Consider the following 67,286-nt stretch of genomic DNA (forward strand, 5'->3'; position numbering starts at 1 on the left):
GGCAAAACCTTCCCCTGTGGAGCCAGAGGATGAGCCAGGGAGGAGCAAGCCTCAGCATTTAAGATGGAGGCATCTTGGACCAGCCTTGGCTTGTGGAGGGAGGTTTGCACGGCAGAGGCTGCAGGAAGCTGCTCAGAGCAGGGCTGGGGGAGGATCAGAGCTGCAAAGCTTCTGTGTGGAGCAAAAATGTCTTACTGGGGCTTGGAAGAGGAGTTTGGATGCTGCTGGGAGGGTCATGCCCTCGCTTTCTTGTGGCTTGTGTGTGGGGTACCTCCCAAGGGACCCCCAGGACCAGGGTCATCCCTCTGCCACAGCAGCAGAGGGAAGCAGGTAGGGGCCTGGCACCAGTTCTCTCATGATTTGGTCTCAAAGCCCTCCAGGGCTCCTTCCCCTCGCTGCCTGGCTTTGCAGGGTACAGAGGGACGACAGGAGGGATGCTTCTTCCTTCCCTTGCTGGGTGACCTTGGATCTGTCCCTTCCCATCCCTGCTTCAGTCTCCCCATCAGCACTGAAGAGCCTGGCCCTGGGTGCAAGGTTTCCCTGGCTCTGTGTGTGTCAGGGAAGATGGGGAGCTGCAAGCTGAGGTCCAGATCTCCCAACTTGAATCTGAGAGTGCTGTGTGACCTTGGAGTGGGCAGGATCTCCCTGTGCCTGGCGAGCTGAGTGCTTTGCCAGGAGCTGTGGGGGATTTGCCTGGAAGCTGAGTGCAGCAGGGTCACAGCTGCAGGAGGAGAGGTGATGGGGCAGTGAGTCTCCATGGACAAGATGTTACTTTTGAATGAATCCAGTCTCAGCCTATGTTTTTTCCTGCCTCAGTTTCCCCTTTATGGACCCAAACAGTGAGGAGTTTGGACACAGGAGAAGAGGCAACTCTCCTCGTGCCTGTCCTTTAGAGCCAGAGCATGTTTGCTGCTGGAAGCTGCTCTCCTTGGAGGCTGCTGTAAATCCTGTCCCCTCCCTGCCTGCCTCTGCTCTCCCAGGCCTAGCTGAACACTTTGCTGACATATTTCCAGCCTCCTTTATTGATCCCAAGAAAGTAAGGGTGGGCCAAGGCAGGACACAGGGCTGGAGCCTCTGTCCTCTGCTGAACTGCTGGTGCTGCTGCTGCAGGGTTGGATGAGGGGATGCCATGTCCTCAGCTCCCAGAGACTTTCACTCCCCCCAAAGAGAAGCATTTCCCCAGTGGGTGTTTCTGTCTCCAGCTGGGATTGATGGGAACCTCCAGGCAGGGATTAAACCCCCTGGGTGCACCAAAGCAGGAGCTTCTCTACCTGTACCCCTTCCCTGGGTGAGGTGAATCCAGTGTGTGCCACAGCAAACCATTGCCAGGAGCCTTTGACCCTCTGCAGAGGTGGCTCCTGGGCTGTCAGTGCAAAGGGATATGGTGGTTGAGGCCACTCCTGTGTCACCTGGGCCTGGATGAGGGATTGTCACTGGGTGTAAGCAGGAGCCCTGGGCTCAGGGGCTCGTCAGCCAGTGAGGCTGATGCAGGAGCAGGGCTCGGGATGGTGGTTGCTTTGCACAAGGGCTGAGGTCCTGAGAGGGGTAAGTCATGAAGGCATCCACTGGGCACCATGAGAGTGGGAATCCCACCTAAAGAGAAGCTGGGGACACTGAGTGGTGGGAGATGCAGGAGGTGAGTTATCCCCAGAGGCCACCCAGTGATGCTTTCCCCAGTATCTCCCCTCATCACATCCTGTGGGCTGTTGTTGGCTGCTCTCAGATGATCTCTAGAGACACCAACCCCAGCACAAACTGGTCCTTTCCCCTGGTCCTGCTGTGGGAAAGGCTGTGGCCCCTCTCCAGGTACCAGTGTGGGTGGCATCAGCACTGGTTTTACCTGGACAAGGGAGGTGGTGTAAAGGCACCTGTGCTCTGGCAGTGCAAGGGAGGTTATTGCAAGCTGTGGGCTCTGAGACCCCAATCTGCCTTCTAAAGAGAAAGAACAAAATGCACATTTAAGAAAATTAAGGTCATGAGGGTTAAGTAAACAAGCTGCATCTCCATCTGTCAGTCACAGAGGTTGTCTGTGTCTCTGCAGCCCAGGAAGCTCCTGCTTGGCAGCTGCTCTGCCTCCTCTTTCTCACTTGCTGCTTATCATTTTTGGCAGAGGAATTTCTTGAATAAATTCCCTTTTCAATCAAAGGAAGGAGTTAGAAAATACCTTTCCCAGCTGGATTTGGACTGTGCTTTCCAGTTTGAGGGGTGTAAACCTTGGGGCTGGTGCAAAAGGCTGGGGCAATGAATAGGAAGAGCCTTGTTGACCTCGCTGGTCCCTGGATTCGGTCCCTGTGCTGTGTGGGTCAGTGGTTCTGTGCTGCTTCTGGCTGAGCTCATCTCTCAGCTCTGGCAGGGATGTGGACAGCAAACATTGGGTATGATTAGGGCACTGATGTCAGGATCAGTCCTCTCTCCTTCAGGCCTGGCAGGAGAACCATCACCAGGCTGGGGCAGAGCCATGGGACAGACAGCAGGAGCTCCTGAAGCAAGCCATGGGCACACAGTGACAAAGCCATGCCAGGGTCAACATATGGACCTCTACCATGGTTCTCTCTTGCTCTAGTTCAATTTGGATGTATCTGTTATGAGGAGGGAGACTTGTACCTCTGCTCCTTCCCCTCATCCCAATGCCCAGAGAGCCCTTGCCCCAGGAGAGCAGCTGAGCACCCCGTTTGAGCCCCACATCCCTTGGGCATGTTGCTGTCCTGAGTGTCCTCAGAGGTGCTGAGAGGTCCTTGAAGAACTTGTGCCCCCAGGACTGCTGTGCCCTGCACACCTCCTAAGGAAAGTACTGGGGGGACCTAAACTGAGAGGTAGAGATCCAGAGAGAGATGCTGTGGGGTCTCTCCTGACCTTACCATGGTTCAACACCACCTGCCCTGGAGCTGGACACCTCCCAGGCTTTGCTCCAAGGGCTTGAGCTGTCCCAGGAGAACAGTTTGGGTGCTCTGGCTCTGAGGCACTGAGCTCTGGAGGCTCAGCCAGCAGATCCCAGGTCTTCTAGGCCCTGTCCTTAATATAAAGAGAGTCTTTAACCCCTGAGGCTGAGTCCTCCTGAAGGTCTGAGTCACCCTTGCTCAGAAGGAGCCGAAGTGGCTGCTGAGCAGACAGGGAGCAGCAAACAACTTGTGAGTGTTGATTCAACCAGATCTGCACTAATCCTGATCCAGAATGGATGGAGATCCCAGTGATTTGCTGGCCAAGGCCCTTCCCTCCCCTCTGTGCCTGTCTCCATCCTGGCTGAGGATGCCCCAGCCCCGGGCAGCCATGTGCTGGTGGTTGCCAGGATGGAGCCATGAGCTGTGAGTGCTTGATGTGAATGAGCCCTCGTTAGGAAATGAAACATTGCTGGGCCTGGCTTGAGGAGAACTCAAACAGCTTCTGGGAAGGAGCAGGATCCAGGGGAGATGTCGAGCCACACGGTTGCCTGGCAACGGATGCAGCCAGCAGCCCAAAATAGCTCCTGTGATAGGAACACAGGGCCTGGCAAAGGAGAACTTCCTTCAGGGCTGAAAAAGCACCAAGGTGAGGGTGAGGTTTCCTGCTGCTGGTGCTTTGCTTCCCTCCAGTGCCAGGTCAGGACCTTGGTGCACTGGTTGGGGATGGGATGGGCTTTGCTGCCAGTGCTCAGCTGCTGCTGGAGGAAAGTTGTGCTTCTTAACACCCCCCCAGCCCAGAGGGGTGTCCCCGTGGCACGAGGTGATGGAGCAGCTCATTCCCTGCTGCTGCTGCTCCCACCAGCATCAGAACACGCTGCAGGGGAAGGCAAAACCAACTGATGCTTTGTCAACCCTTTTCCCCTTGCCCAGGTCCTGCTGATGAGGAGAAAGTGAAGCCCAAGCCGTAGCTCCTCCGGTGTCACTCCCTGAGGGACTCTGACCCGCGCAGCCACGATGCCCAAGAACAGCAAAGTGACGCAGCGGGAGCACAGCACCGAGCACGTCACCGAGTCGGTGGCCGACCTGCTGGCCCACGAGGAGCCCGTGGACTACAAGCGCAGCGTGCTCAACGTGACAGGGGGGGACAGCTGGGACAAGCAGAAGGATGGAGACGAGGAGCTGGATGCAGAGAACAGGCCGGCGTGGAACAGCAAGCTGCAGTACATCCTGGCACAGATCGGCTACTCCGTGGGCTTGGGCAACGTCTGGCGCTTCCCCTACCTCTGCCAGAAGAATGGAGGAGGTGGGAGATGGGGCAGGGTGTGCTCAGCCCTTGGGGACAGGGGGGATGGTCCGGTCCTGCTTCACTGTGTGGATCCTGGGGGGGTGTTTGGGCTCTGCAGGAGGCAAAGGGCAGCCAGGAGCTGCTCGTCGCTGCATGTGGTCAGAGGTGCAGGAAAGCCTCTTCCCAAAGGGTGTCTGTCCACCCAGCCACTCCAAAGTCGAGGTGAATCCCAGGCTGGGAGCCAGGATTTCTTGCTGTGCCCTCTGAAGAGAGAATCCCCCCGTTTCCCTGTGTCCTGGAGCTGGGTTGTGGAGGTCCCAGCCCCTTCTGGAATGCTCCTTCCAGCCAGTCTGTCCTCCCATCCCATCCCACCCCATCCCATCCCACCCCATCCCACCCCACCCCATCCCACCCCATCCCATCCCATCCCATGCCTTGGGCTCCCAGGCAGCCCAGCTCTGTCCCAGCTGTGCTGAGACCTGACTCCCTTCATGACATGACTGAGGGGGCTGTTTGCTCACCATTAAGCACTGACTTTGCAGTGATGGGAGGCAGCACTGAACGAAGGCAGGATCAGCCCAGCTTTCCCCTCTCCTCCTTGCACTCGCTTTCTTCCCAGCACTGCACCATTCCCCATGCCCCCAGCCCCCAGCTGCCAAGCCTGCAGCCCTCTCAATAATTAAAACATCTCTGGTGTCAGCTTCACCATGAGTCATTCTGCCAAAGACCTGTGCAGTCAGCACTTCCCACCCCAGGGCTGCTCCCACCTCCCTTCCCCTTCCCAGTGGGGCTGGAGCTGGCTTCGATTGCTCCTGCATCCAGCACCTCCTGCACCCAGCTCCTGCTGCCCTGCTTGGGCTCCAGGCCTGATTCAGTGCAGCAGAAGCTTTGCAGGGTGGGTTGGTCTCTTCTGCCCAGGAAAGAGTGACAGGACAAGAGGAAACAGCCTGAGGTTGCCCCAGGGGAGGTTGAGGCTGGAGCTGAGGCAGAACTGTTTCCCTGAGAGGGGTGTCAGCCCCTGTGCCAGGCTGCCCAGGGAGCTGGGGGAGTGCCCAGCCCTGCAGGGATCCCAAAGCTGTGGAGCTGAGGTGCTGAGGCTGTGGGTCGGTGCTGGGCTGGGCAGGGTGAGGGCAGGGCTGGGACTGCAGCAGCTCCAAGGGCTTTTCCACCCCAAATGATTCCATGATTCTGTGTGGTCCTGGGTGGTGCTGAGCACCTGCAGGTCCCCATCACCCCTGCACATGCTGATGCATGTTGTATGTGTGGCCCGAAGGAGGCTGGAAGCAGGATGAGGTCGTGTTCCCAGGCTGGGACTCATCCTGCTGTATTCCCTGGCAGCTCCAGGGCTGAATTTGCTGACTGTATGTGGGGAGCACTAAGCAAGTGGGTTTAGATATGAGGGATGTGATGTGGGAATGGGGAACTAGACCTGCAACAGCCCCAAGACCTGCTGCAGCAGAGGGGGCTGGTGTGCTGGGTTTGAACCCAGGACGTGGGCACTGAGCTGGGCAGGGATCGGGACAGGCAGCTGGTTTTAGGAGCAACTTGTTTGGTGACATCTTCCTGGAGCAGGTCTAAAAGAAAGGCTTTCCAAGCTGCCTCAACCATTGCCTCTGTTTTACAGGCAGGGAAAATGAGGCACAGAGCTGGGAAGTGTCTTGAGCAGCAGATTGACTGAGCTTTCCTACACTTTTGGCCAAGTGGCCACCTCTGTCCCATGGGGCAGACACTCCATCTTCTGTCTTTTCTTGCCACCATGCTTAAACCTCTATCCCACACTGACAGGGGATGTTGCACCCTTTCCTTCCACACACATCTGCTCCTGTCCACTGCTGCCCAAGCACCAACCTGCATTCCCAGATCCACTGCAAATGAAGCGATGGCTCAGGCAGAGCCTGTCCCAGCCCTGCCCTGCCTGTCCCTCCCTGCTCCTCCATCCGTGGCTGCAGGAGAGCAGGCAGAGATGCAGCCACAACGAGCTTTCTCTCCCCTGCCAGGTGCCTACCTGGTCCCATACCTGGTGCTGCTCATCCTCATCGGGCTGCCCCTGTTCTTCCTGGAGCTGGCGGTGGGGCAGCGCATCCGCAGGGGCAGCATCGGCGTCTGGAATTACATCTGTCCTCGCCTGGGGGGCATTGGCTATGCCAGCTGCCTGGTGAGTGCACCCATGGGTGCCTTTGGGCTCCCTCCTCAGGGGCTCTGGCACGGCTTTGAAGCTGGGGATGCTGTGGAAGCAAACCTTGAGCGGCCCTGTGTGGAGGTTTGAGAGCTCAAAGGGATTTTTCCAGCTCCACTCGTGGGTCTGTGCCTGGTTTGGGAATGGGTCCATCCCCTGATGCCAGCAGCCTGGGTTCCCCCAGCCCTGTCCAGTGGGAGATGTGTTGGGGACAGTGCCATTGCCCTGGGGTTTAATGCTGTGTCCTTCTCCCTGTCCCTCCTAGGTGTGTTTCTTCGTTGGTCTCTATTACAATGTCATCATTGGCTGGAGCATCTTTTACTTCTTCAAGTCCTTCCAGTACCCTCTGCCCTGGAGCGAGTGTCCCATCGTGAAAAACGGCTCAGTGGCTGGTAAGGGGTGGCCACAGGCACGGGGGAGGCTCAGCCAGGAAGGAGCAGTGCACAGGGAAGGGGGGATACGTGACACTGGGCACCTCCAGCTGCCGTGAGCTGGGGACACTGGAGGTCGAGGTGTCTCCTCAGGCTCTGGGACCTCTCTGCTCCAGTTGCCTTGATCATATGGAGATGTTTCCCTCAGGTTGGATGAGTCTTCCCCACGCTCTCCCCTTGGGGTCTGTCCCCACTGGTGGGATTTGATGCCAGTTTGGGGAGCCAGAGCCTGGGTCTCCAGGCTGCCTCAGTGCTCAGGGTCAGGATCTGAGCCAGGAGCATGGAGGGAGGCAGTGAGAGCCAGGCGAGGCTCAGCTGGCTGCTCCATCCCTTGGGACACTCTGGGAGTGATGGGCTTGGCAGTGGGAGCTTAGTCATTGGGCTGGATTATCTTCAAAGTCTTTTCCAACCAAACTGATTCTGTTTCCACCTGACTGAGGCTTTATGTCCTGCCTCTTCCTTTTCCAGCTCGAATTCAGCTCCATTAATTCCTCTCCCTCAGCTTCCAGGGCTCTTCTCTGGCCAGGCCTTTGATATTAATTGATGTTCATCACCTAAGAGACGGTGGGTGACTCCCCCCAGCCCCCTCATGCTCTCCTGCCTCTGCTTGGTTGCAGTTGTGGAGACTGAATGTGAGAGGAGCTCAGCCACCACCTACTTCTGGTACCGGGAGACCTTGGACATCTCCAGCTCCATCTCGGAGAGTGGGGGGCTCAACTGGAAGATGACTGTCTGTCTGCTGGTGGCCTGGAGCCTTGTTGGCTTGGCCATGATCAAAGGCATCCAGTCCTCAGGGAAGGTGGGTATTGGTGGTCACCTCAGCCTGGCTGGGGTCTGTCTTTGAGGCAGAAACCCTGTGCTGCCCTGGTCTCGAGTGACTGGAGGCTGCTGTGTCACGACCTTGCAGAGACAGCCTTGACATTGCAAGCAAGGCTGCTTCAGCAGAGGGGCCAGATGCAGCAGGGTATGGTCTCCTGGGACACCTGAACATCCCTGACTCCAGATGTGCTCTGCAAAGCATCTGGTGCATTAGCAGGTAGCTGAGGGTGAGGGTCCTGTCCCGTGGCCCTGAGAGCAGGGGGCTGGGAGTGAGCTGCAGCAGCAGCAGGATCACAGCAGCAGGTGTCCTGTGCCCAGGATAAAGTCCCATCTACATCCCTCTTGCCCTAGGTGATGTACTTCAGCTCTCTCTTCCCCTACGTGGTGCTGGTTTGCTTCTTGGTGCGGGGGCTTCTGCTGCGTGGGGCAGTGGATGGGATCATGCACATGTTCACACCCAAGGTAAGAGTCCCTGAGCCCTGCAGGCTCTGAGCACGTTCTCCTGGCTCCTCACACCCTATTTCCATTATGCTTCCCACCTCAAAAAAACCAAGAACACCAACCCCAAAGCTACCCTGGAAGATCCTGGTTAGATCATCAGGATGTGCCAGCAGCACCTTAAGCACAGGATAGGGCCAGGACAGCCAAGGGCCTCACAAACTCACCACCCTGGAGCTGCCTGGAGCCTCAGCATCACTCCTGTCACCCCACCATGCCAGGCTGGGGGAGTGGGAGTGCCTGAAACAATCCATGTAAAGACTCCATGGCAGCAAAACCTCTGCTGGTGGTATGCATGCATTAATTAACTAGCCAATTAATTAACTAAGCAGAGATGTAGATGAATCAGCTCAGCTAGCAAGGCTGTTAGAAGATATTAATTATGATCTCTTGATGAATGATGCTCAGAAGCCTCCAGTCTGCAGCTCTGGCTCACAGGAGAGGCAGGATGTGGCTGGGGGGATGAGAGGCTGAACCCCACAGTCAAGAGGTTTGATTTCAAGTGCTCCAGGTGCTCTGGAGGCAGGAGATGGCTGGGGGAGGATGGAGACTCATGGGTGGGGGGACAGGGTAGCTGGGAAGCTGCAGGACACTGGGAAGCTGTGGGGCTTTACACTGGGACACCTGCCTGGTCTCTGCTGGGAGAGACTCCACATGCCCCCTGGGCAGCCTGTGCCAGGGCTCCCTCTCCTGAGCAACCATTAAGTCTCCAAACCCCCCCTGGACACGTTCCTGTGCCCCCTGATCCAGGGGAACTTGCTTTAGCAGGGGCTGCAGCAGCTCTGCAGGGCCCTTCCAGCACCCACCACCCTGGGATCTGTGTGTGCTGGGCAATGCAAGACCTGATCACTGTAGATCAAAGCACACCCTTGGCTGCTCCCAAACCAGCCCAGGCTGTAGGCACAGCAGCCTTTTGATTCAGCTCTGGCTCCACTGGGATGAGTTGTGAGGCCACCACACCACCTAACTCCTCCTTCCATCTTCCTTCCCAGCTGGACAAGATGCTGGACCCTCAGGTGTGGCGGGAGGCAGCTACACAGGTTTTCTTTGCCTTGGGGCTGGGCTTTGGGGGAGTCATTGCCTTCTCCAGCTACAACAAGCAGGACAACAACTGCCACTTCGATGCCACCCTCGTCTCCTTCATCAACTTCTTCACGTCTGTGCTGGCCACCCTGGTTGTGTTTGCTGTGCTGGGCTTCAAGGCCAACATCATGAATGAGAAATGTGTGGTGGAGTAAGATTTGCTCTGTTTTTAACTGTGTTTGAGGTGGGCATGGGTTGGCTGCTGCTGGTTCTGGTGGGTCTGGAGGCAGCAGAGTTAAGTGCTCTGGAGCTGGGTGATGCTGTGTTTTGTTGGACCCAAATTGCTGATGGTGAAGACCTGAATCTCCAGAGATGCCCCATTGTAGCTGAGGTAGTTGGATTTCCAACTCCCCCAGCCCCAAGATGGGCTCTTAGTCTGCAAATTGAAGGTGGATCCAACATGTCACATCACTTGCCCCCAGTTTCCACTCATGGTGGGATCCACTTGTCTGGAAGGGCAAGGGACCTGCTGTGGCCCAGAAGCAGCTGGAGGAAGGGGAATCTGTGCACCTAATGTTGTCTTTAGTGAGCTGCCAGATCTGTGGTGAGGGCATGGTCAGGGCCCATCCTCCACCCTGGGAGGAAGGGGATGTGTCTGGTGACCAGGTCCTGCTCTGTCTTAGGAATGCTGAGAAGATCTTGGGCTACTTGAACACCAACGTGCTGAGCCACGACCTCATCCCACCCCACGTGAACTTCTCCCACCTCACTGCCAAAGACTACAATGAGATGTACAGGGTGATCATGACAGTCAAAGAAGGGCACTTCAAAGAACTGGGCTTGGATGCCTGCCTGTTGGAGGATGAGCTCAACAAGGTACCTGGTGCCACTCCTAGTAGGACCAGGAGGTCACCTACCCCCTGCCTCTCCCTGGAGTTGCTTTGCTTATGTTGCTCCTGTCACATGGATCTGGAAAAAAAACCCCTGTTTTTAGAGACACTCCAGGGATGGGAGTTCCCTGTCCCTGTGGTTCTCCCCAGCACAGAGTGCTCCTGCTTGGGATGGGGGAAAGATCTGCCCATAGCAGAGTCATCAGCACTTCCTAGCTGGGCTCCCAGACTGGGCTCAGCGAGACAGACCTGAGTCACACAGGGTCTTTCAGGCTGTGTCCCTCACATGCTTCTTCTCATCTTTCTGTCCTCTCTTCCCCGTGAACAGTCTGTGCAAGGAACTGGCCTGGCCTTCATCGCCTTCACAGAAGCCATGACCCACTTCCCAGCTTCCCCGTTCTGGTCCGTCATGTTCTTCCTGATGCTGATAAACCTGGGGCTGGGCAGCATGATCGGGACCATGTCAGGCATCACCACCCCCATCATCGACACCTTCAAGGTGCGGAAGGAGGTGTTCACAGGTGAGCTCTTTGTCCTGCACCCTGCTGGGAAGGGGCTGGAGGGTCGGCATGGCCCCAGGGACGCTCTGCAGGACGTGGTGGCTGGGTGCTGCTGGTGCTCAGGAGCTGAAGGGGGTGGTTGGCCTTGGGTGGGTGTTCTGCTGACCACGTGCCCCTTTGCTCCCTGCAGTTGGGTGCTGCATCTTCGCTTTCCTGGTGGGACTGATCTTCGTGCAGCGCTCTGGGAATTACTTTGTCACCATGTTTGATGATTACTCAGCCACGCTGCCTCTCACCGTCGTGGTCATCCTGGAGAACATCGCTGTGGCCTGGATTTATGGCACCAAGAAGTGAGGCAAAAAGCAAAACCCTCCTTCCAGCTCTTGCCCATGTGACTTTTCCCTCAGGAGCCCAGCTCTGAGGGAGCCTATGCCCCAGGGGCAGCTGCCTGACAGAGGCAGGATCTCAGTTCAAATTGATCCTCTGCTCTGCCCCAGGTGTAACTCAGTGCCAGGAGCAGGTCCCTCTAGTGGGTATCTAGTGTTGGTTGGGGTGCTCTGTGGCTTGTGGTTACCCTTTACTCTGAGGTTTCCAGGTCCTTCTGGAAGAGGATCTTGTTCCTTAGTGCCTGTTCTTGTTCATGAGTTTGCCCAGAGCAAAGGAGGCTCTGGCTAAGGCTCAAATGAAAGTTCCCAACCAGTGCCATGAGCTTGAGGGACACCAAGGAGCTTGTCTGGATTAGTTGGGCTCTTCCTCAGGCTCTGCCCTGAGTGTAATTCACAAGGGCTTCTAGGGGGGAGTCGCTCAGCTGGAGTTGGAGAATGACATGGCTCTGTCTCTTCTTCTTGGCAGGTTCATGCAGGAGCTGACAGAAATGTTGGGTTTCCGGCCCTATCAGTTCTACTACTACACCTGGAAGTACGTCTCTCCCATCTGCATGGCTGTGCTCATGACCGCCAGCATCATCCAGCTGGGCGTCAGCCCCCCAGGCTACAGTGCATGGATCAGAGAGGAGGTGAGCACATGTCCCTTCCCCACTGCCATCTCCCTCCCGGGCCCAGGCTGGCCAGGGGGAGGCTGAGAGCTGCAGACCACCCTGTGCTTCACAGCCCTGCTTTGTCCTCCTCCCCTCTCCCGCTGCGAGACGCTCTCGCCTCTGGCTTTGCATTCAGGTTTGTCCACGCTGCCCAGAACTCTCCACCCAGCTCTGAGCATGGGCTGAGGTTGGAGCTCGGATCCTGGTTTGCTCCCACACCTGTGTGCAGGACCTTGCAGGGTTTGAACCCCCTTTCTGAGAGCTTCCCCAGCACGAAGCCTGGCAGGAGGCAGCGGGGAGCTGCTGAGGTGCTCGCGCTCAGGAGATGCTGCCCTTGGTGTGCATCCCTTCGCTGCAGCTGACACTGACACTTGTCTCTTCCAGGCTGCAGAAAAGTTCCTCTTCTACCCAACCTGGGCCATGGCTATCCTCATCTCTCTGATCATCCTGGCATCCCTCCCCCTGCCTCTGGTCTTCATCCTCCGGCAGTTCCACCTCGTGTCAGACGGCTCCAACGCGCTGTCCGTCACCTACAAGAAGGGCCGGATGATGAAGGACATCTCCAACTTGGAAGACAACGACGAGACCCGCTTCATCCTGAGCAAAGTGCCCAGCGAGACCCCTTCCCCCATGCCCACACACCGCTCCTACCTGGGGCCCGGCAGCAGCTCCCCCCTGGAGATGAGCAACGCGCCCAACGGACGCTACGGCAGCGGGTACCTACTGGCCAGCACCCCCGAGTCTGAACTGTGATGGTTGCCCGCTGCCCACCCCCACTGGGAGAGCAGGGCACTGGGGAGTGGCTCCTGGATGTCCAGGCAACGGGAAAATTCATTCATAAGGAAGGTGAAGAAGAAACCCCTCTTAAAAACCGTAACCCAAAGCAGCCGTTTGTGACCCGGGAGGACGGGACTGCGGGAGGGGCAGGACTCCTCTGACACCCCTGGGCTGACAGGCAGCACCCCCAGGCTCAGCCCTGGGGCAGGGAGGAGGAACAAGAGACACTGCTGGACTCTGAAGCGAGGAGTCTCTCTTTTCTAAGCAGCTGATGGTTGGAAAAAGGACCTGGTGTGGGTGGGAAGTCAGCCACGCTCCCCCGGCACCCAGCACCCGGCCCTCCCTGGCTGCTGTCCTTCACCTGGGAGGAGTCATGGCCTTATCCAACGAGCACAATCCACCACAGATGTTCATAGCACAAGAAGGGTGCTGCTGCTGTCACCATCGTTGTTGTTGTTGTAGCTCCTGTAGGTTTTTATAGCTGTGGACACACCCAAAAGAGCCCCAAAGCGGTGACCAGGGTGGGCAGGGAGCAGCGTGGGGCTGCCTGAGGTGCTGCAACGGGTGTGAGGCTGCAGATGGCAGACCCTTGGCATGTTTTGTTACCCACCAGCATGGGGACAGCAGCTGTGGGTTGTTCTGAGGCACAGAGCTGTCCCATCCATGGGGTGACGTGGTCAGTGTGCTCCCTGGGTGGCAGAAGCCCTCTGAGCTGAGGGTGGTCTGGGTGTGTGAGCATGTGTGGGGTCTGGTGAGGGTTACCATGGTGGGGATGGTGTGAGTGCTCTCTTGGAAGTACTGCTGGTGTGTGGGATGTTCTGCTGAAGCAAAATCCCTGGCATGGTGATGGTCTCCTCTTGCCACTCTCTTCAGCTGTCCCAGAGGGACAAGCAGAGAAGCTGTGGGACATCCAGTCCTACCACAGTCCTGGTTTAGCTCTCAGGAAACCACCCCCTGACTTACCTCCCTTGCACCCACCAGCTGAGGGGAGCTGGGCAGTGATTATCTCTGGATGTGTGTCCTCATTTCTCATGGCTTCGAGCCAGGGGGGCTGCAGTGCCTCCTGTTCCTCACCACCCTTGGGACCAGGGTCACCAGCTCCTGGGGACAGTGGGTGGCTACTGAGCAGCAGTTATTGGGCATCAGTGCCAGGTCCCAGTGTCCCCACCAGCTCTTGATCCAGGCTGGTGAGCCCTTGTTAGACCCCAGGGGCCTCTATAGTGCCCATCTACCTTTTCTGGGGACCAGACTGATGTGGCTTTGTGTTGTTTCTGCCCAGGCTGCCTGGGCAAGGTTGGGATCTCCCAGCTCCAAGGCTCTCCCATGGGGACTGAAGGTCATTTCCCTGGATCCTCTGTGTAGCCAAGCATTCCTCTCAAGTGTACCAGTATTACATGGCATCTTCCTCCCTTCCCCATGGGGACAGGGGAGCAGCTGCCTGTGCTGGCACACTCAGCACGTTGCTATGGCCTCCAAAGCTGAGGGAGCTCCTCATTCTTGGTTCTGCTGGGCTGGCATCATGCATGATGGTATTTCAAGCCAATCTGAAGGCCAAGTTTGTGGCCTCTTGCCCATGAGCCCTTCTCTCCTCTGCTTTCCTCTCAATGGGTGTTCTTTCAGCTGGGAGGTGAAGGCAGAAGGTACTTGATCCATTCATCCCATCCTCGACTTCTCGTGGCATCTCTGGGGCCAGGAGACCCCCACCAAGGATGTTTCTCCTGTGGGTTCTGATCCTTTATCCACAGTCCTTCTCCTGGACAATTAGCTCAGGCTCTTCCTTGATCATTTTTCCAAGGGGAAAATGGAGGCATGGTCAGACCTGAAGCAGCTCAATCTCTGCTGGCTGTGAGAAGCACCAGCCTGTGTGGTCAGGATCAGCATCAGCCTTGTGTGGTCTCTCCTCCAGCAGTTCCCCCTTCACCATCCCCTCTGCTGCCTTTCTCCTTCCCTTCCCCATGTAGAGGGACATAGAAATACTCCCACACACATCATCTCTGACTGGGAGAAGCACAAACCCCGTGGCATTTCCCCATCATTAGGCAAGATGACCCCCATCTCTTATTTCTCCCTCTGTCCCCAGTTTCCTCCACCTGACCAGCAAAACAGAGGATGAGCCAAATTGTTGCCCACCACCACCTTTCCCCCTGAGCCCAGGGGCTGAGTTCCCACCGTAGCTCCCATGGAGTTCAGGGAGCAGAAGAGCTGAGCCCCAGCTGCTGCCATGGCCTGATGCTCCTCCAGCCCTGGGGGGAAGGATCCAGCCCTCTTGTCTCTCCCATCACCATTCCCAAACCAGCCAGGGAGGCCTTCACTTTCCTCCCCTCTTCTTGCAGTGTCACCAAGAGGTAAAGTCAAGAAGAAGGTAACAAAGAAAAGCTCTATTATATATATATAAATATCTATACAGAGAGGGAAGGACCAGTAACCCCAGAGTCTCTGTCTCTATTGTATATTTATTCTGTAAATGCCACTGTAAATGCTGTTAAATGACAAATTGTATTCCAAAGTGGCCCCTGACCTATTTCCATCCCCCAGTGCTGTACAGATCAATTCTCATTGGATACCAGGACACATCTGTACCTTTTGATTTCTCTTGTGTGGCTGGTGCCTGTCTCCCCTCCCTCCTCCTCCTCCTCCTCCTCATCCTCCCCATCCCCAGGGGCTCCAGCATCCCCATCCCCAGGAGCTCCAGCATCCCCATCCCCAGGGGCTCCAGCATCCCCATCCCCAGGAGCTCCAGCATCCCCATCCCCAGGGGCTGCAGCTGCCCTGGGGGAAGCAGCAGAGAGGAGGAGGAGGAGGAGGGGATGCCACTTTTCTTTTTCTCTGTGGAAATAGTGTGTTTCTTGGTGGCATTTTGCTCGGTGTTAGGCACAGGCTGTAGGGGGAGTGTGTGTGTGTGTGTGTGTGTGCTGTAAGTGCTCTGTGTTGTCACCCTGTGAGCGTGTGTTTGTCTGTAGGTGCTGTGTGTGGGGGTGTGTGTGTGTGTTGGGGGGGGGGGGTTGTGTTTAGGGTTCACTTCTCACTCTACCTGGGCACTTTTGGGGCCTGTGGTGGGGGTTTCTTCTGCTCTCCCCCCACACACCTCCTGGGGGTCCCGGGCTGTGCATCGGGACGGGCTCCAGTGGCTTTTAGCCCTCAAAATCCCTCCTCCCCTCCCTTTTTTCTCCCCAGACACACAGGGAACAGCTGCTACTTGTGAGCACAGGCACTTTTCAGTTTTCCTCTGGTTGGTGGTGGAAGGAGGAGGGAACTGCTGCCAATATTCCTGTCCCCCCAACATCAGCTCCTTGCTCAGCTCCCAGCCCAGATCCAGCAGCTCAGGGCAGGATCATGTCCCTGCCTGGGGGACAAGGAGGTGCTGGGTAGACCAGAAGAGGTCAAAATCCTGTCCCCTCTCTTGGGGACAGAGCTGGGGGGCTGTAAGTGGGTCTGGAGAGGGGATGGCTGGTGCTGAGGACAGAGAGGAGTTCTGCAGAAGGCTGGTGCAGTCCCCAGGGGGCTGGAGCTGGGATGCTCAGTAGGTGAGCACTGTGGGCAAGGGCTGGATCTGCCCTTCACCCTGGAGCAGAGCAGGTGGCTGGAACTGGCAGCACTCTGCTGATTTGCACCATGTCCCTCAGCCCCTTCCCCTCAATCCTTCCACTGCCTTCCTCCCATCCCCCAGCCTGGGTCTCAGTGGGAACAGAGCTGGGTGGCCTTGGTGGCCCCAAGGAGCACAGCAGAGCCCAGGCAGAGCCATGGCAGCACACAGCACGTGGCTGTTTCCCTTGTGGGCAGCACAAGGCTGAAAACCCCCCTCCTGTACAGGTAAAAGCACAGATCTCATAGTAACTCGTCCCATGTACCCTCGTAGCCGTGTGTTTGCCACGTGTGCCGTGACACTGGACTCCTGGGCAGTCGAGAGAAACCCTGTAAGAGCTGTAACAGAGTCCAATTAAAGTCTCTTCTTACCAAAGCTCTCCTCACCAAGTCTCTTCTCTGCCTCTGTTTGCTTTCCTGGGGTCTCTCTGAGGGTGCTGAGAGCTGAAGCGATGGGCACTGGGCCTGTGGGTACCTCTGGGCATCGCTGTCTCGATCCTGCCCTCTCCTATCACATCACAGCCATCGTCCTTCTGTCCCCCCTGCTCCTCTCATTCCCTCCCTCCAGCCACATCAGCCCCTACAAGGGACTTGCTCTGCCCACAGGTGCCTCAGGAGTGTCATGGATGTGATCTTCCATCTTGGACCAGTTCAACCAGTACCCACTGGCTTTATGGGGCATGTGGACTGGTAAGACATAGTTTTTGCTCCTCTGCATAATGCCCTGGGGGTACTTGGAGCCTGGAAACACCCCCTGGAGCAGGACCAGGGGATTGGAATGTCTTTCCTATGAGGAAAGGCTGCAGGACCTGGGGCTGTTCAGCCTGGAGAAGGCTGAGGGGGAACCTCATCAGCACTGATCAGCACCTAAAGGTGGGTGTCAGGAGCACTGGAATGGGCTGCCCAGGGAGCTGAGGCAGTGCCCAGCCCTGGAGGGATCCCAAAGCCGTGGGGCTGAGGTGCTGAGGGCTGTGGGTCAGTGCTGGGCTGGGCAGGGTGAGGGCAGGGCTGGGGCTGCAGCAGCTTCAGGGGCTTTTCCAGCCACAATGATTCTGATAGGAGATGCTGGTGAAGGATGAGAGCAAATCATTCCAACAGGGGCTGGAGGCAGGAGGTGGTCCATGGGTCATCTTTGCCCAGAGATTGTCCAGGAAACTTCCCCCAGGAGCAATGACCAGGACAATGGGACACATGGAGCAGCTTTGACCCCAGCCCTGGTCTGTGGGAGCAGGGACAGAGATGCTCTCAGTTCCTCTTCCTCCTCAGTGAGGTGGCACAGAGAGGGATGCAGGATTACAGGCACAGCACCCATCCAGCCTAGCTCAGGGTGATGCCCAGGGCTCTGTGGTACCCCCATGGGATGCTCCCTGCTGTGCTGAGCTGGAAACAAGCAAGAAAAAGTGATTCTGGCCCTTGTGGGGCTGGAAAACAGAGGCAGAGAAATGAGTCCAAAGGTACAGTTTAAGCCAAATACATGCTTTGAAGAAAAATATGAAGGAGTTTGAGTGGCAGTGAGGCAGGGAGCCTCCAGAGCCTGGGGAGAGGCCAAGGCTGATGCTGTCAGATCAGGGGGAGCTTTTGGGTATCTCAGCTCAAACCATCTCTGGGGCAGGGCATGGACACACAATGGGATGGGCACACGGTGGAGCTGCTGACAGCAACAGCTTGCTGTGGTTCCCCAGGCACCTGGGAAAGAAAGTCAGAGACAGTTCTCATGACTCTGGAAGATGGGGAAACTGAGGCACGGCATCAGCTCACAGAACCACAGCATGGTGGGGGCTGGAAGGGCCCTGCAGAGCTGCTGCAGACCCAGCCCCTGCTCCAGCAGGTTCCCCTGGCTCAGGGGCACAGGAACGTGTCCAGTTGGGGTTGGAAACCTCCTGAGCAGGAGCCTCCACACCCTCCCTGGGCAGCCTGGGCCAGGGAGGCAGATGATCCCCACCATCCTCCCCTCTCCAGCACAGCCTCCTCCCGCTCCCAAATTGCTTTTATGGAGCAAAATTGCATCAGCGATGCTGTGGCTGGAGCCAGATTCGCTGCTGGACCCAGACAGCTTCTGTCTCCTGGGGTTTTGTTTCTCCTTGCCTTGGCTCCAGCCCGTGCAGGACCCACAAGATGGCACTGTGTGACAGCAGCAGGGTGACAGCAGCACTGTGTGACAGCAGCAGTGACAGCAGCAGGGTGACAGCAGCACTGTGTGACAGCAGCAGTGACAGCAGCAGTGACAGCAGCACAGGCTCTTGGCCACCCCGGGGGAAATTCGGGGTGCAGGCTCTGCTCACAGGCTGGGGGATGAGCCACAACCTGCAGAGGGACAGGGCTGCAACCTCGGTCCATGCAGCCTGTGAGGCTCAATGTCTGTGCTCAGGGGCTGATGAGCAACGTGAGATGAGGAAATTCAGCTGGCAGAGGGGAACTTTGGCCTCGGTGTTGCAGCAGCTGCTTCGAGAAGACCCATCTCCAAGAGAGTGTCCTGAAAGGTCACTCGGGGCTCGTGGCATCAGCACCCTGAGGTGCCAACAGCCACAGACTGGAGAGGGACCTGTCCCACTAAAAAGCATGAAGGGGAGAGGGCAGAGACCTTGTTTGAGACTGAGGTCAGTGTATCTCTATTAAGAGAATCATGGGCTGGAAGGACCTGGAGAGGTGAGTTTGTCCCTCGCCACCCAAAAGCAAGATCATCTGTCTCTCCCTCAAGTGAGCTGCAGTCCACCTGCCTCCTCCCTCCCTCCCTCCATGTGATCCCTGCATGTCCCCAGCCAGCCCTCCAAGCATCCTGTGGCCCCTTGTGCAGGTCCCAGCGTGCCAACCCAGGGCTGTGTCCCATGTGCCAGGTCACAGGCAGGGGCTCAAGTCACTGTGCTGGGTCAGGGGGAGAGACCCAGAGACTCTCCAACGCCTCCTTGGGATCCACCCAAGGGCTGTGGCTTCTCCAGGTTGGAGCTGATCTTCCTTGAGATCTTCCTGGTGCTGCTCTTTGTTCCATCCTTCTCCTGGGTGTTATCTGAGATGCCTTCAGCCTTGCAGGAGGTCCCTGCAGAGGTGACTCCCTCTTGCTCCCAGAGGAGTCAGGCTCTTGCTGTTTTCTCTCTCTCTCTCTTCTGTTTTTTTCATGGACATTAACAATCTGAAGGCATATTTAGAGAGCAGACAGCTTTGGGCGGGTGTTGCTGGCTAAAAGATCTCTTCCTTCCCCAGATACAACCCATTTGTCTGCCTGGCCACCTCCTCCCAGCCCAGCAACGGCCGCGCTCGGGTGCACCGAGACCTCCTGGGATGAAAGTCTCTGGAACAAACGGCAGCAGCAGGTCACAGTGTGGCTCCCTCCTGGGCCACCTCGTGCTGCTGAGGGTGAGGAGCAGAGCTGCCCTGTCTGCCTGGTGATGCAAGGCTCCATCTCTCCTGCCTGGTGATGCAAGGCTCCATCTCTCCTGGCTGGTGATGCAAGGCTCCATCTCTCCTGCCTGGTGATGCAAGGCTCCATCTCCTCTCCTGGCTGGTGATGCAAGGCTCCATCTCTCCAGCACTCTCTTCCCTCGGGCTCCACGCTCTGGAGCTGGTGCAGCCCCAGGGGGTTTGGGTGTGGAGCTCAGCCACAGCCTGCACCCGTTCAGGATCCGGCCCTGGAAGCTGTGCAGTTGCAGTGACAGTTGGAGGAGGGCTTGCTCTGGGGTAAGATTCTAAGCGTGGCTCTCATGCCTCGTGGCTTTTTTGGGTGGCCCCAGCCACCCCCAGCACCCACCCAAGGGGATGTCAGCGAGGGGATAAACCTGGGCAGGGGGTAAGGAGGGGAGCTGGGGTCCTGGGAGGAGGAGATGCTGTGCAGAGCCCAGGAAGGTGCAGAGAGGGATGCTGGAGTGGGGCAGCATCCCTCGCTCCCTGTCCTCTCACCCTGCACCAAGGGCCACCTTGTCCAAGTGCTGACCCCCTGGCTCAGCCCCCTCCAATAACAGGCCTGTGCTGGACTGGGATCCCATCTATCACCCCAAAGCACCCACCTGCATCTCCCCCAGCCCCAGCTGTGCCAGCACAGGAGCAAACACCTCAGGTGCTCACCCTGTCCCCTGGGCCACTGCAGCTCTTCACCTCCTCCACCAGGCTGAGCATCACCAGCACCAGAGGGGTAAGAGCCCCCCGAAGAGGGGGTTTAGGGGAGAGGGCCCCTGGGACTGGGATAGTTGGGACCCTCACTCCCACCTTTGGTGGCCATGGCTCTGGGAAAGGGACATCTTTCCCTCAGGAGCTGAAACAGGACTCAGAGATGCCGTGGGAGGGTGGTGGGAGGGAAGGAGGGTCAGGTCTGTCTGCAGCCACGCAGCTCGCCACCGCTCCCGGCCCCGTGCTTGGGGTCGGTCCGTCCTGACCTCTCGGTGAGCGAGGGATTGCGAGCCAGGGAGGGATGGGATCTGCTCGAGCCTCTGCCAAGAGCTGGCTCCAGATCCGCAGGCAGCTCTGGGCTGCGTTTCCCCTCCGGCGCGACGCGGAGCCGGGGTGTCCGGGGTTCACTCCTCGCTGACACCGACCCCCCCTCAGCCCCCCGAGAGCCTCAGCTGCCCCGCGGGGAGGTGAGTCGGTGCCGGGGGGGGCTGGGATGGGGCGATGGGAGGATGAATGGAGGGATGGGAGGATGGAGGGGAGGGATGCGGGGATGGAGGAGCGTGGTTGGGAGGGAAGGCAGCGGCGGGGGGCTGCGGGGTTGGGCGCGGGTGGGGGGTGGTTGTGAGGGGAGGGGGGGTCCCTGGGCCCTCGGCGGGGCGGCGCCGGCTCCCGTAACCCCGCCGCTGCTTCCCAGCCCTATAAAAGCCCCGGGCGGCGGCGGCTCCTTCCCCGCCGAGCCCCGGAGCAGCTCTCGCCGGCTCCCCGGAGCTGGGAGGCAACAGCCGGGGGCGCAACAGGATCCCCCTCCCCCGGCCCGGCCACGCGGGATCGGGTCCCCCTGGCACCGCAGCCCCCCCGGGGAGGGCAGGGCCCGGCTGGGGGGGGGGATCGGGAGCGGAGGGGGTCATCCAGTCCCCCCCCTTCGCCCAGCCCGGCCCGGGGGGAGCGCGGAGCCGGCGGAGCGGGAGGGGCGGGCGGCGGGTCCCCCCCCGCGCCGGGCGCTGCAGGTACCGGGGAGGGAGGGGAGGACGGAACACGCGCAGCCCGGCGGGGCTCAGGGCTCGTCCCCCGCCTCGCCCGCCCGCCCCGGCCTTAGCGGCAGCATCCTCATCCCTCTCCTCCTCCTCATCCCCAGCCGAGCCCGCATCCCCGGAGCCGGGGCCACCGGACCCTCTCCCGTGTCCGCCCCGCTCCCCCAGCGCTGCCCGCGGCCCCATCCCGCCCGCACTTGTTGCTGCCCGGCGGAGCGGGGCCGGCTCCCGCTTTTAGGGCGGTTTTATTTAGAGGGGTGGTTTTGGAGGGGGTGGAGGTTGCAGCCTTCCCCTGGCGTCCCCGGCAGCCGGCGGTGTCCGGCTCGGCTCCAGCCTGCTCCCCCCGAGGCCAGAGCCAAGCCTGAGCACCCCCCGTCCTTTTCCCCTCCCCAGTCCCGTCCGTGTGCCCCGCTGCCGTCTCCGCCGCCCCGCAGCTCCTCGCCGGGAGGAAGGCTGCGCCTCTCGTGCATCCCCCAGCCACCGAAATCTATGATCAGCTCCGTGTGTGTCTCCTCCTACCGCGGACGCAAGTCTGGGAACAAACCACCCTCTAAAACATGCCTGAAGGAAGAGATGGGCAAAGGGGAAGAGTCGGACAAGATCACCATCAACGTCGGCGGCACCCGACACGAGACCTACAAGAGCACGCTGCGGACTCTGCCGGGCACCCGCCTGGCCTGGCTGGCCGACCCCGACGCGCAGAGCAACTTCGACTTCGACGGCAAAAGCAACGAGTTCTTCTTCGACCGTCACCCCGGCATCTTCTCCTACGTGCTCAACTATTACCGCACCGGGAAGCTGCACTGCCCCGCCGACATCTGCGGGCCCCTGTTCGAGGAGGAGCTCACCTACTGGGGCATCGACGAGACGGACGTGGAGCCCTGCTGCTGGATGACCTACCGGCAGCACCGCGACGCCGAGGAAGCCCTGGATATCTTTGAGAGCCCCGAGCCCGGCGGAGGGGCCGGCGGAGAGGAGCTGGAAGAGGAAGGGGGCAGGGAGATGGCCCTTCAGCGCCTGGGCGTGGATGAGCGGCCGCCGGGGGCTGCGGGGGCTGCCGGAGCGGGCGGCTGCTGTCGGAACTGGCAGCCCAGGATGTGGGCGCTCTTTGAGGATCCCTACTCGTCCAAGGCAGCGAGGGTAAGCTCCTGAGACGGGCCGGGGGGAGCTGGGATGGGGCCGTGCTGGGGTTGGGTCTTGGCCTCCCCGTCCCTGGGGGTGAGGTGGACTCCCGTGGGCGCTCTCGTAGCCGTCCTCCTCCTACCGTGGGGCACAGTGGCCGTCTCCCGTCCTATTCCCATGGGACAGTGTCTGCTGTCTCCTCTCCCAACGCATCACATCGAGGAGAGCTGGGCTGAAACTGGGGACAAGCCCATTCCCTGCCCCCTTTGCACCCACGAGCGCTACCTGGACACCTCCTGGGCACAAGGAGACGTGAGGTGTTGTCAGGGAGAGTCCTTGGCGGGGCTGAGCCCTGGCAGAGTTTCGGGGTGCTCTGGGACAGGGGTGTTTCAGGGATGCTTGGCTTCCTCCCACTGGCTTGTGAGACCAACCTCACGTTGAATGGCCCAGGGGTGCAGTGGGGAGCCCCAGGTCAGGTCCTGAAGCACATGGGAATCCTCATGGTTGTCCTCAAGGAGCTTGTTGCTTCCTCTCCAACAGCAGCAGCAGCCCCAAAGGACACCCCGTGTCTCTGCAGCAGCCCCCCACTCTGCTCCCCTGTGCCCCGTGGTACCCTCAGCCCCAGCCTCCCGCCCCCAGCCGCTGCCCACACGCAGCAGACGGTGCCCAGCAGCACGTGCCAGCGCAGCTCTCAGCTGCAGTAAACACCCCCCTCCCCCCCCCAGGCCCCTGCAGCCACACATGTCCCTGGGGACCTGCTACACCACGTACACACAGACACACACACGAGTCCCTCTGTGCACAAACATCCCCGTTCCACGACCCTCCATGGCCACACAGACAATCCCTGCCCACAGCCACCAACGTGCCCAGGATGTGTTCCCCACAGCCAGGTGGATCCTTGGGCTCTCAGTCCAGCTCAGACACTATTCCATGCATGTACCTCCTCTCTCAGCTACTCTTAGATCATCCCCAAAGCTCTGCCCACTGACCCCCAGACACCATCCCATCCCATCCCATCCCATCCCATCCCATCCCATCCCATCCCATCCCTGTGTGTGTGTGTGTGTGTGTGTGTGTCCTCCTCATCACACCCAGCCCATAGGTCTGCCACACACTAACAGGCAATTTGGGCTCTAAATGAATTCTGGATGCATTTGGAGGTGTAAAGAAACCCCATCAAGGGTAAGAAACACTGCAGGCACTTCACACCCACCAGCAGAGCCAGGGGCAGGGGGCTCACTTTGGCAAGGAGCTGTTTTTGCAGTCAACATAAGAGCAACACACACACACACACACACATGCAAAGGCTTGTTTGGGCTGCAAGAGCTCCTCTTCTTTTGACAGGGTGCCTGATCCTTTGCCCATCTCTCTCAGATGCTCTGAGTGGTGCAGAGCTCCAAATAAGAAAAGCAAAACAGAACAAAAAACCCCAAACACAATAATTCAGGGGGAAGAATCATCTTCCAGAGCTTTCTCCATCACTTAAAGCCTGGCTTAAACTTCACACCTAACTTTGGGAGGGCTGATGCTCTTTGCTGGACCCACTGGGGTTTGGCCTTTAGGACACTTTTCACAACTGTTTCCCTGAGAGGGGTGTCAGCCCCTGTGCCAGGCTGCCCCAGCCCTGGAGCTATTGCAGACACACACAGGTTAATCTCACAGGCACAGAATTAGTTCAGTTGGAAAAGCCCTTGAAGCTCATCAAGTCCCAGCCCTGCCCTCACCCTGCCCAGCCCAGCACTGACCCACAGCCCTCAGCACCTCACCCCACGGCTTTGGGGTCCCTGCAGGGCTGGGCACTCCCCCAGCTCCCTGGGCAGCCTGGCACAGGGGCTCACACCCCTCTCAGGGAAGAAGTTCTTCCTAAAAGAGATGCTGAGGGCCATGGGTTAGTGATGGGCTTGGCAGTGTGAGGGGAGGGGTTGGACTCGAGGATCTTAAAGGGCTTTTCCAACTGCAGTGGTCCTGTGACACCTCTGAAGGATGCTCTGGGCAGGCTCAGGGCTGCCAGCGAGGTACCACTGGTGTCCAGGGCCAGGTTTTCCTCCAGAGTGACTCAGGCTGTCTCTGCTGCTGATTCACTCCAGCCCAGGAGCTGGGCTGTCTCCTGGAGCAGGCTGGCAGCACGGCTGCCTGCTCAACGCTGCTGCCAGCGGGGTGCACAGCAAAAGGCCGCATCCTGCTCAGTGCAGGCGGGGTGGGTCGGCAGCAAAGGGTGCTGTAGCGGGATCTGCTCTCAGGAAGCCAAACCTGCTGTGCTTTTGTGCTGGAGGAAGGTAGAAGAAGAGCTTTAAGCTTAAAGGCTTTTTCCTTTTTTGGGGAAGGGGCTCTTGGAAACAGCTGCTGTGGGTGCTGGACTCATCCTGAGCTCCCCCTTGGCAGGGAGGAGGCCTGGGCAGGGTTGATGTGGAGACAACAAAGTGTTTGACACAGCCTGTGATTTCCACCACGTGCTGCTGGCCCTTCCTCGCTCCACCTGAGGCAAAGAGGCAGCATGCTGCAGGGAGGAGGTGGCATGGAGGGGACAAAGGTCTCACAGGACAGGCAGAGGGGAGAAATGTTGTCATCTGGGTGTCATCAGGTCCAGGCATGAGCAGGGTGCTGAGCTCTGCCTGCTCCTCTCATCCCCATTCTACCCTCTCAATCCTGGGACCGTTTGTTGGGTGCATCATCTGCTGCTGACCCTCATGGAGCAGAAAGGGGGCAAAAGGACATCTCTGGTCCATTCAGAGCCAAACCTCACAACTGTGAATGCTGCAGACACCCCATCTGGGGAGGGCTGGGATGGATGGGAGAGAAAGTTCTTTGACTTAGTCCTCTCAAAGTTCCCAGAGGAGGTTTACTCCAAACCCAGGCTGTTGCAGATCTCCCTCCATCCCCATCACTGTCATCTCTGGCACATCTCCAGCCCCAGCTGGAGCTCAGCACACCTTCCCCTGTACCTGCCTTGGCACTGGGATGGATGGCTGAGGTTTGCTGTCAACTCATGGCACAGGAGCAGGGAACCTTCTGTGTTCTCCGTCCTTGCTCCTGGGGAGGTGGGTGACAGCAGCATCACTCCTGGGCTGCTTTGAGCCCGTTGCACTTGTTTTTATCCAGTGAGGACCTCTGCCATCCCTGCTGTTACTGTTTACTAGCAAGGATTAGAAGAGATGTGCCAAAGGCAGCAGCGTGCCTGAGGCTGCCCCAGAGCTGTTGCCAGGGGATGAGGCGTCGTCCCCCCTCAGCTAACGGCCCCGTGGAACTTCTGCTTTCCCCAGGTAGTTGCTTTTGCCTCGCTCTTCTTCATCCTGGTCTCCATCACAACCTTCTGCCTGGAGACACACGAGGCCTTCAACATCGACGTCAACGTGACGGAGACGCTCGTGGTCGGCAACACCACGACCGTGCTGCTGACGCGCAAGGTGGAGACGGAGCCCATCCTCACCTACATCGAGGGCGTCTGCGTCCTCTGGTTCACCCTCGAGTTCCTGGTTCGCATCATCTGCTGCCCAGACAAGCTTCTCTTCGTTAAAAACCTGCTCAACATCATTGACTTCGTGGCCATCCTACCCTTCTACCTGGAGGTGGGGCTCAGTGGCCTGTCTTCCAAAGCCGCCCGGGACGTGCTGGGTTTCCTGCGGGTGGTTCGTTTCGTCCGGATCCTCCGGATCTTCAAGCTGACGCGGCACTTTGTGGGTCTGCGGGTGTTGGGTCACACCCTCCGGGCCAGCACCAACGAATTCCTGCTCCTCATCATCTTCCTCGCCCTGGGGGTCTTGATTTTCGCCACCATGATCTATTACGCCGAGCGGATCGGAGCCAAGACGTCCGACCCCCGTGGGAGCGACCACACTCACTTTAAGAACATCCCCATCGGGTTCTGGTGGGCTGTGGTCACCATGACGACCCTGGGCTACGGTGACATGTACCCCAAGACCTGGTCAGGCATGGTGGTGGGGGCTCTGTGTGCGCTGGCCGGGGTGCTCACCATCGCCATGCCCGTGCCCGTCATCGTCAATAACTTTGGGATGTATTATTCCTTGGCCATGGCCAAGCAGAAGCTGCCAAAGAAGAAGAAAAAGCATATACCCCGTCCAGCCCCCCTGGACTCCCCAACCTACTGCAAATCCGAGGAGAACTCCCCCAGGAACAGCACCCAGAGTGACACTTGCCCCTTGGCGGTAGAGGAGGGGGCGGCTGAGAGGAAACGGTCAGGTGAGATCCCCAAAGGTGGGCTGGAGGGAGGGAGAAGCCTCCAGGAGCCCCCAAGGCCACCTTTTTGGTCCCCTGTGTCTCAGAGTCCCAGGAGGACACGGTTCCCAGCTCTTGGGTTGGTGAGAACTTGGTGCAGAAGGGGCTGGGGCCCTTGGGTGCTGTGTTGGTGGGTCAGGATGCTGCAGATCGAGTCACCATGGGGTGGTTCAAGCTGTCCCTTCCTAGCCCACCTCTCCCTCACACTGATAGAGCTAAGACCCTTTGCCCAGTTCCCATCTTAGCCTGGTAATGCCCTTGGGCTTGCTCCCTCTCACCATAAATCAGAACAAGCTTCACCAAGAATGGATAAATCCATGGATGTTCCCTGGGGCTTGACCTCATCTCAAGGTCATGGGATTCTGTCAATGCTGCTCCAAAACCTGCACTTGGGCAGGAGCAAAATCAGCCCCTGTACGTTTTCGTTCGGTCTCTGAGCTGAGGTTTGGGGTTTGGCCACTCTGTCCTTCAGGTCGGGAGAAGACACAGCCCTGGCTGTGGGCAGCATCACTTGGGCTGAGCTTGGAGGACTAGGGGAGCCCTGCTGGGGATTTGTTGCTGGCCACAGGGGCTGCTTTGCCCTTTTCCTCTTGGTTTGTTGCCAGTACACCTCCAGAGCCGATGAGCTGGTGGCGTGGGAAGAGGAGGGGCCACAGTGGGGTTGTGTCCTGCACTGCTGTGGCATCACTGAGCTCAGCCCTGAGCAGCCACACATCTGGCCACGTGTGGTTAACAGTGAGGGCCCTTCACACTGGGAGCTCCAAATGACCCAGCTATAGATGTTCTTCTTGATAAATCTCCCTTTTCCACGTCCCTGCACATCCCACCTGCCCCAGGAGCCCTGGCAGTGGGGAGCAGTGAGAAGCAGGTCAGCCCCAGCCCTTCAGCTCAGCACCAACCCAGGGGCTGAGGCTCGGGCCAGACCTCAGCTGGCAGAGCATCCTCTCAGCTAACGAACCAGAGTCAGATGCCACAGATCAGCACCTCCCCACTAACCTGAGCAGCCTGGAGCTCAGCAGTGTGGATTTTGGAGAGCTGATTGCCACCAATTAGGTGGGGTGAGCCTCAAAGCCCAGGGGTGTTTTTAGCCTGCTAAACCCTGCTTGGCTTCAGGTGGGGTGGATAATCCTCAGCAGGAGGAAGAGCTGCTTGGGATTGAAGTTTGGCACGGTCCTGCTCCCCTGGTCCCTCTCTATGAGTATGTCCAGGCTGGGGTCAGTACCTGAGCTTGCAGGTGTTGCTCTGGGCCATCTGCAACCTGGTGAATGATCTACACAAACCCTCCTTGTAGCCCCCCAAGCACCTCATCCCGGGGGTCTGTTGACTGCTGACGGGTCTGTGCCACCTTCTTTCAGACTCTAAGCAGAACGGTGAGGCCAACGTGGTGCTGCCAGAGGAGGAGCAGCCTCTGTCTCCAGCTGATGGGGAGAAACGGCCCATCAGGCGCTCCAGCACCAGGGACAAGAGCAAGAAATCCTCCACGTGCTTCCTGCTGGCCACGGGGGACTTCTCCTGCGCTGCAGACGGAGGCATCCAGCAAGGTACGGCTGCTGCTGGGGGTGTGAGCTGGCCAGGGGCTGGGGAGGGCTGGGGAGATGGGCAGTGAGGTGGAGGCTCGTGGCATCCATTTGGGACCGTGGTTCAGCTCCATCTGCCTGCCTGGCTCTTGCTCTCTGCTCCCCAAACCCACTTGTTTTCCTGCCTCTCCATCTGTTCATCCCTCCGCCACGTCTCTCCCTGCTAGCTCTGTCCTTTTTGTTTTCTCCTCTCCTGATTGCCACCAGGAGGGGTTTGTGACCCCACACTTGGAGACAAGCCTGTCCCTCTGCTCCCAGCCCTCCAGCTTCTCCTCTTCCTCCAGCTCTTCTCCCTAGGCTTCAGATCACTCGTCTCAGGGAGGCGTGAGGGGCACATCTCTCCTGGGGATGTGGTGAGGTTGTGACTGAAGGTGGTCAGAAGGTTTCCAGGAGTGGGAAAAACCGCAACCTCCCCAGGCTTCTCCTTTGCTCTCCCCCTCTGATGTCTTTGGGTGGGTTTGAGCGTGGGGAGCTGTGATATGTCAAGTGCCAGGAAGGCTGTGTCCTCTGGGTGAGCAAAGGGAGCTTTGCTGTGTCCTCTGGGTGAGCAAAGGGAGCTTTGCTGTCCCCTCTGGGTGAGCAAAGGGAGCTTTGCTGTCCCCTCTGGGTGAGCAAGGGGAGCTTTGCTGTGTCCTCTGGGTGAGCAAAGGGAGCTTTGCTGTCCCCTCTGGGTGAGCAAAGGGAGCTTTGCCAAGTGTTGAGGTTTTCTGTGGGAAACTGTGGGTGAGATGAGTTGGGAAAACACAAAACTCTTCTTCCCATGACAAAGCAAGAGTCATCTTCAGCCTGGTCCCTTCACACCAACCTGCAGCCCTCCCTGCTGCAGCAGTGAGCTTGCCCTGTGCCCCACTGCTTGGGACTGGATGGACTTGGGACACAGGGAGGTGTTTGGAGGCAGTTACATTTCATAGGAGCAAAGGACTCTCTTTGGCATTCCTGCTCAACCTTGTCCCTCAGAAAGAGGTGAAAGATGACAAGCTTTGCTCATTGTGGGGCAGGAGGGTACCACACAGATATCTGCTTGAAATACCTCATGTTTTTCTCCTGGAAGTGCCCCTTTCTGTGGAGCTGGTCTCAGTTTTTAATGCCTGCTTAATGCACAGAGCTGAGGGAGCTCTAGTCCTGCTCCAGACTCAGGGGGATGCTGAACCAGAAGGGATAAAGGGGAGGGATGACAGACAGTGCTGGTCTTCATCCTTACAAGACACTCAGGTATCTCTTCAGCTGAAGCATTTGAGCTTGGTCCCACCCAGGAGAACCAGAGTAGGTGTAAGAGCTGAGGATCCAGTGCTGCTTTCACTGGGCTCCTAAAGCACATTACTTGGCTGCAGAGGACCAGGAGGGTTTTTTTCCCCCTGTGTGGTGACAGCAACAGCTATTCCAAAGGGCACTTTGGTGGTTTTTCTTGGCTTGTTCTGGTGTCTCTCCTGCAAATGGACATGTCAGAGGGCTTTTTACAATCAGAGACAGATGTATATGTGGGTCAGCTCCACCTTGCTGAGATGCTCTTGCCCCTGGAGAAAGGTGGATGAGGTGTCCAGAGGAGCTTGAGTGATGAGTGAGACCTTTTGGGAAGAGGGAAGCTCGTTATGGACTGGTGGGAGATCAGGGCTGTGTCTCCTCTGGTGAAATGCTCCAGTGTGTTCAGGGTTAGTGGTGCCCAGAGATGATCTGAGGGGCAAAGCAGCCCCTGGACCTGTTGGGAAAGCTGTTGGGAGCCACAGAGGTGTCTCTTCCCTCAGTCCTGATTTATCTCCTGCTGAGCCTGTTTGTTCTGGTACTGGGATGTTGGCAGCTCTGCAAATTGAGATGAGCTTGGTTCAGAGCCCGACTTGCTGATGGCCATCTGTCAGATCCTGGGACAGGTACTGGTGTCTGTACAATCTGTGGAAATCAGGAGATGGAGCTGGTTCAGGAATGTGCTGCAGATCTCAGCATCTTGGTTTGAGCCTGAATCCAGTGGTTGGTCTTACTGGGGTAGCTCAAAGAGCAGAGCTGCCCCTGACCTGGGCTTTGGAGAAGGCAGAGCTGGGTGGCACTGGGTTGCCATGTGGCCTGTGTTTCTTGTCTCTATTGATGCATCCCGTGGTGTGACCTTGCTCCTGTGCTGCTGGGGACAGCTTCAGACCCTTTGTCTCCCTTCAGTATATCCCCAACACGTGGTCTGCTGGGGCCCAGCACATTGGCATGAGTCTGTCTTGGCATATGAGCCCCTGTCCTTTGTGTGGATGGAGGGGTATCACAGAACCCCAGGATGGTGGGGTTGGAAGGGCCCTGCAGAGCTCATCCAGCCCAAGCCCCTGCTACAGCAGGGTCCCTTCATCAGTGCCAGGGCAGAGCCCCCCGGGGTTACACACTGCCCCATGGCTCTGTTTATAAGATGCTTCTATGTGGCTCCTTGGCAACAAAAGCATTTACAAAGCAGGTCCAGTGACCTCAGTGAGCACCTCTGAGAGTTGCTGGGATACCAGCTCCCTTAAGGAACAGGACTGGTGGCAGTTAGCACAGCACAACCCTCCAGAGCTTTGCAGCTTGACTTTGTGGTGGCAGCTGGCCCTGAGCTTGGTGGAAAACCACAATGGTCTTGAGGGATGGAGTCACAATCCCAGGTGCTCCCACAAGGCTGGCTTGGGAATAAACTGATGGAGAAAATGAAGTGATGGGCTCAGGGCAGAGCCCTCAGAGTCCCATTGCAGAGGGGCCCTGGGACAACCAAGCATCTTTACAAAGTGCTGCCCCAAACTGTGATGCTTGAGACTTAATCCAAACTGGCTGTGTGATGTTGGCCCTGTTCCTGCCCCTGTTTCCATCCTCTGAGCAAGGGGGCAAAGAACATCCCTATAAACTGCCCAGCCACATCAGCAGGTCCTTGCATGGCCAAGGTGGCTTCCAGCAAGCCCTGACCCCTAAACACCTCTCTGCCAAAGGGATGTTGTTTGGGTGCTGGATCCACCAGCACCTCCGAGCCCTCAGGAACAGGTTGCAGCTCGGCACGATTGCTTCCCACTCACACGGCTCAGGGTGGCAGGGAAGTGCCTGAGCTCTCCAAAGAGCCTCAGGAAAAGAGCCAGGTTTGCTGAGGGGTTGAAGCCAAAGCAGGTTGTTTGGGGGGAGCAGAGGATCTTTGCATCAGCTGCTGGAGGCGGGAAACATCCCCAGCTTGGGCTGGGGCTCTCCCCCAGCTCGGGGCTGCGCTCGCTTCCCTCCTGGCTGCCTGGGTGGATTCCTGCCAGAAAGTAAATAAGGAAATTGCTCTTCTCTTTGGGGCCTGATTCTGCTCTGGCTTCCATGGCAGAGAAGCTTTGCTGAAGTCAGCAACAGGTTTAGGCAGGCAGCCCTCTGTCCCCTGGAGCTGGCTGTGCTCAGGGGAGCTGAGTTCTGGGAAGGGGTTGAAGGCTCCTGTGCCCCTCTGATGGCTGAGGCAGTTGGGAAGTGATTAGCAAAAAATGTATAAGGAGGGAATGAAGCTGAGATTTCAGGAGGTAGAGCTCTGCAGCCTTTCCCAGCCAATGCTGCTTCCTCAGCATCCTCCTCGGGGCGATGCCGCAGCCGCTCCGGTCTGAGCATTAATCGCTGACCCAAGCCCAGAGCTGGGCCAGCACCCACCTCCCTGCCCCTTGGCAGCAAAGCAGAACCCCAAAAGATGCCTTTAACTCCCCAGGGGAGCCGTGGGGAGGGCTCCTGAGCTTGGCACTGCCCTAGGGAGGGCTCATCCATCACTGTTTCTGTGCTGTCGGGGAGCCGCCTCGCTCTGCTCCCGCTGCTCCGGTGCTGCAGGGGCAGAGGCAGGGAGTGTGGCATCCACAGGGCACTTGGCTTTGTCAGGGCCAGGCCCATCCTTCCTTGTCTCTGTTTTGCCAGCAGAGCTGTCCCTGCAAGGTGCAGTGGTGCAGAGAGCAGACCTTGGGGCTCGTCTTTGATCAGAGTGGCTGGTTTGGACCTGAAACAATCCCATTTTCAGTGCAAGTGCTGAGCTGCTTTCCAGAAGGAAAGGTGCCTTCTGACCTGCAGGAGCATTTGTTCTGGCTGTTGCTTTTCAGTACAGGCTGGAGTCGTCTGTGGCTCTCTGGGAACACTTCACGCTCCCCCTGTACTTAAAGCAACAGAAACATTTGCTCTTTAGTACAGCTCTACCTGCTCCTTTCCATGCAGAAAGGTGTCAGCAGCAGCTTGCTGCTACACACAGCTTCAGAACCAGAGCCAGGGGAATAAGTGCTTCCAAATCCCATGTTTATTTGAGTTCTGCTGCTTTTCCCCTGTTTGCTTCAGCCCACGAAACACCCCGACTCATCCCCCATCAGAGCGACTCGGGGAGCAAATCCCCCAGCACCCTGGGCCAGTTCGGTCTCTGGGCATCAGTGAACTCGGATCCTGGCTTGCTTGCCTGCACGAGGGAGCCGAGGGGAAGGAAGGGAGGGAAGATCTGCACAAGCTTGGTTTCCCCTCCAAAAGCCCTCCCTGAGTTTCGTGAGGGGGGCTGAATCGGGGTGTGGGGCCGGGGCGACGCTCACTCTGGTCCTCTCTGCTTTCCCAGCCTTGGGAAGGAGGCTGCTGGGCTCTAACCTGTCCCTTTTCTTCACCAAGGCTATGGAAAATCCCGAAGCCTAAGCAGCATAGCTGGTGTGGCAGGATCCACGGTGGGCTTGGCTCCCCTCACGTCCTGCTGCAGCTCTCCCTGTCCTCTGCAGCAGCCCTGCTCCCCCGTCCCCTCCATCCTCTAACCCGCCGCCCGGATCCCGCTTTGTGCTGTCGTGTCGCTCTGTCCCCACCTTCCCAGCCCCTGTCCCTGCCCTGCCGCTGTCTCTGTGCCCAGAGGAGACCCAGCTGGGACGTCTCCAGCCCCCAGAAGCGGGTTCAGCTGCCCTGCAGCCGGCTGCTGCCGCCGCGCTGCCTCCGCTGGGGCTCCGGGACCTGTGACGTCTCCGTTCAACTTGTGTCGTGTCCATGTGCTTTGGACAGCCCCTGCAGTAGGTGTTTGGGTTGGGTTTCTGCTTTTCTTTTCTTCCCCTTGAAACCTTCTTCATGCTCAAATAAAAGGGGGCCAACCCATGTGATTCCCTGTGGTGTGGAGCCCTCCTTCCCGTGGGCTGCTTGCACTTGGGCTGAAGGGTGCTGGAGGTGCAGGGAGTGTGTGTTGACTCACGGGACGATGCAGCACTGTGCTGGAAGTGCCTGAGCTCGGATCATTTTAGGTCTTTTTTAAAAGCAGCCTCAAGTTTCTGGAGGCAACAGATGAATAAACCTCTGTTCCCTGCCCAGCAGCAGTTCCCCTCTTGTTTTGTGCCTCCTTCTGTCTAAACCACACTCGGTCCCTCCCTGCTTGTGTCAGCTTCTCCATCCAACCTGCCCCAGCCGTGTGAGCAGAGCAGCCAGAGCTGAGGGGAAGCAGGAAAGAGGGGAAGAAAACAGCTTGGGTGCCAGGAGCTGGATCCTGGAGCTGAGCACCACATAGACCTGATGCTGGGAGCTGGAACTTCTCCAGCTTTGGGGAGAAATGAAGATGAGCCTCATCTATCCTCTACCCAAGATGTCCCATAGTGGTTTCCAACCCCTGTGCTGTGGTGATGTTTCAGTCCTCACTGGCAGCTCCTGAGTTTGCCATGAGTAGCTGCACTCCCTGGAGCTCTGTCATTAAAGTGTATCCCCACATCAAACAACTGAGGTGACCTGTCAGGTTTGTGAATCTCCCAAAAGCCCTGTGAGCTGGGAGAAGGTGTGAGTGTGGACACACTGAACTGGCCCTTTCCTAGGAGCAGATTCCTCTTGAAGCAGGAGGAGCTGGAATATCCCCAGGCAAGAAGGGAGGTCACCCTCTGTGATTTCAGTGGTCTCTGAATCATAAGTGATCCAACCAAGGTCACATGCTGACTTTGGGGGATGAGGCAGGCATGAAAAGAGCAGCTCTGCTGCTCTGTCCCTTGTAGAAGCAGCAGCTCAAGAGACTCAGACTTTGGGGTTTGGGTGTTTTGAAAGTGGGGGATGAACCCTGGAGCAGATGCAGCCACAGGTCCTCAGAGATGCCATCCCCAGAGATCCCATCCCCTCTCCCTGCTGTGCTCCCACAGCAGCTCATCCCCACACCAGCTCTGGTTTCCCAGCGTGGAGAAGAACCCTTGGTGGACCTTCCCTCCCCACCAAAAAAGAATCTCTCCCCCCACCCAGAGCAACAAGGGTTGAGTCTGGGAGCTGACACCAAGCTGGTACAATGCAATTTTTAGCAGTGGTGTTATGCAAGGCGGGAGGAGGGATGAGTAATGTGCCAAAAGCTCCTCTCAAACAATCCAGCCCCAACGGGAGCCGGAGGGATTTCAGTGGGAGGCACCACACTGCTGAGAAACCCATCACATCTTCTCCCTCTTCCTCCCCAGCCTCTTCTGAACCAGTGATTTGGGGGATGAGGGGGAAGGAGCAGGGTGGGTATTTATAGGTGGGGTCTGGGTGGGTTTTGAGGGCGAGTTACCAGGGGTTGAATCCCCTTGGCCGTGCTTATAAGAGGAACCATAGAGGAGCAGAAGAGCAAGCTGCTAAATGTCTGTGTAGCCCAGGGTTTTATCTCAAACAGGGGCCAAAATTGGCTGCCTGGAGAATAGGATAAGAATAGAGCAAGAATACAGGATGCTTCCCCCGATTCTCCTCCGAGCTGCTTCTCTATGTTTAGGGCTTTGGCGAGGAGCTCACGTTCCAGCCGAGGCGAGAGGCAGCGGGAGAGAGCAGGCTGGGCTGATTTATTCTTGATGAACTGAATAAATCAATAGGAGGCTGCCTGCCTCTGCCCCAGGCCTAAAATGGCATGTGAAAAACCATACAGAGGTGAAGCTGAAGCGCTGCACAGGGAGTGTCAGGGCAGAGAGCTCGCTGGCTGCAGCCTGGCAAGGAGAGGTGCCCGTGGGATGGGGGAGCGTGGCAGGGCTGAGCCGCTGAGCTGCTCCCAGCAGGATGCTGGGGCTGAGCAGGAGGGTGCAGGTGCAGCCCTGTGTGTGCCACGTGCAGGTGCCCCCTGCCTCTGCAGCTTGGTGCCACGGGGAGCTGCAGGTGACACGTGATGTGAACGGTGGGAAGGGGATCGGAGGTGCTGCGTGCCATCGGGCTGGTGGGTGTCCTTGTGTCCATCTGTCTGTCTGCTGAGAGCCAAGAGCGCTTTGGGACAGGGAGCAAACCCCTGTAGCCACCCACACCCGGCACAGAGAGCAGCTGTGCAAAACCAGAGCAGCCCCAGCACAGAAACACAGAATCATTCTGGTTGGAAGAGCCCTTTGGGCTGGTGGAGTCCCCAGCTCTGTGCCCGGCTCTGGCCACGCTGCAGCCCCTCAGTGTCCCTGTGGCAGGGAGTGAGGGGCCCAGCACTGACACAGCCCTGGAGCTGCAGCCTCCCCAGGGGACAACCCCAGCCCTGCTCCTGCTGCCACCCCAGTGCTGATCCCAGTCAGGATGCCCTTTGCTTCTTGCCCCCCTGGGCACGCTGCTGCCTCCTGCTCAGCTGCTGGCACCAACCCTCCAGGCCCTTTGCAGCCCCTCAGCCCCAGCCTGGAGCGGTGCCTGGGCTTGGGGTGGCCCCAGGGGCAGGAGCTGACACTTGGCCTTGTTGAACCTCATACAAATGTCACATCTAGGGGCAAATTAGGGGCATTTCCCCCTGCCAATAATCCAGCAGCAGCTTTTTCCTTCTCTCCTCCTCCTGGGAAGCCCAGCTCTCAGTCCAGGGCCGTGCTGCCATCCCAGGCTGCATGCAAAGTGTTAATTGTTATGGTTGCAACCACTGCTCTGCTTCTCAGGAGATGCCTGAAAGAGCTGAGAAAATAGAAAGGCCTGTCAGGCAGCTGGGCAGGAGGTTAAGATGTCAAGAGAGTAATTGCTCTACCCAGAAACAGCCTGTTTCTGGCTTCCCCAGCACTGCCAGGAAAAATCCTCAGTGATTATTTGATGACAATTAGAACAAAAAAAAAGCAGCAGCAGCCCCATCCCTTGCCTGTGCTGACGAGGAACGGGGAGAGCAGAGGCAGATGCAAAATAAGATGCAGTTGAGCTTATAAATAGGAGCCTCCCAGCTCCCAGTCTGTTACTTCCTCACCTCCCCCTGGGCCAACCGTCCTTTCGCTCTTCCCCTGGGAGACAAGGGGAATGGAGGCTCAGGAAGCCTTTTGCATAGTGCTTGGGAGAGGGTGCTGCTCCTCCTCTGGCGTGGGGCAGGCTGGGGCAGGGATGATGTCCTGGTGGCTCTGGGAGCAGTGAAGTGATCCCCTGGCTTTGGGGAGTGCGAGGGGAAGGACAGCAAGGGCAGGGCTGTGTGGCTCTGGATGGGCTCAGGGGGATGCCTGAGGTGGGAGGTGGCTCTGCAGAGGGGCAGCTCCCTGGGGTGGGATCTCTGCTCCTCTCACAGCACAGGAGATGCAGGTGCTCACTGGCTTGTGCTCCATTGCCATGGGATGCTCCATCTTTCCATGGTCCATGTTGATGGGAGATGGGGCTGTTGGCTGGGAGGAGTGTGACTCCATCAGGAGGGGGTGCTGGGATGCTCTGCCCCACACTGCTCTGGCTCACTGACTCTCCAAACCCCTCCTGTTGCAGTGCTGAAAAGAAAAGGGATCTGTAAAGCATCCTGAGGTGGCCTGGGAACGCTGTTGAGGGGTGTCCTGGGGGACTGTGAGGTGCCAGCCCCTGCAGAAGGGTTTTGGCTTTGGCTGGTTTCTCTCAGCACCTCCTGAGCCTCCTGTCTGCAAACAGACCTTGCACTGGGGGCCAAAAGCCCAACAGGTGACTGGCAGACCAGAGTGGAGTTAGTGTAGGAGCCACCCAACCATTGGGCTGGAGGCTGGTGGCTCATGGAGGTGTTTGGAGAGATCACAGAAGCCCAGGATGGGGGCTGGAAGGGTCCTGCAGAGCTGCTCCAGCCCCAGCCCCTGCTACAGCAGGTTCCTCTCACTCAGGGGGCACAGGAACGTGTCCAGGAGGGGTTGGAAACTGGGTCCCCCTGAGCTCAGGCTTCTCTTCCCCAGGCTGAACAGACCCAGGGCTGCAGCTTTTGCTCCTCACACACATGTTCCATCCCCTCAGCATCTCAGCAGCCCTGCACTGGCCTCTCTCCAGCAGTTCCCTGCCTCCAAAAGCATCTCTGAGATGTCTGTAGGGGGGAAAGTGGAGCAACATGAGCTCCCCAGCCCTGGACATTTTGGGATCACCTTGTAGAAGCCCCACAGCAAACCCTGGGGGGGTTTGGGGCTGGGTCACACCAGGCTGTGTTTTACCCAAGGAAGGGTTGGCAGAGCATCTGCACCCAGAAAAAACTGTGTGAGGAAGGAGGCACATCCCCCACAGAGAGTCTGTGAGGGCAGGAGGGGCCAGGACCCGCTGGCAGGGCAGGATGCAGCCCGTGGGGACGGGCAGAGGCAGCAAGGCAGTGTTAGTGTGGCTCTGTCTGAGGGACAAGGATTAAACAACTCAAACCCAACCCCTCAGCTGTTGTTATTTATTTTTAGTTGTGCTCATTTCTTTTTTCCAAGGCTGAGGAGCTGCTTTCCAAGGCAGGTCCCTGGAGGATGTGGGCAGCAGGTCTCGAGCTTGCACACAAAATGGCTTTGAACAGGGAGGAGGAGGAGATGGGAGTTAAAAGTCGTGTCCCTGGTAAATCAATCGCCCTAAGGGGAAGGTGTTGAGCAGGATGTGAGCCCTGCTCAGAGCTTTCAGCTGCTTCCAGGAGGGTTTGAAGCAGGAGTGGTGGTATTTTTCAGCAGCTGCTTCGTGCTTGGCCAGTACTGGAGGCTGATGCTGGGTTCCCTGAACTGGTTTGTTGTGGCAGCTCAGGCAGTTGGGATCTCTCCTCAAGCCCTGGGATTTTTAGGGGCTTTAATCCCAAAGGTTTTTCACAGAATCCCAACATGGTGGGGGCTGGAAGGGCCCTGCAGAGCTGCCCCAGCCCCAGCCCCTGCTACAGCAGCTTCCCCTGGCTCAGGGGGCACAGGAACGTGTCCAGGTGGGGTTGGAAACCTCCTGAGGAGCCTCCACACCCTCCCTGGGCAGCCTGGGCCAGGGCTCCCTCACCTCAGCACCAAAGGACTTTCTGCTTTCCTTTTCCTCCTCTGGGATGTGGGGCTCTGAACAGCCTCTGTGTCTGGGCACTGTCTGCCAGGCTCGATGGAGGCTCAGACCTTTGTTCTGTGGGATATGAGATGCTTTTGTAGCTGGACTTGATCTGCAGGGTGGGCAAAGCGAGGTCAAAGCCACGGCCAGGAGCTGGTGTTGGGTTTTGCAGCAACATGCTGGGTGGAAAGGGCAGCTCTGGGGTTTGTGGGGTGGATGAGGGGCTGTGGGCCTGTGGGCAGAGGCAGAGCCGTGACTCAGAGCCCCAGTCAATGGTAATTAATTCAATGTAAGGAATGGGAGAGGGAGACAGAGACAGGGAAAATCACTGTGGGAGATTACTGCACCAGGCTTGGCTTTGGGACACCTGGCTGGGGATTGGATGGGGAAGTTTTGGCCACGTTCAGCCCTCTGGGGCTGCAGCAGATGCCTTTTCCCTTGTCCTTTTCACTTTTACCCTCAAAATCACCCTGGCTCCAGGTCTGCTTTCTCTTGGGGAACCTTGGAGAACCATTTCCCAAGCCTTCATCTCTGGCTTCATTCTGAGGCCTTTAAAACCCCTTTTCTTCCTGATTCACTGCTGGAACAGCAGCATTTTGTCCCTCTGGATGAGCCCATTTACATGTGTAGCGTTGTGTTTCCTGCACCCTGCAAACTTTAGGTCCCCTAGAAGCTGAGTCTCATTCTCCCTCTCCTGTTTCTCCACAAAGAGCTGATGAAAGCAGTGTCTAATGGTGTGTTTAATGCTTGTGTCTTCAATTGCAGACACCTGCCAAGACGTCCTCTCTTCCAGTTACCCCCAGGGTGAGGTGGTCACCTTCTCCTGAGCCCGGTCTGGATGCAGGCAGTGCCCTGGCCAGGGATGCTGCTCTGAGGGATGCTGTCCCCGAGGGATGCTCACCCTGAGGGATGCCTTCTCTGAGGTAGAGGGATGTGTGCCCCAAGGGATGCTGTCCCCGGGGCTAGAGGATGCTTTCCCTAAGGGGTGCATTCCCCAAGGCCAAGGGATGCTCTCCCCGAGGCTCAGGGATGGTTTCCCTGAGGCCAAGGGATGCTCTTCCTAAGGCTGAGTGAGGCATTTCCCCAGGGATGCTCTCCCCAAAGTGCAGGGAGGCTCTCCCTGAGGCCAAGGGGTGCGTACCCCAAGGGAGATGCTCTCCCCGAGATGCAGAGATGCTCTCCCTAACGGCGACAAATGCTCTCCCCAAAGTCCAGGGCTGCTCTCCCCAGGACTGGGACACGCATTCCCCCCGGGATGCTCTCCCCAGGGAGCTTTGCTTGCCCACCGCAGCAGCCCAAAGCTCCGCGTGCAGCTGGGGGAGGGGGCGGGTTTGCAGCCCGGTCTCCCCCGAGAGGGCCCGTGAGGAGCGGTCGGGGGCCGGGACGCGGCCGCGCTCCGCTGCCGGCTCTGCCTCCTCCCCAGCGCAGCCCGGGGCCGCCGCTCGCCCCTCGCCCTCGCCCATCGCTTTCGGCTGCGGCCGCTCCCTCGGCGTCGGGAATCGGCGCTCGCTGCCGGCCGTGGCGTCCCGCGGCTCCGGCGGCTCCGGGCGGCTCCGGGCGGCTCCGGGCGGCTCCGGCGGCTCCGGGCGGCTCCGGGCGGCTCCGGCGGCTCCGGGCGGCTCCGGGCGGCTCCGGGAGGCTCCGGCGGCTCCGGGCGGCTGCGGGCGGCTCCGGGCGGCTCGGCGCGGGGTGCAGAGCCCGGGAGGGTGGGCTGCGGGGGGTCGTTCCGGGCGCAGGGACGGGTTTGGGGAGCAATAGGTGAGCGAGGTGGGGTGAAGGCGGCTGGGCTGGCGGCGTCAGCTCTTCCCACGCTGTTCCATCTCTCTGTGAGCAAGGCAATACTTACCCCCCTCCCCGACCTGTCCTGTCCGCATGCCTCTGCCTGTCCGGCCCTCCCGAGTTCCAATAAACACATCCGTGAGCTGACTCAGCTCCCGTCACCGCTCCTGCCTCCGCCTTTCCTCACCGACGGCTCCTGCTGCCCTCGGCCCCGGCCCTGGGATGAGCCCCTCGGCACCAGCGCTGGATGCGCCCCTCGGCCCCGGCGCTGGGATGCGCCCCTCGGCACCAGCGCTGGATGAGCCCCTCGGCACCGGCGCTGGGATGAGCCCCTCGGCCCCGGCGCTGGGATGCGCCCCTCGGCACCAGCGCTGGATGAGCCCCTCGGCCCCGGCGCTGGGATGAGCCCCTCGGCCCCGGCGCTGGATGAGCCCCTCGGCACCGGCGCTGGATGAGCCCCTCGGCCCCGGCGCTGGGATGAGCCCCTCGGCACCGGCGCTGGGATGAGCCCCTCGGCACCAGCGCTGGATGAGCCCCTCGGCCCCGGCGCTGGGATGAGCCCCTCGGCACCGGCGCTGGGATGCGCCCCTCGGCCCCGGCGCTGGGATGAGCCCCTCGGCACCGGCGCTGGGATGCGCCCCTTGGCCCCGGCGCTGGGATGCGCCCCTCGGCACCAGCGCTGGGATGAGCCCCTCGGCGCTGGGATGAGCCCCTCGGCACCGGCGCTGGGATGCGCCCCTCGGCACCGGCGCTGGGATGCGCCCCTCGGCACCGGCGCTGGGATGTGCCCCTTGGCACCAGCGCTGGGATGAGCCCCTCGGCGCTGGGATGAGCCCCTCGGCACCAGCGTTGCCTGATGCTGTGGTTTCCCCTCGGGGCGTGGAGCAGAGCTCTCGCTGCCCTGGCTCCAGCGCCCGTGCCACAGCCGTTTGTGAAGGAGAAGCACTGCAGAGCTGACAAACGCTTTGGCTCTTGCAACAGCAAAGATGGAACAGCCGGCGCTGTGGTCCCAGCGGTGTCATCCTCAGCTTCCAGAGCGAGCCCTGCACCGAGGGCCACGGGCTGGTGCTGCCTGGGCAGCCTGGGCACCCAGCTCAGCACGTGGCACAGAGCTAGCTCAGGGTTAATATGTCCCAGGGGCTCCCAGTGTCACCTTTTGACCAACTCAGAGGTTTTAACCCTCTGCACCCCTGAGGTGAGTTGTGAGCCCTTGGGTAGCTCTGGCATGACTCTGATCCTCCAGACCACTGCTGCTCGTGCTCTGGATGCTCCCTTGTGCTGGGCTGGGGCTGTGCACTGGGCAAGGCCATGGGCATCCCAACTTCTGACAGACCACAGAGGACACAGAAGGGTTGGGGGGGAGGGATGGAGATGGGAGAGGCTGTGGAGGGGCAAACCCCTCTTGGGGAAGCACCAGCACCAGGCATGGAAGAGCAACAGGTCCCACGGGGAGCAGAATAGCCCAAAGGATGGTTTATTGATGCTTCAGCCATCCCCACAAGGAACAAACCACTTCAGGGCCCAGGCATCCAGCTCCCCAGAGGGCAGAAGGATGCTCCTGGGTTCCCTGGATCCCTATGGAGCAGCCCAGCCCCAGGACGCTCCAGCAGCCCCAGCCCAGGGCCAGTGGGGGTTGCATTAGTGCTGCTGCTTGTTTGGAGATCCAAGGCTTGGATTTGGATGCTTTTGGCACCATCCCTCCCCCAGCCTGTGTGTGCTGGCTCTCCATCCCTCTCTGGGCAAGTGGAAGAAGGGGGCTGAGGGCATGGACAGCCTGACACCAGCCCCTTCCTTTCCTCAAACAAAAATCATCCCTTTCCCCATCTCCAGGAGCACTTTTTGACTCTTTGCCTTTCCTTCTTTGAAGCCCAGGGAGGGAGCACAGGGCCAGAGGGAAGATGGGCAGGGAGCCCTGCTGGAGGAGGGGCTGCTGACATCAGCTGGTGGCTGCACTTAAAGGAATTTTAATCAGGGAAAGCTGGTGCTGTCAATAAAAACAAGTGAGAGGCTGGGTGGCAGCAAGCCAAGGAGATGAGCACATGGGCTTTAATCTGGGAAAGTGGCTGTGGGGAGGGGAAAGGCACAAGGATGGGCAACAGCTCCCAGGGAGCTGTGGCTGTGCCAGGGACAAACAAGGGGCCAGACCCAGGCTCCTGCTCCAGGGGAACTTTCTGTGTCCCAGCTGATGCCCATCACCCCTTGTCCTGGCACTGGGCACCACAGAACAGTGTGTCCCCACGCTGTAGGTGCTGCTCAGTGCTGCTGAGGTGCCCCTGAGCTCAGGCTTCTCTTCCCCAGGCTGAACAGCCCCAGTCCTGCAGCCTTTCCTCATAAGGAAGATGCTCCAGTCCCCTGGTGCTCTCAGCCAGCAGGACTGAGCTGGCTCCAGGAGAGGACGAGTCTCCAGAGCTTTGTGCTGTGTCTCAGCCCCAGGGATGGGAGCAGCCAGAGCTGCAGCTGCTGCACTGAGCATCAGTCAGTCCAGGAGGCCCATCCAAGCCAGGGACACACAGGCCCTGAGATTCAAAACACCTCAACACATGGGGCACCCTGGCACCATCTCACATCCCCACCAAGTCCACATGAACCTGGCAGTGATGTTGACTGCACTCCTTCTCTTCACCCCCCTCAAGCAGTTGGCATCTCCCCTTGCACTGTGCTGCATTGCTCTGGTTGACTTGGCCTCACACCACAGTCATCTTTGGGGCTGTGGTATTGCCTGGGGGGGTATTTTGGACAGGGGAGGCTCCCTGGGAGCCAGGTGTGTCTCCTCCTTCCTGCTGAACACCTGGAGAAAGATGAGGTGGCTGCATCCAATCCCCAATCCTGGCTCTTAACTGAAGCTGCCTGTGCTTGCCACTGCCTGGAGGAGCCCATGGGCTGCAGGAGGTGGAACTGGGAATGCTGGAGAGATGATAAACCCACCCCAGAGCAGCTGTCCAGGCTGCTGAAGTCCCTGGGGCAGTTGCTGTCACTGGTCATGTCCTCAGCAGGGATGGTGAAGGTAAGAGAAATGATGCAAAGGGCTCCCTTGCTCTGGTGTGGGGAGCTGGAACCTCCCCCCTGACTTTCCCACCCCCATGGAGATTTACAGCCACTGAGCTTGGCAGTGGCCCCTGGCTGATGCATCTCTGCACATCCCCTCCCCAGCAGGGAGGCTTCAGGCTCTTAGTTTAATAGGGCTGGCCCTGAGGCTTTTGGCATGGAGGGCTGGGGCTGTTGCATGTGTCCAGTTCCCACTCTTTTAAATGTGATGAAATCTAATAAATAACTCCCTCCCAGGATGGTGTTTCTTTACCATCAAGGAATGAATGAGACTCACAGCCCATTTTTGGCCATGGCAGCCTTGTGGAGATCTGGTTATTCAGAGCAAATGGCCTTGACCCCAGCACTGCTGGAGAAGCTCTTAGAACCCACAAAAAGTGGCCTAAAATGTTCTTTTCTTCCCCATTCCTCCTTTGCATTGTTGTAACATGGATTGAGAAAGACAGATGAGCAGGGGAGAGACTGAGGGGGGTGCTTGGGGTGCTGGGAATGGCTGAGAATAGAAACCTGGGAGCAAATTCTCCAGCACCCAGTAGTAGCTGCCTGGAAAAGATCCCCTCGAATGGCTCTTCCTGGGAAAGTGGCTTTTCCCACTCTGAGCAGGGCAAAAGCCCATTTACCAGCCACCCCAAAGCCTCTGCCTGTGAGCTGGGGATGGCATTTCCCCTGGTTCTGCAGCTGTAAGGCAGCAGCCAGGGAATGCTGGTGGTTGCCCTCAGGTGGGAGGGAAGCAAAGGTGTGAAGGCAACGTGTCCCCAGCAAAATGCCCCCAGCTCTGCAGCCATGTGCTGGGCTGGACACAGCCCCACACAGCCACGTGCATGTGAGCTCATTGCCCCTGCCCTGGCCTTTTGGGGCCACTTTCATTAGGAGGCAGCACTAACTGGGGACTTTCTGCCATGGTGTAGGGCTGCTGCAGGCTGTACTGTCCTGGAGATGAAGAGCAGTGGCTCACCTCTGGCTCCCTCTTGGCTGGGGGAGCTGGGCAGCCTGGGCTTGCTCCCAGCTCACAGACAGGCTCTGAGCAAGCAGGGTTGTTCCTCAGTTTCCCCATGTGAGTGTTGCTGCCCAGGGAGGGGTGTGCTGCTGGGAGAGAGACTGAACCAACAGTGAGAGGTGTTTGTGTATGCTGCAACAAGCAGCTCTGGGAGTCAGCTGAGGACACTCCAGGCTCCTTGCAGAGGAGAGCACAATCTCATTGGCCTATTAAGGTCCCTGCAACCGTCTGTTGCACCTCCACACCTCATTACAGGCTCGAGAAGGGGAAGCACAGCGGCAGGTTGTGTCTCCCCAGCCGAGGTCACCCCTGCCCCACACACCCCAAACTCCTGGCTGTGTTCAGTCGGCTCCTTCCCCCAGCCCCTGGCTGTGCTGCACCGTGAGCTCTGGGCTTGCCAAGAGCTGCTGCTGCTCCCAGCTGCCTGGGGACACACAGGCCCTTTGTTTTCTTGCTTTTACACCTGGAGAAGGGCATCCTGAGGAGATGAAAGGGAAAGCAGCCGCAGCCCCGCTCGGTGCCCGGCTCCAGCCCTTTGGCTCTGCCCCAGTGGGGCCGTGCTCTTCCCAGCGGGCTGCAGCTGCCCACGTTGTGCTGGGGGTGACATCTCCATCTCCATCTCCACCTCCCCCCTCCCCCAGCCCCTGCCTTTTTTTCAGCTGATTCATGAAATCCCGGCCGTGGCAGCAGCGTGTTGCTCGAGGCTGTTTACGGGAGCTCAGGAGGCGTGTGGGGTATTTTTAGCTCCGCGGGATTAGAATGCAGCCGGTGTTACAGACTGGGCTGAATCAGTATTCCTGCTCAAGCCTCTCCCTGCCAGCGTTTTCCATTGAGTGTCTGCAAAACCCAAGTTTCCATGGAGACCCAGCTCCAGGGCAACCCATTTTCCTTGCAAAAAACACCCCACCCCACCCTAGCAGCAGGCAGGGAGCAGTGCAAAGGATGCAAAGCTCTGGCTCCGGGAGGATGGGGCTCTAAACCCTGGACCCCTCTCAGCTGGGATGCAGGGATTCGGGTGTAAGGCCACAAAATGCTGTTAGAGGGTGATCTGGGGTGAGCTGTGTTCCTTGTCTCATCCCACAGCTCCTTGGTGGGGGGGTTTAGGGGGTTGGGTGTGCTTTTTTGGGTGGTGGGCTTGCAAAGCTGGTGGTGGGGGCTGGCAGGAGGTTTTGGTGTCTTGCTGCATGCAGAGAACAGCAGCATGGTGCTGGGTTTGGGTGTGCTGTCCTGGAATGGTGGAACCAGAAATTTGCCCTGTCCCCACCTCCAGGAATTGAGTTAAATCAGCAGATTCTTGCCCATGTTGGGACTGAGCCCTCTTCTGCCTTAAAGCCCCTCTGGAGGGGCTTTGTCAGGGGCAGGTTGTCTCCAGTGTGGGAGCAGAAATACTCTGACCTGAGGATGAAGACAATGGCTTGGGATGACACTGCACAACTGTCCTGCCTTGGTTTGCCCATTGGCCAACACAGAGATGTTGGTCTCAGGAGCCTCCTGTGGAAAAGAGACCTGAAACGTGGCTGTTCTTCACTTTCTAGCTCAGCACCTCTCCCCTCCTCTCCCTCCTGCTGCATCTAGCTTGGATATTTGAAGGGAAAAAGATTAAATTAGTTCTTGACAGCCACTTCTATGACCTCTCCTGCCTGTCCCCAGCACTGTGGGTAGGACTCAGGCCGTGCTGTGACAGGGATGGGTGACAAAGCAGGTCAGTGTGCAGAAAACCCAGTGCTCCCAGTTTGGCACTAGAGAAGGTTTGACAAGTGAGACCTGGAGCTGTGTGGTCTGCAGCAGTGGAATGGCCCTTTGCTTGTCCTAAGAACCACAAGGCAGTTGGTCTGCAGACTCACCCAGTGGCACCCTTGGAGAGGTTTTGATGGGGGTGTGACACAGTTGTATGTTGAACCTCTGCCCCAGAACAAGCCCCATCCTTGAACCCTCTGAGATCCAAGCTGGAACCTCCCAGTTGCTTTTCCTTTGCTATGATGAGTTTCCCATGTGCAGATCCAGTGTGTGGTACCCCCACAAAACCCAGCCTGGGACCCCAAGGGAGGCTGAAGCATGATGGTATAAAGCACAAGGCACAGGCCAGCTCTTGGGGTGCCCAGCCTCATCCTCACATGGGGCTGCAGGGACAGACCCACGAGTGATGTAACTTCTGGGCAGGGTTGGGATGGATCATCTTTGGAGGGATGAGGCTCCCCAAATCCAGAGCTGTGGGTGAGATCTCATCCCACAGCAGGATCTGAGTGCAGGTGGCTTCCCAGAGACATGGAGCAGGAACTTTGCAAGAAGGCCACAGCCAGCCATGAGCCACCAGCCCCTGATGCAACCAGGTACCTTCAGGCCACGTTCTCTGCAGCGTGGTGTGGTGCTTTGATTTGCTTTCAAACCAGCCAAGAACAGCCACAGCTGAACAAATGGGCTCTGCTTCCAAAGCAGAGCTTGTGCCTCCCCATCCTTCACCTAGAGGAGGGGGGAAAAAGGAAATCTCACCTGCAGAAAATGATCTTCAGTTTCACAAAGACATTTTCATTCCAAGAGCAATGGGTTTGCTCAGAGGACTTTGGGGTTTGAAGCCCCCAAGTTGGGAACTTGCCCCCAAAGAGCCGCTTTCCACTGCAGCCTTTTTCAGCCTGACACCAATGTCTCTGCCCAAGCAGAATCTTCTCTGTGAAAAGGCTCCTTTTGATCTAAAAACTGTTGTCATCTTGTGTTTTTGGTAATTGAAAGCCACTTCTGCTGTCAGTAACAGCTGCTCCCCCCCTCCAGTCCCCTCTCAGCAGCCTCAGACGGCTCCTGCCCAACGGGTTCCTTTCCAGCACCATGGGCTTTTATCTGTGTCCATGGCACATTTAGGCAGCCTTGTTCCTACCCAGGCTGTGTTCAGAAAGCTGCTTTTCCTTTTCTGGCTAATAAAAGGGGAGAAGAGTCAAATCTCAGCCCAGCAACTTGTTTTTGCACAGGCTGAGGAACCTCTCCCCGTGGGGCTGAGAGGATGCAGCTACCAGGGCTTCGGAGCCTGAACGTTGTGGTTCAGCTCTTGGACCTTGGCTTTGGCCATCACTGGGCATGGGTTAGCAGAGGACACACATCCCAGCACTTGCCATGGAAGGGGAGTCCCCAGCCCTGGAGGGCTCCCAAAGCTGAGGTGCTGAGGGTGGGCTGGGCAGGGTGAGGGCAGGGCTGGGGCTGCAGCAGCTTCAGGGGCTTTGCCAGCCCAAAGGATTCTCTGATTCTGTGAACTTCATTTCAGTGACCTGGTGACAGTCTCCATGGGACCCTGTGGCCTTCCTTTGGGAGAGGATGACTTGTGCAGCTTCATTCCCAGCTCTAATGGGAAGCACAGATGGCCAGGAGGGGTGGGCAGGGCATGGAGAGGGGACAGAGATTGCACAAACCTGTTGCTTTTAAGCCCCAGTGAGAAGCATCACCCTGTTTGCTGCAGGTCACTGTGTCCTCCCTTGTGTGTGGGGACCATGGGAGGCCTGGCCAGGGGAAGAGTGGCCCTGGGAGCTGCCTTGCACTGAGGATGCTCTGGCTGCTTTCAGCTGGAGCAGATACCATCTCCTACCAGGCTGCAAGCCAAGGGAAGGTCAGCTGTGTCCCAGCAGCTCTGGAGGTCCCCAGGACGAGCTCCCCTTCTCCCTGCAGCCCCCCTGCTCCCTCTCTGTGGGACCTCCACACTCCAGCCTGTGCTTTGCATTTATTGCTGCCACTTGCAGCTCTTCTGTTATTTTCTGCTGTTCATTTCAACAGAAAAAAAGCAGCTGACACCATCTCCTGTTGGTGGAAGGAAACTATTTAGGGACACAACTAGTGGGATTTGGAAAAGTTACCATAACAGGAGAGCTGTGGCTCCTTGCAGCCTCTGCCCAGCTCCCTGCCAGCCAGCTCTGCTCCACAGGACACTTTTCATGGGGCATTAAGGACTCAAAAGAATACCACAGAGCAACTTCTGAGCAGAATATTCAGGAGTCAGCTGGAGCTGGGGGCTCTCTGTGCCCCCTGAGCACTCGTCCCTCTCAGAGAAAGATGTCACATTCCCTAACTGGTTTAAATATGAGCTTGGTGGGGAAGGGCTTTGTGGGCAGAAATGGTCTTTTAAGAGGCTGGGGCTGAACTGAAACAATCCCTCCAGAGCTGCACTTGGGAAGCAATTAGGGAGAAGCTGAGAGAGGTGCAGGTTCTCCCCACTGGTACTGGCTGTGGCCATGGGAGCAGAGGGGAATGTGTTGGCTCAGCAGCAGAGTGAGGGCTCCTGTATCCCAGAAATCAATGAGTGGACAGCAAGGAGCCCCTTTGGTGCCTCCCATCCCCTGCTAAAACCCATCAGGAGTCACCATGAGCTAAATGAGGCAAGTCATGGGGCTGCTGCTCTGCTCCCAGGCAGGATCTGTTGTCCCTTACTTGCAATTCATGGCTTTTTGCTTCTAAATGTAGCCCTTTGGGGGCAGGTGGGGTATGAAAGAGAGTGGATGGGGAGAAGGAGCAGAGGAAGCTTTTTTTTCTCCATGTCCATTGTCTCATCAAAGGGAATCTGACTTTAAAGGCTCCTCATCTGGTGTGGAGCTGATGGGGAACAGGAATCATTGAATCAATGTTCAAGTGCCTCCATTGCACAGCAGCTCTTTGAAGTCACTGGTGAGTGTCAGGTCTTGATGTGGCAGGAGGGGCACTGGCCCAGGGCAGAGATGCCTCGTGCTGCTCCCTGGAGCCTTGTGGCTGCTTCCCTCAACGCTGCTGCCCAGGCACTGCAACCTGGCCTGAGCTGCTGGGAGTGCAGGAGCTCTCTGGGCTGCAGGTATCTCAGAATCACAGAACCCCAGCATGGTGGGTGCTGGAAGGGCCCTGCAGAGCTGCCCCAGCCCCTGCTCAAGCAGGTTCCCCTGGCTCAGGAGGCACAGGAACGTGTCCAGGGGGGGTTGGAAACCTCCTGAGAAGGAGCCTCCAGCCCCTCCCTGGGCAGCCTGGGCCAGGGCTCCCTCACCTCAGCACCAAAGGAGCTTCTCCTGGTGTTTAAGGGGCACTTTCTGTGTTCTAGCTGATGTCCATCACCTCTTGTCCTGTCACTGGGCACCACAGACACAAGTGTGTCCCCATCCTCCTGACACCCACCCTGTAGGTGCTGCTCAGTGCTGCTGAGGTGCCCCTGAGCTCAGGCTTCTCTTCCCCAGGCTGAACAGCCCCAGGTCTCAGCCTTTCCTCCTCACACACATGTTCCATCCCCTCAGCACCTTGGTGTCCCTGCACTGGCCTCTCTCCAGCAGTTCCCCATCCCAAAATGCAGCCTGTGCACAAGGACCTGCCTTGGCTCTCCCTGTTTCCCTCTGGAGTTGCACAGATGTTACTGGAGCCAGTGAGCCATCTGGGGCTAAAGCAGCCTGCTTTGCTCCCAGAGATGCTTTTCCCTGCCTTATATAACCAGCCTTGTCCTACAATGGCTGAACCCCAAAAGCCAAGCCAGCAGGAGGGGGGTGATGTCAGGGCTCAGCTCTCAGAGCTGCACAGGAGGTTTGGGTCAGGGCTCACTTTTCCACCCTGATGGGCAGCGTTTGGGACCAAGATGCTCTGTTTCTCAGTGAGCCACATCACCTTTGCACCTGCCTCCTCTCCTTGAGTTTCCTTGCTTTTTTTGCTGGTTTTACCCCCTGGGGTTTCCACCCTTCAGCACCCCAAGAAGCTGCTTCATACTGACCCAGCACCAAGCAGCTCCCTGAGGTCCCCCCAGCCTCAGTGCAGCCACACCATCAGCCTGGGAACAACCCATTGAGGGGTCTAAGGAGAGATAAAATTGCTGAGGGGAGATGGAAACAACCCAGCCACATGTGGCAAAAGCCCAACGTGCCCCAGGCAGGGTCATGGACACGAGTGGGAGAGGAGCAAACTGCCAGCCGTGGGTTCTGCTGCCAATGTGCTCTGTGGTGATCTCAAGTGAAGGCTGCTCATGTGCTCAGCTGCTTCCCAAAGGCTGCTTTGTCTTTTGCCTCGGATTAGGCTGATTTTTTTCCCTTTCCTGTGGCTGGAGGAGAGCTTTGTGTTCAGTAACTTTGCCTTCCTGCATGAGACAGGCCATAAAGTGCTGCGTGGAGCTAAGGCTGATGATTAGCGATTATTGCTGCGGAGGGAGCAGGCACAGAAAGCACAGCTCCATGGGTGGGGAGCTTTTTAAAGCCATCACCTACAGCCATGCAACCTGTTATGCAACCCCTCTGCATAACCAGCATGGATTTGTTATGTGCTTAGGGGATGTGGGTAATTAGAGGCAAATCACCGTGTCCTGACAGATGAGTCTGCTGGGTGTGTGCTGGGATGGGGGGGTCAGTGCACTTGGTGGAGGTGTTTTCCCCCCATCTCAGGGCTGTTTTGCATGTGAAGGTGGGGGTGAGGGTGGTTGGCAGCTCAAGGTGCTGTGGTTTTGTTCTGTGCTGCCTGGCTGTCCTCGTGAGTGCAGGAGCCGTGCTGGGCTAATTCCTGGGTAGGAAATTGTAGTGCTCAGCCCTCAGCTGCCTTTGCTTGATCATCCTCTCTGTTCACCACTGGTCTCTGGTGATAGTTTCAGCTCAGATCTGTCACCTCCTCCCATGTTGCCAAGAGGGCACTGGGGTTTTTCCAGCCTGGGCAGGACCTCACTGTGCAGGGGGCCTGATGGGCACTAAATGGGACCCGTGTGGCTAAAGGCTGGGCAGGCTTTGGTTTGGGGTGGAAGGCAAGAGCCAGGAGGTGCCTCGAGATGGGGGAAGACCTTGAGATGGGGAAGAGCTGGCAGCATGATGAAGTCTGGGGTGGAGGTGCAGAGTTTGGGGAGCACAGCTTGGAGGGGACTTTGGGAAGGGATGAAATGGGCATCGTGACATCCCCAAGGAGCAGCACGGGAGGAGAGAGGGATTTGGCCCAGAACAGCACAGGAGCTGCAGTCCCTTTGGTCTTTATCCCTCCTTCTTCTGCTCAGCACCTTCCCTGCACCCACCTCCCACCCCAGGTTTCCCCTTAACTCTGCCCACTCAGCCCCTCTCCCTCTGTCACAGCAATCTCTGTCCCTACAGCCCTTGGGGAGCAGCACTGCTGGGTGGCTGTGTCACCCCTCTAAGCACACCAACACTCTCATCAGTCAACCCAGGCTCCTCCAGTGACAATCTCAAGAGCTTCTGGAGACCCAACCTAGTTGCAAAGGGCCTTGGGGGAGGCTGGGAGTTTGGCTGCACCTGGATGTGGGTTTTGCCCCTGCTGCACAGGGAGGTTTGTGGACAAGACAGGATGGAAAGACTCCAGGAGCCTTTGGGGCTGGACTCAGCCCTACAGCTGGGTGCTGCTGGGCAGTGTGGGGACTTCAGCTGCTGCTGCTGGAGATGGGCAGCACAAGGAAAGAGAGATGTGAGAAGAGACAAAGCTCAAGATACTCACAGCCTGGCTTCCCTCCTCTCTGATTTTGTTTAAATTAAGCCATCTGCCCACATTAAATGGTGAATGAGCTCAGCTGCTGCCTGGCTCCCTGTGGGGCCAGTGGCCAGAGGAGCAGGAGGAGAGGGAAAACACTGCAGAGCTGCACCCTTGGCCTTGGGGAAAGTGTCCCCCCCATGGAGGTGGGTGTTTTGTTCATCCCAGAGATCAGCCCCAGGCAAAGCAGAGCCAGTCACCCAGGAAGATGACAGCCCTGCTCCACTGGCCTCTCAGGAGCCTTGGGAGCTGCTCTCTAATCCATCCAATCAAGCAGAGCGTGGTGTGACCTTCTTTGGCTCGTGTCCTTGGGAGTCCTTTCCCAGGCAGCAGCTCCTGCTCCAGTGCTCAGAGCTCAGAGAGAGGAAGGGATGTGGTGCAGTGGGATGAAGGGTTTGGAGCTGCTCTGGGGAAGGGCAACCTGGGGCTGAAGCTGGAGCCAAATTAGCTCAGAGGGAGACTTCTCTTGACTTCTGCCTTTGAAAGCAAAGCCTGCACTGGGCTGCTGGCTGAGGCAGGGGAGGGAGCCCTAGTCCAGGCTGCCCAGGGAGGGTGTGGAGGCTCCTTCTCAGGAGGTTTCCAACCCCACCTGGACACGTTCCTGTGCCCCCTGAGCCAGGGGAACCTGCATGAGCAGGGGCTGGGGCTGGAGCAGCTCTGCAGGGCCCTTCCAGCCACTGCCACTGTGTGATTCTGTGGTTCTCTGCCTTTCCCTCTTGGCCAGCAGGACCCAGGAGCAGGCAGCTGGAGTCTCTCCCCAGCTCTGGCTCACAGCAGCTCAGGGTGTCCTGGACTTTCACCAAGAGCCTCCTCAAGCAATTTGCCTTCACAGCCACTCTTGGCAGCTGGTCTGAGGGCACAGGCTGGGGCTGTCCAGGGCACAGCTGAAGCACCAGGGGCTTTGTGGCCATTTGTGAGGTGGTGAGGAGGGTGGTTAGATCTGGTGTGTGGGTTGTGGCACTCAGCTTTTCTATCTAACTGGGTATAATGCCCCCTGAAGCTGTAGGGTCTCCTCTTCACCTCTCAGTAGTCTCCCAGGGTCAGGTTCCTTCCCCACAGAGGCATTTGAGGGCATCTCACCCCATTTGTACTTGGTGTCAGCACGTGGGTGCTGCTGAGCTCCTCACAGAAGGATCCTGGATCCATCCTGTGCTGAACTACAGATGCAGGAGGTGATGGAGAATCTCCAGGACTGAATGTGCAACATGACTTTCAAAGGACCTTGGCTGAAAAGCCTTACAGTGAGCCACAGAGCTTCCCCTGTCCTCAGCTCCTCTGTCCCATCTCCCAGCCAGAGCTGGAGGAGGCTTTTTCCAACAAGCAGACAAACATCCAGAGCAGCTCCAGTCTCCATTTGACTGAAGTGTGAGAAACAATCTCAGTGCCAAAGCCTGGCTGTGTAGCAAGTGGCCAGGGAGGAACAGGCTACATCAGCTCATGCAATTGAGTTTGCAGGGAATGCAGTGAGTGCTGGCAGGGGTGATTGTGTCTCAGTGGAGTGATGGTAACTCGATTACCAGCAGCCTCTACCTTGGGCTCATTAGGCACCAGCAAAAAGCAACTGGAGTCTCTTAAAGCTTTCTGAAGAGGTTTGGACCAAAGCTGAAGCTCTGAGATGTTATTTGCTCCTGTGTCTGTGCTCCTCCACCTGCCCTGTTTGGAGGTGCCTGGGTGGGAAATCCAGGCTGGTCCCTGAGGGCTCAGTTTCACAAGTGAAATGCTGGAGCTGCTCACCTGGGGTAGTATAGACACAGGCTAAACCCCTGCAGAGGGGTTGGGGGAGCTCCCCAGGGATCCATTCCCTCTCTGAGATCCCCATTTTCTGGTTTACTACATACTCCTGTGGGTATTTTCTGAGGGATCCTGGTGAGTCAGCACTTTGCAAGGGTTGGAGGTGTCTGAGCAGCTGGGGAAGTGTCAGCTGGAAAAGTTAAAGGTGGCTGTAGGTGAGGAAATTTGGAAGAGAAGGCAGAAGGAGCATCCCCCCCCCCCTTTTTCTGCTGCAAGCCTGTGCCACTGCTTTTCCTCTCATCCCACCTGAGGGAGTCAGACAAAAGCCTCACAACCACCTAAGGACTGCCCAGAGTGAAGCAGTCAGGGTGAGGGGAGTCTGCTGTGGGGGCAGGATGGCTGCTGGCAGGAGGGAGGGAGCTCAGTGCTGAGAGTTAATGGCCTGTGAAGAGGATGGATGGTAAGGATGAGGGGCAGAGTCTGAAGGGCAAATCACACCTGCTGGGAAGATGAATGAGCTGAGGGCTCAAGGGGAAGGATGGCAGCTTCTCAAGGGCATCAGTGGGAAGAGGACAGGGCAGAGATGAAAGGGTTAAGCCAACTAACCAGTTTCTCATCAATAGCCAAGAGTTGGGTTTCTTTCCTGGCAGTGTATAGGTGTGATCACACACACACACAGAGGTTGGCCTCTCCCCAGAGCTGCCTTGGAAAAGAACCTCTTCCATCTGCAGGGTCCTGTGGGGCTCACAGCCAGGAGGCACTGAGGCCTCATTAGCCCCAGGGATGGGTGATTATCCACAGGTGTCAGATGGGAAAATGGAGATGGAAAGCAGTGAAAGGGCTGGGCCTGGGCTGGAAAGGAAAAGGGTTTGTGGCTGTGGATGGACCTGCTGATTCCTTGCAGCAAGCTGAGCACGGTGGGAATTGGCTTTTGCATTGGAGCAGGGACTAAAGACCGGCCCAAAGCATCAGGGCTGTCTGCAGATCTTGTCCTGACCACAGAGGGATAATCTAATTTCAGACTACAGATGGACTAAAAGCCCTGTTGGGTGCCTGGGCAGGGCTGCAGAGGGGAATATTTCACCCTGGTTGCTCTTGGCTGGTGATTAGCAGCACCCTGCAGCAGGAGGGGGGATGGACCTCACCCTGGGCCAGCCTCAGCTGCTATTCTTGCTCAGCTGTGTCTGCTCCTTTTTGGACTATTTTTTGTCCTCAGCCAGCCAGGCACCCCATCGTCTCCCAGACAGGAGAGATGAAAATGAGCTCTTGTCCTCTGTGGAGACCAGCGAGAGACACGGAAGGAAAGTGAGGGAAACGGAGCAGAAATAGCTGCAGGGGTCATGTAAAAATATCCCCACACTGCCTGCAATGTATATTTAGCAGGAATTCATAGTCCATGGCTGAGGGAGCTCCAGGAACCAAATGCACACAGTGGTTTTGGGTAAAGAGCCACGGGATGTAGCACAGCTTAGAGGGGCAGGAGCTCTGTGGGATGCTCATGGGGCAGAGCCCAGGCTGCTCTCAGTCACCTTCCCACGCCCATGAATCACCCCCATGCTGTGTAAAGCCACGTGTTGGGCCTTTTGGATGTCTAAAAGAAGGTTCTTTTCCATCAGGGTCTACCATCAGGCCAAACCCAGGCCTCTGCTGCTGGGGTAGGGCTGTCACTGCAAGCCCTGCAGCTCCTGTGGGCTCACACCAAGCCTGTGTGCAGCGGGTTTGCAGGGCCACCACCCTCCATCCTCGATGGTTTCTGTTCTTTGGGAGTAACCTGCCCTGGTGTCTCTGCCTGAGTGAGGAAAGGAGAGCCCAGCTTGGGTCCTGGTGCCCATGAAGGCTGGGAGGGGATGAGGAGGTGTTGGACTGAGCTCAGCCCTCTGCAGGTGAACTGCTGGAGGGATGGAAAGGCACAGTGTGGAGTCCATGAGGAGACACGAGGAGCAGGGATGACCCCGTGGGAGGAGCAGTATGAAGCCACCACGGGGATGCTGCTCAGCAGGTTGAGGCACTGGCATGGCCAGAGCATCCCTCTGCCCCTTGTGCAGCTGATGTTGAGATCCCAAAGCGTTTTCCAGCTCCCAGTCCTTCAGAAGCAGGAAGGTCCCCACGTTCCTGGGAGCAACCTGGGCTACAGGCCCTGCTCAGGGAGGCTAAAAACCCAGCTCAAGTCTGCCCCAGGGGCTTTGTGATCAGGCAGAGGCCATGAATTATTCACCACCCCTCTGTGCTGTGCAGGATCCCGTTACAGGTGAAGGGTCTCCTTGAGCAGCAGAGCCTTGCTCGGGGCTGTGGGATTGGAAACCCAAGAGCTTGAGGGAATTCAGCTCACACATTCCCTCCTCAAGCCCAGGTTTTGACTTTGGGGCCCTGACTGAAGGTTGGTGGGTGTCTCCTTTCAGACCTGAAGGCTTTATTGATTGTCTCCTGCCCGAGTTCCCACCCCATGCACAGTGGATCTGTTCCCTCCCAGATGACAAATGGAGCTGCCAGGCTCTGATTTATTTTAATTGCCATCTTTCCCTCCCACTGGTGACACAGAGACCTGACAAACATGTGCTGGGATGTGCTGGGGCTTGGTGGGGTTCTCATCCACCCCCCCTCTGCCTGGCCCAGAAAAACCCCTCTCTGCAAACCCACAGCGTGGGGAAACTGAGGCACTGGAGCAGGTGGGGATTTGTGCACAGGTGACGTGGACGAGAAACTACTGTCAGGGTTCCAATGCATGGCACAGAGTGATTCTGTTGCCTTCAGTGCCAGGACAAGGGGTGATGGGCATCAGCTGGGACACAGAAAGTGCCCCTTAAACACCAGGAGAAGCTCCTTTGGTGCTGAGGTGAGGGAGCCCTGGCCCAGGCTGCCCAGGGAGGGTGTGGAGGCTCCTCAGGAGGTTTCCAACCCCCCCTGGACACGTTCCTGTGCCCCTGAGCCAGGGGAACCTGCTGTAGCAGGGGCTGGAGCAGCTCTGCAGGGGCTTCAAACGAGGGTGGCTTCATTTTCCTCTCAAAGAGGGAGAGGAACCAAGGCACAAAGAGAGCAATGATGGACCAGAATGTCCCTGAGTGGAGCAGGATGTTGAACTGGGCTCCTCTGAGCACAGGCAGCGATTGCAAGGCAAAGGCAGCAGCTTGCAGGGGGCAGATGGAGACAGACAGGAGCCAAAGCACCTGAAGGCCAGTGGATGTGTGCAGCTTGGCTCCCTCAGGCTGCATCCCTGCTGGAGGAGACACGGGGCCCTGCCGGGAGGGAGCAGGGGTGGGCACACAAAGGCAGGTGCCTCCATCCTGTCTGGGCATTGCTGGGCCATCCTCAGAGAGTCCCAGGGAGGGCAGCTGGGGGCTGGAAGGTGCCAAGAGCACAGAGAGTCCCTGAGTGCTCAGATCTTTGTGGTTCTGGATGCACATCTGTGCACCAGCTCTCCTCAGGACACAGGGCTTGGGTGAAGGATGTGGCCCTGCAATGTGATCCTGGATCCCTGCTTCTGCCTTAATTCCCTCTGTCCTTTGGGGGTTTAGTCTTCCCTCTCCATTAATCTCTGAACAGTAGGTGGAAAGTGAACAATTACTGTGCTAATGGCTCCATAAATTCCTTCATTACTTATTCACCTCGAGCCCTCCCCACCCAGAGAAGGAGAAGGCGATGGAATGGAGAAGAAATGAGAGAGGAAAGGGGTTCGGGGGGGGCTGTGCCAGGGCAGAGGACCCTGCGGCTGGCCCTGGGCAGGATTGTGGCACGGGGCCGGGTCAGGCCCAGGTAATTCCCGGGCTGCCATTGCCCTCTGGCGGCAGCAGCAGCGGCGGGGCTGCGGCTCTGCCTGCCCGGGCACGGGCTGCGCTCCCCGGGGCGGGCGGCTGAGGCAGCTCGGTGTGAGGATGCTCCAAGGAGGTTGACAAGCAGAACGGGCCGCAGGGACCCCTCTGCTTGGCTGTCCCCAAAACCCTCGGGGACAGTGCTGAGCAGAGCTGGAGTGAAGGGAGCCTTCAGGAGAGGCAAAGGGGAGGAGGAGCCCTGAACTCGACCCCCATCCTGAGGCTGCTGCTAAGACGCTTTTCCCCTGCTGCAAGATGGAATGTGCTGTCTCCTGGCTTTCCTCGGCGTGCTGGGAGCTGCCTTGCATCTCTCTGCCCAACCCCCCCGGCACCCCACGGGCTGGGTGTTCTCAGGGGGTTGCTGGGTTTGATTTCTGTGAGGTCTGGGCTGCTTTGGGGATCGTGCTGAGAACTGCAGGGAGTGTTTCAGGAGAAGCTTTCACCTCTCCTCTGGCTCAGAGCTGGTGACAGCTCACTTTGGGGTGGCAGCTGTGGGCCCGGGAGGGCTCCTGGAGCCTCACCTCAGGGAAGCTCCTGTGTTGCAGGGTCTCTAATGGCCAGCTGGGACACACAGACACATCTCCAGGAAGAAAAGCAGCTCGTCTGAACTCAAAAGTGCCACCAAGCAAACGCCTCCTGGCACGGCTGAAGCGGAGCCAGCACCGCCGCCCCACGGAGCCCCTCGCAGCCCCTCACCCTCCCCACAGCTCCCACGGGATGGGGACGGGGAGTGCAGAAGAGAAAACATTGACTCTGTCCCAGATGAAACCAGGACACTCCCACTCCAGCTGAGATGCTCACCAGCCTTCTGCCTGTGTGGATCAGTGGGGCTTGGGCAGCTGCTCTGGGGTCTCAGCAGGGATCTCTTTGTTTCCCCTCCTCCATCAGGCTGACCTCTACCTCTGCCATCACCTCCAGCCACTTTTGGAAAGGAAGACACTCAGATGAACCCTTAGAGAAGGGTTTTTTGCAGAGAACCAGTAGGTTTCTTTAGTTCTGCCACAGCCAAGTATCCTGTGGGGTGAGCCCAGCTCCACAGAGGGCTCTGGATGCCCAGCTCCCACAGCCACCAAATGTAATTAGACATTTATATCTAGGCCAGGGGCAAAAGGGCCATCTGGCACCTTAATTATTCATCCACATATACATAAGCACAGACAGAGTGCTCTGTATCTGGCCTGGGCCTGCAGGGAGATTCCTGCTTACACCAGGTTGTTCCTCATGGCCTGACAAAGCACCATCCTTCCCCAGGGCTCCTTTTTGGTGCTGTTCTCCCCTTATCAAACCCCTGCTCCAAAACACCCTGGGCACCACCAAACCAGGCACCAAGTCAACAGCAGCTGATGCAGAGGTGGAAAAATCCAGGAGGAGAAAGTTTTCCCCTAGAAGGAACAGGTCAGGAGGACTAAAACCAGATGAAATGTCTGTCAGGAGGGCCCTTCCCTGTGGTGATGTGGCCCAGTGCTCCCCCAAGGTGTCTTTTAAGCTGTGACTCATCAGCTGAGGAATTTTAATTGCTTTGTTTCTCTCCGAACCCGAGGCACCACGAGGAAGTGGTCAGGACCTTGGCAGATACAAGTCTCTAGCACTAGCTGTTGAAAGTGATGCATTTCCTCTCAAGCCAGTCGGTGGAGCTGTGCCAGGTTTTACCAGATGTAACCTCAAAAATGAAGCTGAAATAAGGCAAAAGATGGTGGGTTTTTTCCCCCCACCTCCCCCAGTTTTCTCTTACCCAGCCAAGGATTGATTCCTCAGCTCCTCTGCAATGCCCTGCCAAACACCATGGGAGACAGGACAGGGCAGCTGCTGGGGAGGGCTATCTGCAGGGGATGTGGGTGCATCTGATCCGGGCTAAAGTGACACTTTAATTGTCAACTGGGATATTCTGGTCCCCAAAACATGCTGTGGGCTGAGCCTCCTCCCTCAACCAATTCTAACTCCAGAAACCTTGCAAGCAACCCCAGCCCTGGAAGTGAGATATTTCTGGAAAATGGCAACACTTTGCCAAAATAGCAACTTTTCTCTCTCTTTTTTTTTAATCCCAGGGGGAAACAACCAAGCCTGGGCTTCATCCTGCACCTGTCTCCCCAGGAAAGCAGCTCAGCCCAGACCAGAGCAGCGGGTGGGATGAGACTCCATGTCTCCCTCAGCCAAGGCCTGGCTCGTACCTTTGTGTGGCTTCATCTGGAGGATCCACATCCACCATTGAATGTCTGCCATGTACTTCAGGGTAAGGAGATCCAGGTGAGCCCAGCCCCTGCATGACCTGGGGGCTGTCTCTGTAGGTTATCTCTGTGTGGTTCCAGACAAGGAGCTCATTTGCAGATGCTCCACGGGTTGGTTTTTTCCTCCCCCAACACAATTTCCATCCCTCCAAGGTCTATATTTAGCCATCAGCTATTTACCCAGCACTGAAAACCCACCCACAACTTCAGGAGCCTCTGTGTACCATCTCTGTCAGCAGGAGATGATGTGACAGGGGAAATGCAGCCTAATGGGCTGCTATTGAAAAACAACAACCCAACCCAGAGCGCTGATTCAATTGTGTCTGTGCTGGATGAAGCCGTTCCTGGGGAGCGATCTCATTTCCATGGGGTGACACACAGACGTGAGGACATTTCGCTCAGAGGCCCGGCCAGGGAACATTGTGCTTTCTGCTCTTATTCCAAACCACTTAGGCTGTGATTACAAAACAAGGCTCAGGGGGGCCGTAGCGTCACCGGGTGAGATGGAAGTTCTTCCTGCTGCAGTGTGGTTGCAGGGCTGGAGGGGTTTTTGTTTGCTTCACTGCTGGGTTTCAAGGCGTGTGGATGGATGAGCAAACGGAGCGTTGTGCAGCGCAGCCCTGGCTGGGGTGAAGGCAGGGTTTGGGGGGATGGTTTATGGGCTGGCAGGGGCAGGTTTCCCCCAGGGAGGGCTGGGTTAAGCTCTGCCACAGCTCTCTCACGCTTTGAAGCTCTTTTCCCCTCCTACAGAGCCGTGGCCGTGCTCGGGGCAGCGGGATCCTGCCGAGCCGCCGATCAGAGCCCTCAGCTCCGTGTGGCTGCCTTTCCCTGAGCCGGGGCCTGCACCGGCCCTGGAGGGGCTCCGGAGACGGGTGGCTGTTGCACTGAGGGAAATGCCGGCTAGGGCTGGGACAAAGGCTGCACTCCGTGAGCCTAAAGGTCTCTCCCAGCCGAAACCATTCTATGAGTGACCCCAAAGCTGCTCTTTCTCATCCCCAAATCGCCCCAGAGGGGAGAAAACCCCACGAGCGCGACCGATGTTTGCTGCGACCCGGCCGCGCTGCGGGCCGGTGGATTCGCCTCAGGGCGGCCCGTGACCCGGACCCCAGGGCTGAACCGGTACAGAGAACCGCGGGGCTCTCGCAGCCGCCCCAGGGAGCGCCCGGTGCGGACACGGCCCGGGGAACAGGCGCTGGGCAGCGCTGACCACTCCGCCAAGGCACCCGAGCCCCGGCGCGGCCCCGCGCAACTGAGCCCTCAGCCGCGGCCCCGCCGCTGGCCCTGCCGGGGACCCGCCCTCTCCTCCGCCTCGACCAATCACAGTCGGAGCAAGCGTGACTGACATCCCTTCAACCTATCCGCAACCTGCCAGGCTGCATCCAATCAGACGCCTGGGGGGGCTGCTCTCGCCCAATAACAAGTGAGGGCGGGAACTTGGGCAGCGGCCCGCGCTGCTTCGGCAGCGGCGGGGATCTCAGCCAATCAGAGGCAGCGCGTGGGAGGTCAGCGGCGACCAATGGGGAAGGAAAACGCGTCTCGCGAGAACCGGGGAGGGACGACGGGAACCCGCGTGGAAGCGAGCGGGCCAATGGCGGCGGGCGGGACTGACAGGGACGGGAACCAATCCGGAGCAGGAGCTGAGTCCGGCCCAATGGCCAGTGAGCGGGGGACGGCCTCCCGCGGCCGAGCTGCTGCGATTGACAGGCGGGAGCGCTAATCGAGGCGCGGCGCCGTTTCTAACGGCCCAATGAGCGAGCACGGCGCGGAGGAGTGTGTGAGGGGGCGGCTGTTCCCGCCCGCTGCTGGCGGGCGCGGGAGGCCGGCCGGCGGAAGGACAGCTCGCTCAGCCAATCGGAACCGGCCGGAGGGAGCGGGTGGGCGGGTCATCCGCCCGGCGGGGCCGAGGGGGCGGGGCGGCGCGCTCGGCGGCCAACGAGGGCGGCGGGCGGGCGGCCCTCAGCCAATAGGCGCCGAGAGGGCGGGGCCAGGCGCCGCCGCGGCTTCCAAGATGGCGGCGGGTGCGTGAGCGCGGCGGTCAGTCAGTCGGTGAGGCCGCCGGCGGGAGCAGGGCCGCGGCCGGGACGGGGCCCCGCCGCCCGCCGCCATGAAGGGCAAGGAGCGCTCGCCGGCCAAAGCCAAGCGTTCTCGGGGCGGCGGGGGCGGCGAGGACTCGGCGTCCTCCTCCTCGTCGGCGCGGGGCGAGCGGAGCAGCAAGAAGCCGAGCGGCTCCGGCGGCTCCAACGGCAGCGGCGGGAAAGCGGCGGCGGCGTCCAACGAGAGCAACAGCGGCAGCAGCCGGCGCGGCCCGCACCCGGACAAGGCCGCCCGCGCCGGCAGCCGCGAGTACGAGGCCGGGGCGGCGGCGGCGGCGGCGGGCGGCAGCCGGCACGGCTACGGCGGCGGCAAAGCCGCAGAGGCGTCGCGGAGCAGCAGCAGCCGCGGCGGCGGGGGTGAGTCTCGGGCCGCGGCAGCGGCCACGTCCTCCTCCTCCTCTGAGTCAGGCGGCGGCGGGGAGTACAAGACGCTGAAGATCAGCGAGCTGGGCTCGGCGCTGAGCGACGAGGCGGTGGAGGACGGGCTCTTCCACGAGTTCAAGCGCTTCGGCGACGTGAGCGTCAAAATCAGCCGCCTCCCGCCTGGCACCGGCGCGGCCGACGAGCGCGTGGCCTTCGTCAACTTCCGGCGGCCCGAGGACGCCCGTGCGGCCAAACACGCCCGCGGCCGCCTCGTGCTCTACGACCGCCCGCTGAAGATCGAGGCCGTGTACGTCGGGGCCGGCGGAGGGAGCAGCCGGCGGCGCAGCAGCCGCTCCCCGGCGCTGCTGGACAAGGAGTCTCCGTACGGCACGGCGGCCGTGGGGGTGGCGGCCGCGGCGGCGGCGGCCGTGCGGCACCCGCCGGCCGGGGCCACGCAGAGGGCCTTGTCGCCCGCCGGCAGCGGCGGGGCCCTGGGCTACCGAGACTACCGTCTGCAGCAGCTCGCCCTGGGCCGCCTCCCGCCTCCTCCCCCTCTGCCCAGGGAGCTGGAGAGGGAGAGGGACTATGGGGGTTTCTACGAGGCGCGAGTGCGGCCGGCCTACGGGCTGGAGCGGGTGGCCGGCGTGGCGGCTGCCGGGGGCTTCCGCGGCGGAGGAGGGGGAGCTGGAGCCGCGGGCGAGGAGGAGATCAGCCCCGAGGATGACCAGCGAGCCAACCGCACGTTGTTCCTGGGCAACCTCGACATCACCGTCAGCGAGTCCGACCTGCGCCGGGCTTTCGACCGTTTCGGGGTCATCACCGAGGTGGACATCAAACGGCCGGGGCGCGGGCAGACCAGCACCTACGGCTTCCTGAAGTTTGAGAACCTGGACATGGCGCACCGGGCCAAGCTGGCCATGTCGGGGAAGGTGCTGTTGCGCAACCCCATCAAGATCGGGTACGGCAAAGCCACCCCGACTACCAGGCTCTGGGTGGGTGGTCTGGGGCCGTGGGTGCCGCTGGCCGCCCTGGCCAGGGAGTTCGATCGCTTTGGCACCATCCGCACGATCGATTACCGCAAAGGCGACTCCTGGGCCTACATCCAGTACGAGAGCCTGGACGCGGCGCAGGCGGCCTGCACCCACATGCGGGGCTTTCCCCTGGGGGGCCCCGATCGCCGCCTCCGCGTCGACTTTGCCGACACCGAGCATCGGTACCAGCAGCCCTACCTGCAGCCTCTGCCCTTGCCGCCCCCTGCTCATTACGAGCTCGTGGCGGAGGCGGCTGCGTTTGGGGCTCACCGGGGAGCCCCACCTGATCCTCTTCGGGGGGCCCGGGACAGGACGCCACCGTTACTCTATAGAGACCGCGACAGAGACCTTTATCCCGAGACAGAGTGGGTGCCTCCCCCACCCCCTGTACGGGATAGGAGTAATCGGGCAGCTGCCTACGACCCACTGGAAAGCCTCGAGCGCCGCCGGGACGGTTGGTCCTTGGAGCGGGACCGAGGGGAGAGGGAACTGGGCAGTAGCAGTAGGGATCAGCCCAGGAAACGGAGGCTGGCGGAGGACGGGGGCCGGCACTTGGACCGCTCTCCGGACAGCGAGCGCTCCTCCTCCTCCCGCAAGCGCCACTGTTTAACCACGACCTCTCCCCCCGACCGCAGCCCCGAGCTCCTGGCGGGGAGGGAGCGTTACAGCAGCGACCCCGAGCGTTCGTCCTCCCGTTTGCTTCTGTTGGAGCGGCCTTCGCCCGTGCGGGAGTCGCGCAGGGGCAGCCTGGAGCGGGGGCAGAACGACAAGCGCGACCGCAAGAACTCGGCCGAGCGGGAGCGGAAGCACCGCGCCGCCGCCGCCGCGCAGGAGGGCAAGAGCCCCGCCAAAAAGGACGAGCGCGCGGCCGAGGGCGGCGGCTCCCGCCTCAAACCGCCGCCTCAGAAACAGCAGCAGGACGGAGCGCTGCAGGCCGGGGCGGCCCCCAAGCTGTGCCTGGCTTGGCAGGGGATGCTCCTGCTGAAGAACAGCAACTTCCCGTCCAATATGCACCTGCTTCAGGGAGACCTCGGCGTCGCCAGCAGCCTCCTGGTGGAGGGAGCGACCGGGGGCAAAGTAGCTCAGCTCAAGATCACCCAACGGCTTCGCCTGGACCAGCCCAAGCTGGACGAGGTCAACCGGCGCATCAAAGTGGCCGGTCCCAACGGCTACGCCGTCCTTTTGGCTGTGCCCGGCACGTCAGACAACCGCCCCGCAGCCGGGGCTGCCGAGGCCGCCACCACCTCCACCCAGAGGCCGCTCAGGAATCTGGTGTCCTATCTAAAGCAAAAGCAGGCTGCTGGGGTGATCAGCCTCCCTGTGGGGGGGAACAAGGACAAGGAGAACAGCGGGGTGCTGCACGCCTTTCCGCCCTGCGACTTCTCCCAGCAGTTCCTGGACTCCACGGCCAAGGCGTTGGCCAAATCAGAGGACGACTATCTGGTCATGATCATCGTGCGTGGGGCGTCCTAAGGCCCTCGTGTTCTCTGTACCCAACCCTGCCTACTCCTCCACACAGCCCCTCCAGCGTGTGCCAGGTGCTATGGGATACAGCCTTAGCCAGCCCTCTCGTTGTTTCCATTAGCTCTCCGTTTGTAGGTGACTTTCCCTGCCCGGTTTGGTTGGGTTTTTTTTCTGTTACTACACTTTTCCATAAGGTTAGAAGCCAGTGAAGGTTGGTTAGGTGTTAGTGTGAGTAGGGTCTTTGCAGAAAGCCCCTGTGGGTGGGGGCAGAGGGAGGCTAAGCCTGCTTTGAGTTACACACAAAAAACAAAGAGGAAAAAAAAGAACAATTGTGGGAGGGGGGGAAAGAGCAAACTCCCGTCTTCTCGGTTTTGATTCGTGTCCTTTTTTCATTTCATGTATTTTTAAAGCAAGTTCAGTAGCTCATCCTCCACTGAGCCCCAAACCAAGCAGACCAGATTGAAAGCACTCGGTAGTTGAAACGGGAAGCCACAGACTGGCTGGTGTCAGCTCATTTGGGGTTGGTTTGAGTCCTCGTGCCCTTGGGCACGCGACACCCCTTTCCTCAGGAGCCTCAGTGTTTATTTTCCCCTTTGAGTTGAATGGCTCAAGGTTGATGTCTTTTTCAGGTGACCAGCACCTGCTCTCGGGTACACTGCAGAACATTTGAATTCCTTTCTTGGGTGTTTGGTAATTTCATCCAGCCCCTCAGAATGCATGCACTGAAAGTCTGCTTTTTTAACAGGTGTATTTCTCCTCTCTCTCTGAGTTCTGTTGTATCCCATAAATGCACTTTGGGTTTGTAGCAGCGACAATGTTTGGTAACTAGCTGAGGACTTTTGTTACAAACCATGAATGTCTCGTGCTTACTCTGGTATGCAAGAAACAAGGAGGTGCTTTAAGAATAACTTCAGTTATCTTGTGGGGTTTTGTTTTTACTGCCTTTTTTTTGGGGGGGGGGGGGAGGTTGTTTTGTTCTTTCAAAGAGTTGCAGGTACAGTGGGGTCTGGTTTCACAGTGCAAACTCTGAGCAAGTGTGCTTCTCTCCAGAGATGGTTTTAATTCTGTGATAATTTAATTACCTAAAAGTTCTCATTAACATTTTACCTCTTTGTTAATAGCAAGAAACTGCTGTCTGCTAGGGACTTTTCAGGTACAGTGGGCATTACATGAGGTTTATCACAGGCATCTGGAGTCAAGTGGTTTTAAGCAACTTGGAGAGGTATTAAAAAATACTCCAAGGTGTGGAGGTTTGAGCTCTTGTTCCTGTGATTCTAGGAAGACACAGTTTGGGTTTTTTTTCCCCCCAGGAATGTGGTTCATTTGAAGTCTTTTCCCCCACCCTTGTTGGGTGCATTTCTCCAGCTCTCGTGGCCAGCCCCCCTCATCCAGGCATTGAGGGCAGAAGAAGGGATCTAAATCCCTGGTGTTTTGTTTTGCAGCTCCAAGGGTGTTGCAGCTGAGCTTCTAACCTGAAGTGTAAACCTGACTCTATCGATTTCCAGGCCCCAAAATTCTAATCTTGCACTTAAAGACAGAATGTGATGTCTTGCACTTAGCCATGTTTTCCAGAGACTTGGGCAACGTCAGAGTGATGCTACTTCACTCTGTTGGCCCTCTGATGGGCAATTGCTACAAGGGACAAGTTGCTTTCCGTTTCAACTAGTCCCACAGGATAAAAAAAATCAAGTTGGAAATGGGGAGCAGTGAGTGAAGGAGGAAATGCCTTGAATGTATTTTATGGGCACAGCAGTTTTCAAGTGTGACTGGACTCGCTGTCCCAAAGCGCTGAATTCCCGAACCACTCGTCAGAGAGTGCTTTGGTTCCCGTGGGCTCAGATTTCCTTTGTGTGACCGGAGTGGGTAGCTGTTGTATCCCAAGCATCATGGTGAACTGAGAACTCGAATGTGGCAGCGTATCTCCAAAACAGGTTTGTGTTATACAGCTGCTTTTCCTTCTAAATGGAAACCTACAAACCTCATTTAATGCTCTTAAATGTTTGAGGGTAAAAGCCCAGGGTTTCTGGGTGGTTGTCCTTCAGTGTGAATGTAACAGATGGCAGGATTCAGCTGTTCATCTTACTATTAACAATGAGAGCTTTTTTGAGATGACACCAATAAGGCAAATGACTCTGTTCTAGAAGATACAGTGTATTTACCACTTATTGCAAAGAATGTGTGTTTTAATTCTCACGGGTGTCTGTTGTGTGTCAGCAGGTAAGCCACACTGCTGCTAACTCCCCCCCAGTGCTGCTGGCATTCACAGGGAGTTCTCTCATTGCATTCGACATGAGTCACTTGAGTTTTAAAGGACAGAAACTTGAACTGCTGGGAATTCAGATCTGCCCCAAACCAAAACACCAAAAGGAAGCACTAACGTTGTTTGTGTTCAACACTTCAACTTGCTGAGAACAGTGTTTGTCATGCTGATACGCAGGAGGCACCTGGTTTTAAAACCCATAAAACTTGGGGTCAACGTAGCTTGTCAAAGCAAACTCAGTGTGGGAATGCTGTTGGAAAGAGCATCCTAGGTGCACTTCCATTTATCCTTGTGAAACAGTGGTGGTTCTACCTGCCATGAGCGGGAATGGTGCAGTGCTGGGGGGTGATGAGGAACAGGCACGGCTGTGTTTGGCCCCAGGTTTTCTGGTTCCTTATTTAATGGGAGTACCTGCTTCTTTACATCTGGTTTATTTGTGGTTGCTGCTCTGTTTTGTAAGCAAGGATTTTTAACACCCTTTGAGGGTTCTTAATGTCAAACCTGGCACAGTTGACTGGCAGCGTTTGGTTTTGCTTACGCTGACGTGCTGCCGCGGAGGCAGGTGCAGCCAGCTCGGCTGTGCTTTTCTCTGAGGCTCTGCAGTGTGAACCGTTGGGGTCACTTGTCCACTAAGAGTCGTCTTGGCCAGGGCTGAACACGAGTAGAAGCCTGTATGTGATACCACTTCTGCCTAGAGCAGCACAGCCGTAGCAGACCTGCGCCGTGTCTCGCTGCGTGCGGCGCTGGTGGCTCTGGCCAGAGCTCAGTGCTTCCTCTGCCGTTGCAGCTGATGTTCCTGTATTTCATGGGTTTGTCGGATCAGTGTGGAAAGGATGTCCTGTTCCTGCATCATTTCACAGTCGGGCTTTATGCTTTGGGGAGAGAACCTCAAATGACTCATACTTTTTGTTTAAGGCTCTAGTTGTTGGCTTGGTTTGGTTTTTTTTGGTGTTTTTTTCTGTTTTTAATTGGAGACTTTATGCAACTTCCTTGGCTGCTGGCCAGTGGCTTTGCTTTGCTCCCATCC

General features: G+C 58.2%; 3 protein-coding genes across 9 annotated transcripts in view; all 3 read left to right on the forward strand.

Annotated features, from left to right (window-relative positions):
• Window positions 1-3,893: 3,893 nt before the first annotated feature.
• SLC6A17 (solute carrier family 6 member 17) lies at window positions 3,894-12,290 on the forward strand. 2 transcript variants are annotated; one of them, XM_062013548.1, is made up of 11 exons: window positions 3,894-4,182; window positions 6,162-6,319; window positions 6,606-6,732; window positions 7,389-7,570; window positions 7,942-8,052; window positions 9,081-9,322; window positions 9,795-9,994; window positions 10,340-10,522; window positions 10,692-10,851; window positions 11,354-11,516; window positions 11,922-12,290. In XM_062013548.1, exons 1-11 carry the CDS (start codon window positions 3,894-3,896, stop codon window positions 12,288-12,290), a joined length of 2,184 nt encoding a protein of 727 aa, XP_061869532.1. The 2 variants fall into 2 exon arrangements, with proteins under 2 accessions (XP_061869532.1, XP_061869531.1); XM_062013547.1 differs by having other exon boundaries at window positions 9,795-9,987; window positions 10,330-10,522.
• A 9,209-nt stretch (window positions 12,291-21,499) lies between these two features.
• Window positions 21,500-32,681, forward strand: KCNC4 (potassium voltage-gated channel subfamily C member 4). Of its 4 annotated transcripts, XM_062013616.1 has the most exons (5): window positions 21,515-22,165; window positions 25,411-26,362; window positions 26,864-26,880; window positions 27,783-27,924; window positions 32,545-32,681. In XM_062013616.1, exons 1-5 carry the CDS (start codon window positions 21,515-21,517, stop codon window positions 32,679-32,681), a joined length of 1,899 nt encoding a protein of 632 aa, XP_061869600.1. The 4 variants fall into 4 exon arrangements, with proteins under 4 accessions (XP_061869599.1, XP_061869600.1, XP_061869601.1 ...); XM_062013615.1 differs by lacking the exon at window positions 26,864-26,880 and having other exon boundaries at window positions 21,500-22,165; window positions 25,411-26,347; window positions 27,739-27,924; XM_062013617.1 differs by lacking the exon at window positions 26,864-26,880 and having other exon boundaries at window positions 25,411-26,347; window positions 27,802-27,924.
• Window positions 32,682-61,057: 28,376 nt separating this feature from the next.
• RBM15 (RNA binding motif protein 15) overlaps window positions 61,058-67,286 on the forward strand; it is a 7,836-nt gene continuing 1,607 nt past the window's right edge. Inside the window, exon 1 of one of the 3 annotated variants that reach the window (XR_009820260.1) lies at window positions 61,058-64,134. Coding sequence is in view for 1 of the 3 variants with exons in the window: in XM_062013361.1 (XP_061869345.1) it covers window positions 61,153-64,008 (2,856 nt within the window). In the remaining 2 variants the exon portion in view is untranslated. Of the gene's footprint in view, window positions 64,938-67,286 lie in introns of those variants that run through there. The other 2 variants (XR_009820261.1, XM_062013361.1) reach the window with 2 other exon arrangements.

Source organism: Colius striatus, chromosome 22 (assembly GCF_028858725.1).
Source record: "Colius striatus isolate bColStr4 chromosome 22, bColStr4.1.hap1, whole genome shotgun sequence".
NCBI lineage: Eukaryota > Metazoa > Chordata > Aves > Coliiformes > Coliidae > Colius > Colius striatus.

Bases quoted from the DNA above. Each gene is read 5' to 3' on its own strand.
- SLC6A17 (XM_062013547.1), top strand. From the start codon at position 3,894: ATGCCCAAGAACAGCAAAGTGACGCAGCGGGAGCACAGCACCGAGCAC. The intron at 9,323-9,794 runs GTAAGATTTGCT...GCTCTGTCTTAG, and splicing joins AATGAGAAATGTGTGGTGGA to GAATGCTGAGAAGATCTTGG. The intron at 10,852-11,353 runs GTGAGGCAAAAA...TCTTCTTGGCAG, and splicing joins TGGATTTATGGCACCAAGAA to GTTCATGCAGGAGCTGACAG.
- KCNC4 (XM_062013615.1), top strand. From the start codon at position 21,515: ATGATCAGCTCCGTGTGTGTCTCCTCCTACCGCGGACGCAAGTCTGGG. The intron at 22,166-25,410 runs GTAAGCTCCTGA...TGCTTTCCCCAG, and splicing joins ACTCGTCCAAGGCAGCGAGG to GTAGTTGCTTTTGCCTCGCT. The intron at 26,348-27,738 runs GTGAGATCCCCA...ACCTTCTTTCAG, and splicing joins GGCTGAGAGGAAACGGTCAG to ACTCTAAGCAGAACGGTGAG.